Genomic DNA, 53189 nt, shown 5'->3' with positions numbered 1-53189 from the left:
ACCCTTCTCTCATACTACCCAAACCAATCATCTTCAAATTGTTGTCCTGTAAGAAACAAGAAGAGTGTGAAAAAGTAAGTTGACAATTAATCATTGAAGTTATTTTTGAAATAGAAATAATATTAAAATTTAAGTGAGGTAGGTAAAGAACATCATGAAGAGTTAATGAAGTTGAAAATTTAACAACACCTTTATAAAAAGAAGTAACTTTATAACCATTAGGCATATGAACAGTAACTGGATCAATTTTAGAAAAAGATATAAACCAAGATAAATTGGAAGTAATATGATCCGTAGCACCAGAATCAATGATCCAAGTGCCTGTAAATTTATTTTGTACAGTAAAATTATTTAAAATAAAATAAGTGTGAAATAAACACAAATAATGGGTACCCAAAGTTGGGTCAGGAAGAAACCCAATTTGGTTGGAGGATGAGAGGCTTTTATCCTTGCTGTCTGAAAATTGAGATTCAGCCTTTTTCAGAAATGCTAAAAGGATGTTGTGTTGGGCTGGAGTGAGGCCCAAAGCATGCTCTGTGTGTTCTCTGAGGAGTTATTTCTTCATGAACTAGGGCATGAGAGGAAACTGGCAGCGTGGCAGGGTCAGAAGGCGGTGTCCGCACAACGCTGGCATTAACAGAGGCAGAGGAACGATCAAAAAATCGTGGTTTCCTTGGATGACGCGGGTGGCCGGGACGGTAGCCATGTTTGTTATAACAAACATCCACGGTGTGCCCCCTTTTCCACAGTAAGAGCAAACATTCGAGGAACCGCTGCTGCCGCGTCCTGGGTTTGAAGAAGCATACCCACGACCACGGCCAAGAGGAGGACAACGAGCTTCTACAGTAGCAGCAATGATTCGTTGATCGTCCAAAATTTCAGATGCATTTTGAAGTTGATGTTCTTGTTGAACGACAAGAGCGAACACCCTGGTGACAGGTGGAAGAGGATCAAGAAGAAGAACTTGTGATCGAACTACAGAAAAACGCTCATCAAGACCTTTAAGAAATTGAATGATAAAATCTTATGTGCGATGTGCTTTGGCTGGGCAATTACAGACGGTAAGAAGACGTGAGTTATCAAGCTCTTCCCACAAGGTCTTTAAAGAGGTATAAAATTCTGTTACTGACTGATTTTTTTGTCTAAGAACATAAATTTTTTCTTGTAATTCTGCAATACGAAGAAGATCACTTTGGGAAAAACGCTCTTTAAGGTCAGTCCATACAGAAGAGGCAGGAGAAAAATAAACAACACTTTGAGTAATAGAAGGAGAAAGAGAATGAAATAGCCAAGACAACACCAGATTATTGCAACGCTCCCATATTGGAAACAAAGGATCATCAGTTGGAGGAGAAGGAATAGAACCAGTGAGAAAGCCATATTTATTTTTGGAGATGATGCCCATAGAAAATGATCGACACCAAGAGTGATAGTTATTGCCAGTAAAGACATGAGTAACAAGGACAGATGTTGGATTTTCACTAGGATGAATATAGAAAGGGCTGGTGGGATCTTGTGCTACGCTAGAAGATGATTCTACCATTAGAGGAGAAGAAGACAATGGAGACTGATTATTTGAATTTGAAGTTTTCACCATGGGTACCAACAGAGCTCTTTTTGAGCTTTGATACCATAACAAGAAAATAAAAATATGAAAATAAAAAATATATATTAAAGTTGTTGTTTACATGATAAAGAATCATGCTATTTATAAGCATATTTTGAACTAACCTCATCAATATTTAGCTACCAACTACTAACTCTCAACTACTTATTTATTACTCTAACCCAACTACTTGTTATTATTCTAATAAAGCCAAAAGACAAATAACAAAATTTAATTATTTGACATACAGTCCATAAAACATAAATATTAATCATTATTATTATTAATAAATCTTTATTCTCTTTCGTATATAAATTTTTTTACTTAATTACCTTAACAAGTTTTGTTAAACACTAAGTCCTTATTATTATTATTGGACTAAATATCATGATGTAATGAGACTAAATTTTTAAAGTAGTTTTTTAAATTTATAATTTGTACCGATTTAGTCTTTTAAATTTAAAATTTATTATACTAGTCTTTAAGATCTAACTCTAGGTACTATATTGATCATATTTTTATCTTGATTAAGTACCAAAATAAAACATCATCATTTATTCTTATATCTAGTGTGACAAGATAGAGCTGACTTAGTATTCTATTCATTGACTCAACTCTAAAAAGAAAAGACCAATATAATCAATTTTAAATTTAAAAGACTAAAATAGTAAAAGCTGTAAATTTTATAGACCATTATTATGGAGATTTAGTCTCTAAATGGTGGTACTGGAGAAAAAAAAACTAGTTGAGAATATGATGATGAAATTATGGATCATAAAGAGTGGGAATGACGCATAATTTCTTAGTGTAGTTTACATTTTCTCTGCATAATTTCTATTGGAGAGTATTGTTCATACAAGACTCTTCAAGATACATATTAGCTGAGTTCTTATTATTATAATTACATATTTAACTAGAACACCATGGTATTAAATTATGAATGTGGGCAACTGGAACAAAAAACAAGACGAGAATATGACGATGAAGAAGTTATGGTTGATAAGGAGTGGCAATGACGCACAAGGGATGTTTTCTTGCAATTGCCAAGCCAGGGACTTCAGTCATGTCGAGATCCTCAGGCTTCATCCCATCGGGGAGTTCCCAATTGAAATGGTAAAGTAAGAGAGCCAGAGGAAGTGTAATGCTGGCCACACCAAAATTCATACCAGGACAGATTCTCCTTCCTCCCCCAAATGGTAAATACTCAAAGTTATTCCCTTTGTAATCCAATGAACTATCTTCAAACCTCTCAGGTATGAAACTCTCAGCATCATGCCAGTATTGGGGATCTCTTCCAATTGCCCACACGTTCACCATCACTCTCGTCTTCACTGGTATATCATACCCATGGATGTTGGTTGCTTCGGTGCATTCTCTAGGGATCAACAATGGAGTTGGACAGTGTAACCTTAGTGTCTCCTTCACCACTAGCTTCAAGTAACTTAGTTCTTCAATATCACTTTCTTGAATTGTTTTCTTTCCTTTAAGTGCTTCTCTTAATTCAGCTTGTAACTTTGCCATCACTCTTGGGTTTTTCATCATTTCTGACATGCCCCATTCTAAGGTTGCTGCCGAGGTATCCATTCCAGCAGCAAATATGTCCTGTAAACAGTTGATTTTCTTTTCTTTAGTTTTTTAGTTTTGAAAAATAAAAATACCAAAAAATACTAAAAAATGAAAGAAAGAAAGAAGCAAATAGTAAAATACTACAGATGAAAAAGATGGGAGTAGATCTTCTCAATTTTTTTTTTCAATTGTTTAGTAATAGAGAGAAAAAAATTGAGAGGATTTATTTTCTAAAAAATTTATTGTATTATATACATGAAAGACGGCGTATTATTCGCAACAAGCCAAAAAATAATAGATGATATTTTTTTTTTATTTTATATAAATTTTTGTTATATATTTGAATTACTATTAATTAATTTTTTATTTTTATATTAAAAAAGTAGACATTCTAACAATTTTTTTATAAATTTTCCGTACTTCAATTTCTTTCTATAAATTGTATACAGATTTCAGTTTAGCATCTTTTAAAAATTTTATTTAGTTTTTTTTTACAAAATTAATTCTTATCCGTGTTCTAATTCTGCCGTTAGTTATATATCTCATCGGTGTTGTGTATGTCTTTCTATATATATATATATATATTAGTATTAAAACTAATTAATAAAAAATAAATAGATAAAAGTTTTTCTTTTATATTATAAAATATAAAATACTACAAATATTGTTTTTCTAATGAAATACGTAACCAAAATTAAAAAACATGTTGTCTTAACAATAGTTTTCTGATAATTAAATCGGGATATTAAAAGGAGAATCTAAACTCTCAAAGTATAAGAGAAGCCGAATCTTTTCTTTTTCTGTCAAGACTCAAGACTGATGAATCTCTCTTGTTATAGAACATATTAGATAACCCATATTTTTTATTATTTTTATTTATTTTTATTTTTTATTTAAGTTAGTAATCATTAATTTTTTATTTCACTAAAAATGTTGACTCTAAAAAAATTTCAATTGTTATACTTATACCATACATACACGAAACAAAACAAGTCAACAACTGCTTATAGCAGGTGGCGTCATGCATTAGAGAGGCTTGGCCCCAAGTCAAGTTATCCAAAATTTATGGTATGTTTGACTTTCCGGTTGGTAACTCCAAAATCATTATTATAATATTATTCTTTGGACTTTTTCTTTTTCTTGTTTTAACACGGTTTAGTTATCTTTAAACATTATTAGAAATACGTATAGTCTGATTTAGTGTCAGATTTAATTACCTTTAAAAATATATATCAAAGTTATTAATTAAAATAATATAATAAAAATATAAAATTTATTTTTTAATATTTTTATTATTCATTTATTAAAATAAAAATTTAAAAACTTTTAATAATTTTAATATATATTTTTAAAGCACATATTAACTAAACCATTTTAAATAACTCTTGGCATAAATTAATAGAGATTCTATATATTTGTTATGAAGTACAATTTTTTATTGGGTAAAGTATATTTTTTATCTTTAAAATTTGGTAAAAGTTTTAAAAAATCTTAAATTTTATTTTATTTTAATTTTGTCTCAAAAGTTTTTGATTTGCATCAAATATATCTTCAACAGCTAAATTTTCAAAAAATTTAAGACCAATCTAACAATAATGCATAAAAATTATGCTTGATGTACTTGTGTTAAGGGTTATTCTTATGAAATTGTTGTTGAATTGATCTTAAATTTTTTGAAAATTTAGCCATCAATGATATATTTAATACAAATAAAAAATTTTAGGACAAAATTAAAACAAAATAAAACTTAGAAATATTTTTAAAACTTTTATCAAATTTTAAAGATAAAAAGTATATTTTATTTTTTTTATTCTATATTTTTGAAATAATATATTTATCTATTTTTTATTATTATATATTCCCTCTTTTATAATTATTTTACAAATTAACATGAAAAAAATAATTGTTTCTCCGTGATGTTTATAAAAATGATCACTAAAGCAATTAGACAACTTTTCCTAAAAAATAATAAACAAATAGTTTGTTTCTAGTAGCAGGAGCTGAAGTATTCATTAATCTAGAATCAGCTCATCCAAATAGTATAGATAATTTTGAATAGTCATTTCTATGTATAAATACTTACTCGAGATCATTATATTCAGCATGTGATAATATATATATTAATTTCTTACTTTTATACTGATAAAATAAAAATAATGAAAAAAAAATATAGAATGAACACCACCTTTTGTTTTTGATATTAGAATAGCAACGATATTTTTTAAAATATAAACAAATAAAATGTTATTCTCAAATATAAAACCGTTTAATTAGAAAAACAGAAACTGAACCGTTTGATTTATGAGAAGTACAAAAATCGAACTGTCCAATATATAAAAAGTATAAAAATCGAATCGTGCTATTTATAAAAAATACAAAAATCAAACCAAAAGATTTCTGTTAAAAAAATAAAAAATTTAAAGTATACAAAAAATTATAATATTAAAATATACCACTACTCTTATTTCCATTGAAAAAAAAAAAGGCCAGGCATTAATATACTAACCCCAATGACCGCTTTGACGTTTGTGATTGTTAGGTTGGTTTGGAGGTTCCCGCTTTGCTGGACTCTCAATAGAACGTCAACAAGGTCTTCCTCCTCAACATCGCTCTTACCTTCTCTTTGCTTCTTTTGATGTTCCTTTATGATGTCCTCCATGAACTTATCATGTCTCTTGTGCAGATTCTCCACCTTTGACTTCAATCCACTCAAATAAAACAGAGGTTTGATTGAAGGAAACAAATCCCCCAAATGAAACCCTCCCAAGATTTGCATTGCTTCCTTGGTCAGACGGATAAACCCAGCGTGGTCCGTGTTGGAGTTACCAAAAGCAGCCCTGTAGACAGTAACACTAATCAAGTGGAAAATCATGTCAGACAGATTGATCCGTGAACCCGCAGATTCACGGATCTTCTGGATGGTTCTTTCCATCTCGGCTTCTCTTATAAAAGCCAGAGACTGAACCTTTTTCTTACTCAAAAGTTCCAGAGTACATATCTTGCGCATGTCTCTCCAGTAATCGCTGGACGGAGAGAATACAATATCTGCAGGGCCATATACTAGAGTTTTAACAGCAGCAAGAAGAGGCCTCTTTTGAAAAGAGCCATCATAGGTTTTGAGTACCTCCTTGGCTAGCTTAGCGGAAGATATAACTACTGTGGAGTTTTCACCCAGTTTGAGGTGCATGAAAGGTCCATATTTTTTTGCTAGTTCTCTAAGGGAACGGTGTGGTAATGGTCCTGCTAATGCAACCTGATGGAGGTTACCAATGATGGGTAGTTTCCATGGACCGGGGGGAAGGTTAATGGATCTTGTTTTGAAGAAATATTTTGCAAGAAAATGCAAGACTGTGAAGACAAAAATTGCAATAACCAATAAGTAGGCTTGAGGTTCCATGTTATATTAATTAACTAATGGATCTATGAAGGTGTGTGCTTGTAATGATTTTTGCTTAGATTCAGTTCCTATTTATACAACTTTATGAAATGGAAAAACTTAATTATTTACGAAGATAAACTACAAACTATCATGTATATGCTTTCAACTTTCAACATTCAACATTCAACATAAAAGGTAAAATTTGTCTCCGAGGTGACGCAGTTTATAAAATTCGTGCGAATGGAGCGATGTCATAATTGGACTTGTATGTAAATCCCGGATGCTTGATATTAATATCGTACACTCAAATTCTTGAAATTTTAATTACATTAATTGTATCTTTAAAATTGATAAAAGCAATTTTTGTTGACCCATTTTTTATTAGAGTTAACGTAACTTAATGACATAAATCTTGAGTAACATTTATTATGACAATTATACATCATTTAGTCAAATATTGCATGCTAATTAGGACAATTATCCCACTTATTAGAATTATATAATTTTTTATTAAAATAATATACTTATATATTATAAAATTTATTTATATTAAATTATTATAAAAAAATTGTATAATTAAAATTAAAATTTTAAAAATATTTTATAAAAATATTTATATTTAAATAATATATAAAAAATATAATTAAATTAATATATTTAAAGATATTAAAAATATTAAATTTATCAAAAGAAACAAAATAATGAAAGAATTAATTTAGTACAAGATATCCAATTTTAAAAACTAAAACGAGAGTTATGAAAATTAGAAATTATGCACCAAATTAAATGAGAGTTGTATTTGACTAATGAATACTATAGAAACTATATCATTTGTAAAGATAAGACTTGTTACAAAATACAAGACATATGTGAATGAGCTATAATTTAAATGGCATAATTTTTTTATCCACACTTAAAGATTTCGCGTTCAAATTTCACTCCTAACTTTAAAAATAAATAAATAAATAAAATACAAGACATATCATTTATCAATTATCATATACTTTTATTACTGACTATCACACTAATAATGGTGTTGTTTCTTTCGAAAGTAGAATTGAAGTTGTGATGCATTTTTTTTTTGTGACTGAAAAAAAAATAAATAATAACAAAAAAAAATAAAAATAAACAAAAATTGTTTAAGAAAGACAATTTCGCAGAATACTATTCTAAAATTCGTTCTAAGGCAACGAAAGCTTCACTTGAGGAGAAAGGGTCCTCATTGTAGTCTTTGCCATGATGTCTGCTACTGCATCTCTCAAGATCAACCAGAGATTAGCACGCTATTTCCAAGACATAATATCTCGAATTTTTAATACCAAAAGATCAATAAAACAAGAGCAATCCTATAAATTATTGACAATAGTAAAGGCTTCCACACAGTTTGTCTCACATATAATGTCTCTTTGCTCCGAGTCCCATACTAAAAGAACGCCTCTCCAAATAGCAAACAACTCTCCTTGCAAAATGCTACAACTCTCAATTATTCCCAGACAGCCTCGTTGCCACCTTCCCTTCCAATCTCTACTAACACAAGCAAACCCCGAGCAACATTGCCAGGATAGCTAGCATCATAATTAATCTTAAAGGTACCCACTGAGGGGAGAATCCAAGAGCCACTAATGGTGGAGGGGATAGACAGTCGTTGCAACTCAAAAATATTTCGGAGCTCCTTTTTCAAGGACAAAGCCACACCAGTCACCCTATCTGTGGTCCAATAATGCTCGTGAGGATGAAAGATCTCGTTATTTCTCGAACGCCAAATCCACCAGAGACCAGAAAAGAATCGAAAGGGGAGTTGTTTGCTATTATGTACAAACTAACTCATAAAATCCACTGGTTGACCGGAGATCCCCAAAACTTGCCAAACTAGTTGGGCTTTTGGACAATCACGAATGCAATGTAAAACCGATTCTTGACCTGAGAAACAACATGGATAGCTATCCGTGTGTGAAATGCCCCTCCTAAAACGAAATCCAATAGTAGGAAGAGCCTCTCGAAGACATAGCCAGGCCAAAAATTTATACTTTTCTGGAACATGTTGACGCCAAAGCCAAAGCCAATTACCCCTATCCTCCCAACTAAACATCTTCTTACTGAGCCACAAATAACCACTACGAGTATCATAAACCTTTGAAGCCGTACTAGTCCAACACCAACCGACCTCTGAACCAACTTGAACATCCAGGTTGTAAGAGTTAATGTTACTATGCAAAGACTGATTCAGAGGAGAATAGATATTCTCAAGGTTCCACTGTCCATATGACCAAAGGTCCAAAATCCTGAGATCCGAATCAGAAATGTAAACATAATCCATCTCATGACACAGTCGCCTCTCTCTTCTCCATTTAGAAAACCAAAAGTTCTGTTTCAAATCCCTAATGTACCAAATAAAACCTTCCTTCAGGATTTCCCAAACTCGACATATACTCATCCAAACATAAGATCCCCTTCCTTGAGACCGACTGAAACAATCATTCTTAGAAGAATGGCATTTTTCCATCAATAATTGAACCATAGCTTATCAAGATGGTGAAAAAGTTGCCAAACTAGCTTCCTAAGAAGAGCAATATTAGCACAAAAAGGATCTCTAATTCCCAGACCCCCAAACTTCTTAGGGTGACCAACACCTTCCAGTTAACTAGATTCAGGCCTCTACCATCAGCTTGACCCTTCCATAGAAAATTTCGCATCATAGATTATATCTTATTAGTTACCCCTTTAGGGAAGAGAGATACTTGCATGTGGTAAATAGGAATCGCAGTCACTATCGAATTGAGCAAATAGAGTCTGCCCGCCTTATTAGGCAATCTCCCTTTCCAGCTGGCTAGCTTTTCCTGAATCTTGTCCAGAACATCGTTGAAAGTTGCGCGTGTCCCGAGAGTGATTAAGGTTCACCCCTAAATACTTGCCCAAGTTCTGGACGAATCTGATGGAGCACACTCCAGTGAAATCTCTTTTCTTGTTGCCGAAATATTCCTGGAGCATAGCGCTTTAGATTTCTCCACATTAACCATCATTCCAGAGGCTCTGCAGAAATTTTTGAAAGCTACCATCACAGTTTGAACTTGCTATTTTTTGTCTTTACAGAAAAGAAGTAAATCATTAGCAAACATCAAATGAGAAATTCTTGGACTCCCTCTAGAAATCGCAACCGACTTCCACAAGCCCCTATCAACTTGTTGATTAATAGAACAGGATAATCTCTCCATACACAACACAAACAGATAGGGTGATATAATCTTCTTGCCTAAGACCCCTGCTCGGAGTGAAGCTATTTAATCTATCTCCATTCCAGAGGATAGACAGTGCGGAAGCAGTGGCACAAAGCATAATCAGATTGACTGTCGGAGGAGGAAAGCCAAAACTCATAAGGGTTTGTTTCAGAAATAACCCCCAATCCACTCTATCGTATGTTTTCTCCAGATCAATCTTAAAGGCCAGGGTGCCTTTCTTTGACTTTGTCTTCTTCATGAAATGGAGAACCTCTTGTGCTACAATGATGTTGTCAGGGGTTCCTCTCCCCGGGATAAACCCTCTTTGAAAGGGCCCAACAATCTCTTTGAGATGGGGATGAAGTATATTGACCAGGACCTTCATTATAACTTTGTAAACCACATTACAAAGACTAATAGGTCGAAAATCCTTCATGGAAACCGGGTTTTCTACTTTCGGAATAAGAACCACAAGAGTTTCCATCATCCTTGGATCCATATCCAAACCAGAGAGCGCATAGTCCAAACATCAAAACCAACAATCTCCTAGTATTCTTTAAAGAAGAAAGCTTGAAACCCATCAGGGCCCGACGCCTTAAAAGAATGCATACTGAAAACAGACAACTTAACTTCTTCCAGAGTAACTGGCGCTGTGAGGCTACAACAAGCTTCATCATTCAGGGAAGGTAGCGACACATCACCAAGACAACCTAAATCTACATCCTTCGACTGGAAGAATAGGCGTTTATAAAAGGATTCAGCTTCCCTTCTTAGGACCTCCAGATCCGTTTTTCACACCCTATCTTGAAGAAAGAGACCATGAATCTTATTATGCTTTCTCCGCACAAGACTCTGGACATGAAAGGACTTGGTATTTCTATTTTCGAATTTTATCCACTACTCTCTAGATTTCTAAAACCATAGAAGTTCCTCCTACACAAGTGTGTTATTAAATTCCTCAATCAGCTGTTGTTTTTTTTTTTTTTTTGCCATAGACAAATCTTCCATTACTTCTAGTCGCTACTGAAGGAAATTAATCTGTCTCTCTAATTTGCATTTTCTAACGAAAATATTGCCAAACATTTTAGAATTAAACTCCAAAGAGTTCTTCTGCACTTCTAAAAGCTTGCCATACATCTCTTTGTAGCCAGTCTGCCATGATTGGTTCACAATATCTCTATATCCCGGATGAGTTGCCCAAGCTGCAATAAACCGAAAAGGTCTATTCTTTTTCGATTGTGGATGACATGTACAGCGCATTAGGATAGGACAATGATCAGACTGAAACCTATTTAAAATTTTTGCGTAAGCCTCTGGGAAGAGAGATAACCATCCATTGTTGATACGAATCCAATCAAATTTTTTCGCCACCTCAACACCATTTTTAACCATTTTGTACCAAGAAAATCGTCTTCCAATAGTCTTCAAGTCAAACAGATCATTATCCCCTAGAGAGGCAGCAAGCCGATCTGCATGGCGACTCGAGAAGAAGCAACCCTTAGATTCGTGAGAGAATAGTACTTCATTAAAATCACTAAGAACAATCCATGACCCACAAAAAGACGAAGACTGAGAAACAAGATAATTCCATAGCAAAACTTTGGTATTAAACTGAGGACTACCATAGATACAACTGCACCTCTAAATCACATTATTTACCTGAACCTCAACTGTAACACATTTATCGAAAGCATCAACCCATTTGCAGTGAGCACCCTGCATTGTAGAAAGGAATCAGATATCCCCTTATGTCCTGACGCCTCCACTATACCAATAGAGTAATAACCAAGTCTTTTCCAGAACAATTTCAAGTATTGAAAAGGAGAGTGAGTTTCATTTATTATAACTTGTAACATTACTTTTATTGGTTTTTGTCTTAAAAATTTGCCTAAATTTCAAATGTATTGGGAATTTGGAATAAAGAATTCAAAGCCATAATATATATGCTAATAAATTTGTAGAGTTAATAGTCAAAATCGTCCCTGAAAGATATCCCGATCTCTATTTTGGTTCTCGAAAGACAAAATTAATCGAAATCATCCCTGAAAGATACAGGACTTGGTCACGTTAGTCCTTCCCTCAGTTGGATGATGACATGTCACGTTAAGTGCCACATGGTATGATGACGTGGTGGGTTAATGCCACGTGTCACAAGATGATTGGTTGACGTGTTAGATTAGTGACACCTAGCACACCACGTGTCACTTGACATGTAAAAAAGTTATTTATGATCAAAATAGTCCTTGAAAGTTCAGACGTAACACATTTTCATATCTAAAATTTTAAAAATTAATCAAATTAGTCCTTATATATTTTTTTATTTTTTCTTGATAATATTAAATTTGAAATATTTTTTGATACTACTAATTTTAATAGAAATGTAATTGACAAATAAAAATTAGTAATTATATCTTTTTTTCTTAAAAATTTTTTCAATAAAATTATCTCTCCTTTAATTCTTCTCAAAATCTCTCTTATTCTTTTCCATTCTAAAACCTTTTTTCTTATATTATTACATTTTGCTGGAATATATATATATATATATATATATATATATATATATATATATATATATATATATATATATATATATATATATACTCAAAATTGAAATATATGTATTTGTTAACCTAAACAAAGTTATATGCTCAAAATCAAAATTTATGTATGTTAACTTAAACAAAGTTATATCACTATTTTTTTTTTACTACATCTTTTTTTTTTTCATTACGGTATTACTTACATATAGGATGTAATAGTAGTGATATTAAAAGAAAAATTATATAATCTATCTCAAATATATGAAACACAAAAAAAAGTTATGATCTTTGCATATAGTACGCTTAAGAAGCAATTCGTTTAGCATAATAATAATAATAATAATAATAATAATAATAATAATAATAATAATAATAATAATAATAATAATAAAAGCAACAAATTTTTAATATTTTGTAAAGTTTGAAATTGAAACAAAATTTGTGGATCTTTTTAAATTTTGACTTTTAATATCACTACCATTACATCCTATATGTAAGTAATACTGTAATGAAAAAAAAAAGATGTAGTAAAAAAAATAGTGATATAACTTTATTTAGGTTAACATACATAAATTTTGATTTTGAGCATATAACTTTGTTTAGGTTAATAAATACATACATTTTAATTTTGAGTGTATATATATAAATATATTCTAGTAAAATGTAATAATGTAAGGAAATGATTTTAGAAATAAAAAGAATAAGAGAGATTTTGAGAAGAATTAAAGAAGAGAGATAATTTTATTGAAAAAAATTTTAAGAAGAAAAGATACAATTACTAATTTTTTATTTGTCAATTACATTTCTATTAAAATTAGTAGTATCAAAAAATATTTCAAATTTAATATTATCAAAAAAAATAAAAAAAATTATATAAGGACTAATTTGATTAATTTTTAAAATTTTAGGGATGAAAATGACTTACGTCTGAATTTTTAAAGACTATTTTGATTATAAATAACTTTTTTACATGTCAAGTGACACGTCAGCCAATCATCTTGTGACACATGGCATTAACCCACCACGTCATCATGCCACGTGGCACTTAATGTGACACATCATCATCCAACTGACGGAAAGACTAACGTGACCAAGTCTTGTATCTTTCGGGGAGGATTTCGATTAATTTTGTCTTTCGAGAACCAAAATAGAGATCAGAGTATCTTTTAGGGACGATTTTGACTATTAACTCTAAATTTGTATTTACTAGAATTTATCAGTTTCACTAGAAGGAAAAAATAATTAATTAATTAGACAAGGAAAAATTTATGCATTTAAAAATTAGAAAATTACTCAAATTTAAATAAATTATCATTTAAATTTATATTGATTAATTAGTAATTTATTTTTATTATTTTCTCAAATGTATCCATATATTATTTTATGAATTTAGCTAAATAAAGAATATCCTAAGTTATTATTTAAAAGAGATAAAATAAAAATTTTGACTCTTTAAACAGTTGTATGAGACCAATTAATGTGTGACTTTTTTTTGTCAAAGATATTTTTTACTTTCACAAACTAAAAATTAATTCGTGACGGATATAAATTTTATTTAAAAATGTATTATTAACTAATGAATTATTGCATATATAAGATAAAATTTGAATTCGTAATATTTATTTAAACAAATGAGTGAACAAATTAATTAATCAATCTATTTTTTTTTTGTTTTTTATGATATTCCCAATCATGAACTGAAATTCTATTTAAAGATTTATTACTAAAAAATAAATTATTTCTTGTGGAAAACCTGATTCAAACCTGACCTTTGATAATGCGTCGTATTTTGATTCAAATGAATCGCACGTTTGTCTCAGGAAGTAACGCCAGCAATTAGATTATTCTCAAGATTATTCGCTTAGTTCTTTGACATCTATCTCATTGCTGTGGTCATGAGGTTCTAGGCTTCTAGCAAATAAGCTGGGGTTCTTGCCATCTAATTGTGGATCAAAGCTAGTACCAGATTTTTCGAACTCGTGGCAAATTCAAACAGTTGCAACTTGCAACACAAAAGGCCAATTTTCCAGCTAAATACAAAAGAGAAATTAAAGTATAGTTTAAACTTTAAACTTTAAATTCTTGTTTATGTCATATATATGGAATGGACTTAATCAACATTTATTAATCAATTATTATGAAATGTTGAATATCTCAACATACACATGAAAATAGTTTCACTCTATGCGGGCTTAATCTAACCCATGGCGGACTCTAGCTAGGTGACTTTTCAATAGAATGAAGAAACTTCTATAATACTTATTTTTGTTTTTCTTGTATATTATTCTTGACTTGTCTGATTAGCCAAAAAAGAAACAAAAATGCATGTGTCTAGGAATGATGAGTTTATGTTGCTATCGCTAATACATGGAGTAAAACACAAATTTTTAATACAACTTTTTTCTAAAAATTTAAGTTGTTATAAAGAACCATAAAATATTATATTTTTAATATTTTTTTTCATACAAGAGTTTTTTATTGAGATTTGTGTAAATTTTTATATAATTTTTTTAATTTGTCTTATGTTAAATTTTTTTTGAAATCTAAGAATTAAACTCTAGACTTTTAAATTAGAGTAAAGTACTAAATTGTTCCCCTACATTTGGACGTAATTCTGTTTTGGTCTTTAAGGTTTAAAGTGTCCTATTTGAATTTAAAACAGTTTTATTTAGTTTCAATGTAATTCCACTGTGCGATTAAAGTTAAATAATTAACAGAATGTACTATATGATAGCAGTACAAGAATAATATCAATAATTTAAAGAACAAATACAAATTCTAGAGGCACAAAATCAAACGTAGATGTATCAATACATTTATTTATCATTTCTCTTACAATTTAAATGAAATATTTTCTATAGAACTAAGGAGAATGATAAATAAATGTATTGATGCATTTACGGTTGATTTTATGCCTGTGGAGCTTGTATTTGTTCTCTAGATTATCGACATTGTTTTTGTACTGCTGCCATGTAGGACATTTCATTAATTATTTAACTTGGGATTACATTGAAACTAAATGAAACTTTTTTGGATTTAAATAGTACACTTTAAACTTTAAATACTAAAACAAGATTACACCCAAATATAAAGAACCAATTTAATACTTTACCCTTTAAATTATAAGTACTATGATGTTATATCATAAAATATTTTCTTCAAATTAAAAATTTAAACTGATATAAAAAGACAAATAAATAATTATATAGGATTAATAATTAAATAAGTCCCTAAAAGATGAAATATTCTTTAAATTTGTTCTTAAAAACTTTTTTTAATCAAATTAGTCATTTAAAATTATAAATTAATCTTATTTGTCTTTCAATTATATTTCCTAATTTTGATTTGAATTAGGGACTAACTTGTTTAATTCTAATTTTAAAATTTTAAATTTTAAAGTTTACATCCTAAATTTTCTAAAAGTAAAGGTAAAATATATAATTCTATAATAAAAATAGCTAATATTACCTATTTAAAAATTGCATATATATATATATATATATATATATATATATATATATGAAAAAGTTTAAAATAAAAAACCATATTCTTTTTTCTAATTTTTAATCCACTGTAACAGTAATCCGAGCGAAGTTTGAAGTGCAACTTAAAAAAACATTAACGCAATGGATATAGTCATATATATTGGTTGCAGGATGTCGATAGCTCGTTGATGTTGCATGTGTGGCCAAAGAAGCACAATAAAGGATAATGTTTGCAATCATGGTGGCAGAAGGTAACAGGCGCTAAATATCCGAAGAAAAAGGAGATATATACTAGAGAAGCTTATTAGAGAGTCGAGTAAGGCGGCTAAATAATCGATTTTTTTATTTTCCTCGATCAAAATTTTTTTAAAAATTATTTTATTTATCTTTAATTTTAAATTTTAAATTATATATTATTAATTTTAAATAATAAATTTAAATTTTAAAATTAATTAATAATATTAACTAATTAAAAATTAATTATTTATATTTTTTCATTATATTATTACTATCACTATATGCATCTCCTCTTTAGCTCAGCTGCAGCAGTAAATTCAATTAATTCTTCTATCGGTCGTTATTATTTTATTAATAATATTGAAATGAAGTATAAATTATTTTTTTGTTTTATTAATTTTTAGCAAATCGACAGTGGTTCGATATCTAATAATCTAGGAGTGAAATTTACTCCTCTTCTACAGGTATCAATTTTTTATAAGTGCATTAAAGTGCCTTAAATTAGACGAGCATCGAAATAAAAAGTAAATTAAAATTTATTAAAAAATAAAGAAGTGAAAAACAAAGTATTCGAAAAGTAAGTTGACTGAAATCAAAAAAAGTTGCATTGAAATTTAAAGAAAGCAGTAAAGGTGCCTTCGACTGGGTCAAAGGACTTTAAGCATGGAAATTAAAGATATTGGAATGTAAAGTGGATTCGAAAAATAAACATTGCTCGAAACATAAATTTGCTTGAAAGATAAAGTTTACAGGAAATGTAAATGGAAAGTAAAGGCATATGGAAGGAACTCTACAGAAAATTGACTCGAAGCAGACTCAGAAAGTCGCTGGGATGTGAGTGTGCGTGAGTAATTTCTGAAGCAAAGTTCCAACCCTTATTCCTTAAAACTTCCTAATATTTATAACCCATATCTATAACCGACCCCTAATCACACGATACTGCCTTATATGCAAATTTTTGGGTAACCGTTTCCGCTCTTCTGCTTATAGACGTTGCCCATAAATTCCTCATTTGGAGAAAGCCTTCAACTTCTCAACTTAACATAATCGCTCGATTCTCTATTCGAGCAACTATTCGATTTCTTATTCAAATGTCAGCTCGACTACGCTAGGTCAATTTGATAATAAATTTGAATCGAGTCCGTGTCGAGTAACTCTCGATTAATGGTTGCACGTGCGCCCCTTTTGACTTTTGTTTTCACCCTAACATCTCCTCAATATCTCGAATAAACATATCCTAGTCAAAAATATTTTCCGACTAACAAATTGACCCCTAGGATTAATGTGTTTTCTTTCGAAATCACTTCTTGGAAAGTGAAACACTTAATCCTAATTCAAACATTAATCTCCTGAATCAGTAATAATTATCATTTAACTTCCCCATTAATACTGACCCGTTCAACACGTTTCCATGACTTGCGCTTTCTCTCTCCACCACTTCGCCTTCTTCGCAAAGTTACCTCTTTTCTCTTTGAACTCCATCTGCGATAACAGCTACAATAAAACTTCCTTTAAATTTGACACTTCCGCCTTTGTTAGACTTTCTCGAACCTTTATTCTCTCGACTTCTCTTGCATCCATTTTTCTTACACAATCTCTATTCTCCAATATGCATTCCTCTTTGCTCTGCCATGGCTGCTTCTTTATCTCATGCTGCTGCCCAAGACAAGGGTAAAGGCCCCATGGTGGAACCACCAGCTCCCCCAGCTCTTCATGTGTTAAATCAAGTCAATGATGAAGTCATTGACGACCCACAGTTTCAAATTAATGACTCCAGAATCCTAATTCCTTCCACGGTAGGTGAAGATGTCCATTGTTTCATTGGACCTATTGAAAACCTGGAAAAAGCAAACAAAAAACTACCTTTCTTCTCTAGTGCTCAAGGAAAAGATTTGTTGATCAACCAAGCCCTCGATATCTCCTTCTTCATCAACCAAAAATCATTCAGGAATAACCCAAAGATTAATCCTCGAGGGATTGATTTCACAGCCTGGTATGAGCGCCTTGCTCCAACAAAAAGTGCCGCTTGGGGAGCTCTTGGGATCCAGGAACTTCTGAGACTCTACCACTTCTCTCCTTCAACGCTCCCTTGGATGATTGGAGCCGTAACCTTCTTTTGGAATAGGATTACCACCAATTTTCACCTTCTTTGTGGAATGATTGGTATGTCGCTTTTGGACATAGCTGCTATTACAGGACTTCCGATCAGCCCTCCATATTTCACATCCGACATGCAACCCCGGCAACAATACAACATTGCCCCCATGTCCTCCTATAGTGACTTCATTGCTCACCACATGGGCAAAGAAGGTTCTGTCATTACAGATAACGAACATGTAGCCTTTCTGTTTACTGGCTAAATGCAATTGTCTTCTGCTCCCAAAGTGTCCAAATGTCAAAGTTTTTTCTTCCTCTAGCTGCCTGCTTCATGAAGGAAATAATCTCAATTTGACCAAGCTCCTTCTAGGGCATATTTTTTAAGAGCTTGGCCAGTTTGTAAATTGTCTTCGAAACAATTATTTAATCAGCACAGGCGGGCTTCTCCAACTATGGCTCAATGCCATTTTTGAAAAATATATGATAAAGCCTAAGGGTGGTGCTACCGATAAACAGCACATCGAAAGCTTCCGATTGGCTGATTTCAAGCCAAATTTTATAGACACACAATCAGATGAAGATCAATTTTGGGCTGTTCTCTCCCTCTTCCATTCTTGTAAAGACTTTTACAATGAAAAGTGAAAACCTCAATTTCGCCCCTTTTTTACGTTGAAATTGTGGTTCTGCGTGGCTTGAGCACTTACTGTTTTCGAATAATGCTGAAGAAAATGAACTTGCAAATCGAAATTGGGCAAACTTGCTGGCTGTTTAAGTAATTCCTACAGGGCTACTCCAGCACAAAAAAGAAAGGTTTAAAGACACTTTGTACGTTCCTTATTTCACAGCCAGACAACTGGGCTTCTTACAAGCCATCTCAATTCCACTCTCTCGAAACAATAAGCCATTTTGCCATATCACTCTGACTTCACAAAAAGAACTTGATGTCTGCCTCTTGAAATATCAACAACAGAGAGAGTATTTTAACTACCTTGTTTAAGATCGAAGTTCATATATCACCAAATTCTGCTTCGAATAGTGGACTGCTTACTACTCTAGGTACAATTGTTCCCTAGAAGAAATCAATCGTTCTGCTGTTCGAACAGCCCCTGCTGCTGAGGGTTCTCCTAAAAGAACTCAAAAAAGAAAAGCTGACACCACAGCCTCCTCACGACAACCACAACGAAAGAGTCGAAGGACTCCCACAAGAACTTCCAGAAGGGTAACTATTCTCTACCTATACACATGCACTTCGAACTGAAATATTTCGAAAGTCACATTTACTTAACAACTCTTAATTTCGATCTTTCATCAGTTACAGTTGCAACTGTCAAGTGAGAGCTCTGATGAAAGTGAGCAATCTATTCGGAACATCCTTACTGCTTCCTCACAATCAGAGGTTACAGCTGATTCAGATCCGGGTCTTCAATTAATTCGAAGGACAAGACCCATTCCAGTAACATTATATCATTTCTACAAATATTTCAATTAAGTTAGAATAAATCTTAACTTATAACTATGTACCTTGCATGTCAGCCCACTACTGCTGCTCAATCAATCACCTTACCACTGACACTTGATCAGCCACCTCAACAACAATAACAAGACACAAGACAATCCACATCTCACTCATCAATCCAGGTTACAGGATCTGTTCAACCTCTCCAAACTGCGTTTCCACCTCCCACTGGGATACAGGTGGTTGATTTAACAACAGAGCATACCCAACACTCACCAACGTGAATTTTGAGTGCTGAATATACCTCTCCAATCATTCAGTCTGCACCTTCGTCTGAATTTCAAGTGGCCCCGATTCTGACTCCCCATCCCGAGTTGCTGAGACTATTGGGCCTGATTCGGATTCTCCATCGAGAGTCCAGGAAACCTTTCCTTTTCCTCAAAGAACCTACAGTCCTCCTCAACAAGTGGAATTTTAAACTCCCCCTGGCCAAGGATCTAGAAATTTGGGTGTTTCTACTGAACCTACGAGCGCCACCTTGGCCAACCTGGTTTCCATCCTAAATTAGGCTATCCAAGAAGACGAAGTGCCTATTCCTGTCCCTGTACTCCCTGGTCCTTCTACATCTGGTCCTGTATTCGAGCTGAATGTCAATGCTCGAGAACAACTTCTATCACTCCTCAAACTCTAGGACCATTCACCTACCAACTGGATTAATGATGCAGCCCTCAACAAGCTTTTGTCCGATCTTTTGAACTCTGCTTTTGAACTTCCAGATCCCACTCCACATTCGACCATAGTTCATCAATTCAAACAAATTGCCAACAACAGCGTAGCTACCCAGAACAAGCTTGAAGAAATCGAAAATGAAGAAGCTAAGATCAAAACTGAAACAGAAGACTATACTACAGCCCTTCAACCAATCAAAGCTTCCCGTGAAGAATTCGATTTGAGAATCTCTCAAGCTATTTCTGTTCAAGCTTATTATGATAAGGAAGAGATAAGACTTGAAGCAAAATTGGCCCAGATTAATGAAAAACTTGCCAAAATTCATAAGAGAAAAGTTGATATAGCCACACCTCTGGCCACTGTCCAGCAAGAACAATAACAACTCATTCAAGAAATTGTTTCTATTGAGACCAAACAAGAAAAATGTGGGAGACAACTTGAGAAGGTCCAATACGAAAAATTTAGGCATGCTGAGGCACTTTCAGTTCTGAACAATGAAAGGGTAAAGCTACGCTCGGACTTGGCAAAACTCATGGCGCCTCGTATTTCTTCTCCTTAGATTTCAGTATTTGTGATGGTTTCCTTTTCTTTCGAACTTATGAATTTTGATTTTGATTCAACAAACAATGATATTGCTTTAAGTACTTACCATTAATCGAGTTGACTATATTTCCCGATTCAATATCCTTGATTCGATATGTATTCCCCGAATACAATCCTATCACTTGGAAAGGGCCTTCCCAAGTATGGGACCATTTGCCAAGAATTCTCGATTTCTTTTCCATTGGCAAAATAACTTTCAAAACCAACTCACCTATACTGAAACACTTCTCCTTTATTCGACGATTATAATTTCGAGCAATATTTTTTTTTTGTCGAATCATATTTTCAAGTGCCAATATTCACTCTGAATCTAATTCATTTAACTCATCAAACATAGAATTCCAATAATCATCGACTGGCAAGTCGTTCTATTTTGATACCCTCAAAGTATTCAAATTGATATCCAATGGAAGCACAGCATCATGGCCATAAACTAATTTATAAGGCGACGTACCTGTTGATCCTCTTGGTGAATTTCGATAAGCCCATAGTACTTGACTTAACGTTTCATTCCAAGTTCGAGGTCTATTTTCGATTTTTTTTATCAAACCTATCAGAATTTTATTTGCTGCCTCAACTTGCCCATTAGCCTGTGCATAATAAGGGGTTGAGGTAACCATATTGATATTCCTCAAGGCTGCAAAATTTGTAATTCGCTGACCAGTAAACATAGTCCCTTGATCAGTGCTCAAAGTTTGAGGAATCCCAAATCGATGGATTATATGTTCTTCAATAAAGTTTATAATTTTATTTTGACCAACTTCTATTAGAGGAACTGCTTCAACCCACTTTGTGAAATAATCAATTGCAACCAAGATAAATTTATGATGTTTTGATGAAGGAGGGTGAATCAAACCAATTAGATCCAAATCCCAACCTCTAAATGGCCATGACTTTATGATCGAATGCAACTCAGATGCTGGAATATGTTGTATCGAACTATGCTTTTAACACTCCTGACACGCCTTTGTATATTCGATACAGTCTTTGATCATAGTTGGCCAATATACATGATTACGATATAACACCCATTTCATCTTCTTCCCAGCTTGATGGGCACCACATATCCCTTTATGGACTTCGCCCAAAGCAATATTTTATCATCTTGGCCTAAACATCTCGACAAACTTCCATCAATTCTTTTTTTATACAACTCGTCAGCCATCAAGAGAAAATTTATTGCTCGTAATTTTACCTTTTTATCGACTAGAATACTGGGATTCTTTAAATACTCAGCTATAGGCTTTCTCCAATTATCATCTTCCCATTCATTTATACACAAAACCTCTCTTTCATCCATGGGCACCAAAATTTGATGGATACTAGCTAATTTTCTGGGCCGACTTTATATCTCGAAGCAATTTGGGCTAACTCATTAGCAATCTCATTATGAATCCTTGGAATGTGAACCAAAGAAACTTTTCGAAAGGAAGTTAACAATTCCAAAGCCGTTGTTAAATATTTTTGTAACTTCTCATTATTGCATTTAAACTCCTTCGATAACTGCTTTAAAACTAACTGAGAATCGCCTAGGATTTGGACTTCCAAAGCCCCTTTTTCAATCAATATTTCAAGACACAAAATTAAAGCTTCATACTATGCCATATTATTCAAGCAAGGATACTTCAGCTCGAACAGAAACTCTAATGGAACCCCTTCTGGTGAGATAATAAGAATTCCAACGCCTGCACCATCTTTATGCTTTGATCTATCAAAATATAACTTTTAATAATCGACTTCAATGTCGATTACATTTGCCCCCTGGTCATTCAGATGATTCGAATTATCAACGAGAAAATCTGCAATGACCTGACCTTTTACAGCTTTGACTGGGACATACTATAAATCGAATTCTGTCAAAGCTATCATCCATTTCCCTAAACGACCTCGTAACATTGGAAAACTTAACATATATTTGATGAGATCGATTTGTGCTACAACTTTTACCGATTTGGCAACCATATAACACTTTAATTTCATACAAGCATAGTACAAGGATAAACACAACTTCTCTATTGGAGAATACCTCGTTTCAATATCAGTCAACACTTGACTAAGGTAATAAACCACCCGTTCATTTCCTTCCTCATCATCCTGGGCTAGCATACACCCAATGGTGTTTACAGATGCTGCAATATACAATTTTAAAAGCTCATGTGGACGAACATTCGCCATAATCAGAGCCTTGGAAAAATAAGCTTTTATGGAATCACATGCCTGTTGATGCTCGTTTGTCCATTCGAACTGTGAATCGTTCTTTAGTTTTACTAAAGGTGCAAACACCCGAGTTCGATCGAAAATATTCGAAATGAACCTTCGAAGATAATTCACTTTTTCCAGAAAGGATTGTACTTCTTTTTTCGACTTAGGCGCAGACAATGCTAATATTGCATCGGCCTTGCTTTTGTCGATTGTAATACCCTTTTTATGAACAACAAAACCTAGGAAATTCCCAACTGATACACCAAAGGCACATTTTAAAGGATTCATCTTTAATCCCTTCTTCCTCATGGTGACAAATGCCATTCTTAAGTGATCAATGTGTTGATTCACCAAAATCGATTTGACCATAACATCAATGATATATACCTCCATAAATCTCCCAATAAACTCATGGAATATAGCATTCATTGCTCACTGATAAGTTGCACCACTATTTTTCAAACCAAAAGGCATAACCACCCATTCATATGTGCCTAATGCCTCTGGACAACGGAAGGCAGTTTTGGACAAGTCATCTTTTGCAATGAAGATTTGGTTATATCCTGAATAACCGTCCATAAAACTTAAAATTTTGTTTCCCGCTGCAAAATCGATTAACATATCTGCAATGGGCATAAAGTACTCATCCTTCGAAGTAGCATTATTCAAATCTCAAAAATCGATGCATACCCTTAACTTCTCATTTTTCTTTATTGCAGAAACAATATTCGAAACCCATTCAACATATCGTGCGGTCCGAATAAACCTCGCTTTAATCAACCGTTCTATTTCTTCCTTAATCTTTTGATTGATTTCTAGAGCAAAACAACGAGGAGTTTGTTTCACAGGTCGAGCATTTAGTCTTAATGCTAATCGATGCTCTACAAGCGAACGATCGAGACCAGGCATCTCATGATAATCCCAAGAAAAACAATCTTTGAACTCAAGTAAAAGATGGAAGAGCTCAGTCCGAAAAGGATTAACAAGATCTTTACAAATATAAGTGATTCGAACGTCATCAATAGTCCTCAAATTAACTTCTTCTAAGGGATCTTGAGACTCGAACCCTTTGAAATGATCCTCATCTTTTACTGAATGTTTTTCGAAACCTAAAGGTTCTAAATCATAGATGCAATCAAAAGAAAGATCAATAGATTCATTATAAACAAAACAAATTCGATCTTTTGCTGGATTAACAACAGCTTTATTTTCAACACAATGAACTTCTGCTATCAAATCAGTGTGTTGGACCAATAACATTATTTACATTAAATGAAGAAAAACCTAAACCATGACTAAACTCGATCAAAGACATCGAGTTGTTACAACTAATAGAAAAGCTTGCATCCCTAAATGATTCCACTTCATCAGAGGAACCACTTTTATTTTCTACAAAAGAAAAATTACTTAAAAAATTACTTAAAGTTACCAGGTAATCTGAGACCTCTTGAGTATGCTCCATCGTATAATGCCTCAGATTCCTTATGATGAACAATCCCAGCCAGTCGGGGTCACATTCAACTGAGAATGTCGCAGCTTCACTGTTAAACCTTCTGAAAATAAGTAACAACCTTCACAATTATAAGAATTTAATGCCCTGTCAACTTTCAAAGGCTTCAGTTTCGGGCTATTCACTCTGAAATCGACATGTAGCTGTTCGACATAAAGATTCAAATCTGCCTTAACAATTTTAGGCTTGCCATTCTCAGTCCAAAGAAGGACACTTTGATGCACAGTGGATGGTACAACTCCAACCCTATGAATCCAATCTCGCCCTAACAAATCATTATAACTCGCCTTTGATGGCACCACCACGAACATAGTGTTCCATTCAGATGATCCTACCTTTACCCCCAAAGTAACAAGACCTTTGGCTAGAGTTGAAGAGCCACTAAAGTCTGTTACGGCAATATTAGTGGGAATCAAGTCATCAGGATGCTTCCCTACCTTTATCAGCATCCTCTCTGGTAAGAGGCTTATTGCTGCTCCACCATCAATCAAGACCTTATTTACTTTAATCCCACTCAAAGTAGTGGTGATATGGAGTGAGCGAAGATGAGACTTTTGCTTCTCAGTAGGCCTCAAGAAATATCCTGGTTCATCTTCATACCGGATGAAGGAAAAAGCCTCTTCAGCATCTATATCAAAGTCCTCTTCTGAATCACCTTCATACTCTCCCAAGTACTCAGTTAGAATGATCGAAATAGTTCCAATCATCTCATCATCTCCTTCCTTGAAGTACTCTTCATCTAAATCAACCTCCTTGCCTTTATCAACTCCAGAAGAATGGGCTATTGCCTTACCTTTCTCCATCTTTGCAGGAGATGGAATTCCCTTTGGGCATGTCTCTCCATCAGAAGGAAAGACAATTCAGGAATGCACCAAAGGCGTTGCCCCCTTGTTTCTATCTGTTTGAGGCTTCTTATTTTAATTAAGATTCCTTCTACCTCTACTCCTTGGGTATCCTCTGGCTTTACCATGGAATTTCCAAAAATTCCGAATCCATTGGACACATATAGCTTGAGACTGGCTTAAAGGTGTAACAACATTTTGTTGAGGGGCTTTAGAACTTTGTCCCTCCATACGCCGAATTGGCTGTCTCAGACGAGCTTGCTCCTCTCTATGAGCTAACTCCTTCTTCATCCTCTCTTTCTCAAAAATTGCTGCAGCTTCAGCATCGAATACAGCATCACATTGTGGACATAAAGACACATCCCGATCTTTGATCTTTTGCTGTACTAAAAAATCTAGTAGGCCATCTCTTACTCGAGGATATACTGATCAAACTTGTAGCTCGAAATCATCCAGAGCCACATCAAAGTCATAAGACATACCAACCATGTTTACTCTGAAATATGGTTCAACAAAACTAGCATCAGCATCAAAAGGATCAATATCAACTTTCATTTCCTTCTTTCCATCGCCGAACTTTAATCGTCCCTCCATTATAGCCTCCTGAATTATATCCCTGAAACGAACACAACAATTAGTCGAATAACTGGTTGCCTGGTGAAACTTGCAATAAGGTTTTCCTTTAAAATCTTTCACTGCAAGTAAAGTTCTACCCTCGGGCAGAATTAATTGTTTATCTTTAAGCAACACATTGAAAATCTGATTAGATTTCGAAATATCAAAACTATACTTTTTCCCACTCTTCAGTTTTGAATCATTTGATTTTTCATTATTAGAGAGCTTTTTAAGTAAAGAGCAAACATATGGAGGACCCTTCTTAAATTTAGCCAAATCAACCTCTGGCTCAAGGTCGAATTCCTCCTCTGAGGACTCCATGGTCACATAAGCAACCTTCTCCTTTTGAGTAAAAGGTCTACTCTTTGACTTTTGTTCATTCCTATATTTCTCCTTTTCTTTCTTCATTAATTCGACCTGACGAACCCTTTCAGCCAAATGGGCCAAGTAAGGGATATGGACATTTAGCAATTTTCGACGCATATAAAATCCTAGCCCCATAACTGCTATTTTCACCACTTCACTCTCAGGCAATGACACATAGCATCTACTTCTAGCATTCTTGAAACGTATCATGTAATCATCAATGGTTTCACCATCCTCACGTTTCAAAGCAACTATATCGGTAACTGCCACATTCAATTCCCCTCGATAAAACTGAGCGTGAAAAGCAGTTTCCAACTGATTCTATGTCGTTATCGAATTTGGTCTGAGATTCGAAAACCAAGTAAACGCATTCTTCGTTAACGAAGAAGGAAAAAACTTCATTTTCAAATTCTCATCATTGGCTAAATTTCCAATCTCAATCAAATATCAAGCAACATGTTCAATGGTTGATTCTCCAACTTTTCCTGCAAATTTTGTTATTATCTTTGGACTTTTCACCCCTCTTGGCACTTCAGTCATTTGAACAACTTGAGAAAAAGTAGACATAAAATGGGATTGATTCATAAAACCAACATTCAAGCCAACTCGATTAAGCACTTCCTCCATAATTCTTGTGACTTGATAGCGTTCACCACCATGATTAGCACGTAACCTGGCTAGAACCTCATCTGCATCTTGACCACGGGAAACTATATGAGGATTTTCTCTATTTAAAACATTATTTTCATTTTGAAACACATTTTCGAATCCTTCATTATTCCCCCTGGCATCATGCCTTTCACCTTTCTCATAATCTACGATTCGAGCAATTCGTTCGACTTGTCTAGCAAGGCATTCGAATTTCGATTCGTGATCAGCCATCATAGGATTTAGAATTGTGGTCATTTGTTGAGCCAACAAGTTAACTAAGTCATGATGACTTTCCTCTACATGTTGTCAATATACTACCATAGAATTAGCAGCATTTGAAGTAGAGCCTACATTATAATCACGAGAGTACTCGAAATGTTGTTGTGGATTTTGAGAATTTTTTCCTCCATTTACACTCCCAAATCGAACAGGAGGAACAAAACTACTCATCGGTGGAGTATAACCGGGAGAAAGGCCATAAGGGAGCCAACCAATAGTTCCAAATTATCGACATTATTCTTGTACAGCTGTCATGTAGGACATTTCATTAATTATTTAACTTTAACATCACGGTGGGACTACATTGAAGCTAAATGAAACTTTTTTTTATTCAAATAAGACACTTTAAAGCTTAAGGACCAAAACAGGATTACGCCCAAACGTAGGAGACCAATTTAGTACTTTACCCTTTAAATTATAAGTGCTATGATGTTATATCATAAAATATTTTCTTCAAATTAAAAATTTAAACTAATAAAAAAATAAATAAATAATTATATAGAATTAATAATCAAATCAGTCCTTGAAAGATGGAGTATTCTTTAAATTTGTTCCTAAATTTTTTTCAATCAAATTAATCATTTAAAAATTATAAATTAGTCGTATTTGTCTTTCAATTATATTTTCTAATTTTGAATTGAATTAGGAACTAACTTGTTTAATTCTAATTTTAAAATTTTAAATTTTAAAGTTTACATCCTAAATTTTCTAAAAGTAAAGGTAAAATATATAATTCTATAATAAAAATAGCCAATATTACCTATTTAAAAATTGCATATATATATATATATATATGAAAAAGTTTAAAATAAAAAACCATATTCTTTTTTCTAATTTTTATTCCACTGTAACAGTAATCCGAGCGAGGTTTGAAGTGCAACTTAAAAAGACATTAATGCTATGAATATAGTCATATATATTAGATTGCAGGTTGTCGATAGTTGATGTTGCATGTGTGGCCAAAGAAGCACAATAAAGGATAATGTTTGCAATCATGGTGGCAGAAGGTAACAGGCGCTAAGTATCCGAAGAAAAAGAAAATATATACTAGAGAAGCTTATTAGAGAGTCCAGTAAGGCGGCTAAATAATCGATTTTTTTTTTCCTCGATCAAAATTTTTTTAAAAATTATTTTATTTATCTTTAATTTTAAATCTTAAATTATACATTATTAATTTTAAATTTTAAATAATAAATTTAAATTTTAAAATTAATTAATAATATTAACTAATTAAAAATTAATTATTTATATTTTCTCATTATATTATTACTATCACTATATGCATCTCCTCTTTAGCTTAGCTCAGCTGCAGCAGTAAATTCAATTAATTCTTCTATTGGTCGTTATTATTTTATTAATAATAATATTGAAATGAAGTATAAATTATTTTTCTTTCAGAAATAGATCCTCACATCCTTTTTCAATTATTTTCATTACTCAACATAGACATACACCTTTACGTGCATTTCATGACTCAAGAAATTTGCTTTTTCATTTTATCATATAGATTAATTTAGACGAGGAGGAATTTGTTAACCACATAAAATAGAATGGCAAAAATATTTACACCTGTGAGTATTATTTGAGACGGAGAGTTAACAGAAACTCACTAAATTCTTATCAGAGAGATGAAAATTTACCCCCCAAATCAACAGGAACGAAAGCAAAGATAAAGATATCCGCTTTACCAAAATTTCTACCAAGGATGAAATTACATGTCCCCATATATATTATTTTTAATGTATATTGTTGGAATAGTGAGAAGAGTAGTGCTGGTTGCAGAGCTATGATAAAGGGAGAGAGAATTGCATAATGTGAGAAGAGATTAGAGAATTATGATTATAATTATCTACTTAATATACTAAAATTGGATTTTCCCCTAACTAATGAAGGTGAGGTATCGATTTTTCGTGACTCCATTTTCCCTCCAAAATGAACTTTCTTATTCTCTATTCTAAATTATTTTATAAAAAATATCTTATTATAATTATATTATAATTAATATTTATTAAATAATACATAATTATACTAATTTAGAAATATATCTTTATTATAATTATATCAAATCAATATTTAATGCATTATTAAATTAATTATCAATTATCAATTAAAAATACTTTTAGTCATTTTAATAATAATAATAATAATAATAATAATAATAATAATAATAATAATAATGATAATGATAATTACCGTGATATCATTTATTGAAAAAAATATAACATAAAAACATTATTTATTTAAAATATCATTTATTGTATATAATTTATAAAAAAATATATTTCACTTTTATTATTGATTAGAAAATAACCTATTTATATTTTGATTAATTTTATTTATTATTATTATTATATTTAATTTACAGAAAGATAAATTAATAATCATATTATTATTTATCAATATATTAATATTGATAATGATTACATACAAAATATTTAATATTTAATATTTTTATATTTTTTATTTTTTATATATTTTGATATATTTATAAATATTTTTTATTATTTTTATATGCTATATGTTTATTTTCACTATTTGAAATTTCTAGATCCGTCACTACTTTTGAGCGTGTTTTTTAATTTATTTTTTATAATTCATTGAATACAATTTATTACAGTAAATTAATTATATCAACTAATTGATTTGATTAGATATTTAAATATCACACGATTTATTATAATTCATATCAATCAAATAATTGTAATTTATTATATCAATTATTTTAATTCATTAATTTATAAGGTACATAATAGCATAGATGATTTGTTACTTATAATGATTAAATACAATAAATACAGATTAATTTAGTTAAAAAATCATTGTCTCATATGTTTTTCTATTATTTTTTTAATTTATTAAATCCAATCAATTATAATAAATTAATTATATCAACTAATTAATTCAATCAATTATACTAATTATTTGTATCAACTAACTGATTTGATTAATTCTTAAAAATATTTTTATTTTATTACGATAAATATCAAATTCTATTTTGAATATAAAAATATAAAATTTTATTCCTTCCATTTTTATTTTACCACTATAAAAGACCATATATGCTAGAAGAAAATATTATTCATTTACCAATTACTCTTTCATTAGGTAGGTGTTACGGCCTTGGATTACCGCGGGTCAACCCGACCCGAGCTCCACCCGGCCCGACTACGCGCCTCTCAACCGACCCGGACACGCGTCCCGTACGGCTCTCCCGCGGCTATGAGACAGCGTCCTTGAGAATATGGGTCTGCCCTCCAGAGGGGCCCACTACTGACATGTATATAAGGGGAAGACTGGCTCTTCCCCCAAGGTACGTCACATCCCTACACCACCCTCATTCCGCCTGCACATATTCTGACAAGAGCGTCGGAGTGTCTTTGCAGGTGGCACCCCCCCTTTTCTCACACGAAGTGCTCGGGACCTCGCACCCCCGGACTGGGAGACCCTGACCAGACGAGCCCCTTCCTTCACCCCAGATCCTGACCCGAACCGTCCGGTAGCCGACCTACCGAACATTGGCGCCGTCTGTGGGGAACGTCCATGGACTTCGTGCTAGTCCAAACTGGGACAGGCTGCGAGGCCGCGCCCCCTGTGCCTGGAGGAGGCGCCGTCCCGACGGAAACTCGACAACAACAGAGGTCGCCTCCAAGGGACACGACGCAAACTCACGAAAGACGCCCCTTTGGAGGGACTGGCGACAACCACGCCAAGATAATGCAAGAGCTACACCATAGGATGCAAGACTTGGAACGCAGGCTAGCGGAAAGAGAACACGACCAGCGCACCCCGGAGCAGAGCCCCACCTGCTCCCGTTCAAGGAGCCACTCGAGGCGCACACCCAGCCCCCAATACGAGTCGGAGAGCACGGGAGGGCGGAGGCGGGCCAGAAGAAAAAGTCGGGACCCCATCATCTACACCCGACACGAGCGCCGTCGTGCGTCGAACAGAGGCGAAGAGGACGCCCGTCGAGAGAGCGACAAACTGACAAGAACTACCCGGGTACCCGTCATAATAGGAGCAACCCCCTTCCACCGTTCCGTACTCGAGGTCCGGCTGCCGAAACACTTTGACAAGCCAACGGACATGAAGTACGATGGAACACAAGATCCCATGGAACACTTAACGGCTTTCGAGGCCAGGATGAACCTAGAAGGGGTGGGAGACGCGGTCAGATGTCGAGCCTTCCCGGTCACCTTGGCGGGCCCAGCGATACGGTGGTTCAACAACCTCCCGCAGGGCTCGGTGACCCAATTCTCCGACATCAGCCACGCCTTCTTGGCTCAATTCACGACCAGGATTGTCAAAGCCAAACATCCAATCAATTTGCTAGGAGTGACACAAAGACCCGGGGAGCCAACCAGGAAGTACCTGGACCGTTTCAATGACGAGTGCTTGGAAATCGACGGTCTGACGGACTCGGTGGCAAGTCTGTGCTTGACGAACGGGCTCTCGAATGAGGACTTCAAGAAGCACCTCACCACAAAGCCCGTTTGGACAATGCAAGAGATCCAGTGCGTGGCCAAAGAGTACATCAATGACGAAGAAGTCAGCCGGGTCGTGGCTGCCAATAAACGGCAGCCCGCTTACAACCAAGGCCGGCACTATGAAGGCAGAGAAAGACCAAAGGAACACGCCAGGGACGGCGGTCCGAGTAAAGCACCCAAACCATTCCCCCGAGTTGGGAAGTTCACCAACTATACCCCCCTCACGGCATCAATCACCGAAGTTTACCAACAGATAGCGAAAAAGGGGATACTGTCAAAGCCCCGACCTCTGAAGGACAGGACGGGAGGAAACAAGAACCTCTACTGCGAGTATCACAAGGGTTACGGGTACAAGACCCAAGACTGATTCGACCTAAAAGACGCCCTGGAACAAGCTATCAGGGATGGGAAACTTGCCGACTTCTCCCACCTTATAAGGGAGCCAAGGAGACGCAACCGGGACCACGATAGCGAAGACAGACCCCGGTCAACAAGGCGACGATAGGAACCAGAGGGTGACGACCACGGCCTCACGGTGGTAAACGTGGTAACGGCCAGGAACACCGCCCCAAGGTCAAGGTCGGCATGGAAAAAAGACGCCAAGGTCCTAGCGGTCTCCACTTCGTCTGTTAGGGGTTCCCGGGGCCTCCCACCCATCTCCTTCGGACCAGAGGACCAATGGTTTGACGAGGCGCCAGAAAGTCCGCCCATGGTCATCACGGCCAGGGTCGGAACGGGCCTCGTCAAGCGAATCCTGGTAGATACGGGGGCAGACTCAAACATCATGTTTCGAAATGTTTTCGATGCCCTGGGACTAAGAGACGCCAACCTGACGACCCACCAGCACGGTGTGGTAGGGTTGGGGGACCATTTCATCAAGCCGGATGGAATCATCTCACTCCCGACCTCCGTGGGACAGGGGCAGAAGCGACGAACAGTCATGGCGGACTTTGTAACATTACGAGATTCCACGGCTTATAACATCATCCTGGGAAGAAAGACCATCAACGACCTGGGGGCGGCTATTAGTACAAAGCTACTGGTGATGAAGTTTATCACCGATGATGGATCCGTAGGATCCATCAAAGGCGACTTGGAAATGGCGGTCGCTTGCGACCACGCCAGCCTTTCGCTCAGGAAAAAGTCCAAAGAAGCATCTGGGGTCTTCCTTGCCGACCTGGACGCCAGGATAGACGATAAACCCAGACCAGAGCCAGAAGGAGACTTGGAGAAGTTCAGGGTCGGCGAGGAGGACGATAAATTCACATTCATAAACAGAAACCTCCCCCATGAGATGAAGGAACCTTTGATGGAAATGATCAGGGCTAATGCCGACCTCTTTGCCTGGACGCCTGCCGATATGCCCGGGATAGATCCCCAGCTCGTATCGCATCATCTGGCCGTCAAGGCGGGAACCAAGCCAGTGGCCCAGAGGAGGAGAAAGATGTCGCAGGAAAGGGCAGAAGAGGTAGCCAAGCAGACGGCCAGCCTCCTCGAAGCAGGGTTCATCCGGGAACTGGACTACTCGACTTGGTTGTCAAACGTGGTCCTAGTTAAAAAACATAATGGGAGATGGAGAATGTGCGTAGACTACTCTGACCTCAACAAGGCGTGCCCCAAGGACTGCTACCCCCTGCCTAACATTGACGCACTCGTCGACGCAGCGGCGGGGTACCGGTATCTGAGCTTCATGGATGCCTACTCAGGATACAATCAGATACCGATGCACCGACCCGACGAGGAGAAAACGGCGTTTATAACGCCAGGGGGAATCTATTGTTACAGGGTAATGCCTTTTGGTTTGAAAAACGCGGGGGCCACGTACCAAAGGCTGATGAATAAGATATTCAGTGAACTCATAGGCAAAACAGTAGAAGTCTACGTGGATGACATACTCGCGAAGACCGCGCGACCCGACGACCTCCTGAGCGACCTTGATGGTGTTTTTTCGTCACTAAGGCAGCACGGCATGAGGCTTAATCTGCTCAAGTGCGTGTTTGCCATGGAGGCCGGAAAGTTCCTAGGATTCATGATCACTCAAAGAGGAGTGGAAGCCAACCCCGAGAAGTGCCAAGCAGTTATCCAGATGAAGAGCCCGGGTTGTATTAAGGACGTCCAACGACTCGCCGGGAGGCTAACGGCTTTATCCCGATTCCTCGGAGCGTCGGCAGCAAGAGCCCTACCTTTCTTCAATCTAATGAGAAAGGGAATGACGTTCGAATGGACCCCAACGTGCGAAGAGGCATTCAACCACTTCAAGGAGATTTTAGCGGCACCACCAGTTCTTGGGAAACCCCGGGCCGGAGAACCGCTCTATCTCTACCTATCAGTAACCGAGGAAGCCCTTGCCGCAGTGCTCGTTAGAGAAGAGGGGAAGACCCAACAACCCGTTTACTTCGTGAGCAGGGTCCTCCAAGGACCAGAGCTGAGGTACAACAAGCTGGAAAAGCTGGCGCTGGCACTCCTAATCTCCTCTCGAAGGTTAAGACAATACTTCCAGAGCCATCGTATAGTCGTGAGGACGGATCATGCGGTTCGCCAAGTACTACAAAAACCTGACTTGGCTGGTAGGATGATGACCTGGGCCATCGAGCTCTCCCAATATGACCTACAGTATGAACCCCGACACGCAATCAAAGCCTAGGCAATGGCAGACTTTCTGGTTGAGGTGACGGGAGACCCCCCAGAGGAAACGGGCACACGATGGAGGCTCCACGTCGATGGGGCCTCCAACCAAACGTATGGGGGAGCAGGGGTAATCTTAGAAAGCCCAACAGGGGTCGTCTATGAGCAATCGACTAAGCTTGAGTTCCCAGTTTCGAACAACCAAGCAGAATATGAGGCTCTCTTGGGCGGACTAATACTAGCTCGGGAAATCGGGACGACAAAGGTCGAAGTATGCAGCGACTCACAAGTTGTCACCGCGCAGGTAAACGGAAGCTACCAGGCCCGGGACCCCCTCCTACAAAAATACTTGGAAAAGGTTAAAGAAATAACAAGTCAGTTCCAGGAAGTCATCGTCCAACACGTCCCAAGAGAAAGGTACACACGTGCGGACCTCCTGTCCAAGCTGGCGAGCACAAAACCAGGAGCAGGTAACCGGTCCCTCATCCAAGGCATGGTGAAGGAACCAACGGTCGCCCTCCATTTGACGAAGTCAAGCCCCTCATGGCTAGACCCCATCACCAACTTCCTGGAACTCGGCAAGTTGCCTGAAGACGAGAAAGCGGCCAAAGCTCTAAGAAGGGAGGCGGCCAGATACGCAATCATACAGGGACACCTATTCAAAAAGGGACTCAACCAGCCCCTATTGAAGTGCTTGCACCCCGACCAAACGGACTACGTGATTAGAGAAGTCCATGAGGGGTGTTGCGGGCACCACATCGGGGGCAAAGCCCTAGCAAGGAAGCTCATCCGAGCCGGGTACTATTGGCCAACAATGATGAAAGACTCAAGGGAATTTGTCAAAAAGTGCATAAAGTGTCAACAAAACGCCAACTTCCACAAGGCACCAGCCTCCGAGCTAAGCTCTCTGACGACTACTCGACCTTTCGCACAATGGGGAGTTGACCTCCTGGGGCCTTTCCCGATCGGCCCAAGACAAGTCAAATACCTCATTGTCGCCATTGACTACTACACCAAAAGGGTGGAGGCTGAACCGCTGGCTACGATATCATCCTCCAACTGCCGGAAGTTCATGTGGAGGCAGGTGATAACCCGTTACGGTATCCCGGAGGTCGTTATCTCAGATAATGGGACCCAATTCACAGACAAGAAGTTCATGGAGTTCCTCTCAGGCCTAGGGATAAAACAGAGGTTCTCCTCGGTAGAACATCCCCAAACAAACGGGCAGGTAGAAGCTGCAAACAAAGTCATCCTTCTTGGTCTAAAGAAGCGCCTAGACAATAAGAAAGGAACATGGGCTGACGAACTCGCCTCCGTCCTATGGTCCTACCGGACAACCGAGCAAAGCGCTACGGGGAAAACTCCTTTTCGCCTGACATACGGGGTCGATGCAGTGATACCCGTCAAAATCGGCGAACCGAGCCCCCGGCTACTACTCGCGGGCATGAGCGAAGCGGTCGAAAAGGACCTGGTCGAGGAAACAAGGGAGATGGCTCACTTATCAGAAACGGCGTTGAAACAAAGAATAGCCCTGCGTTACAACGCTAAAGTACTCAAACGGGATTTCGAGGAAAGGGACCTCATCCTGCGACGCAACGACGTCGGCGTACCGACCCCAGGGGAAGGCAAGCTGGCGGTGAACTGGGAAGGTCCCTACAGGGTAAGGGAGGTACTCGGCAAAGGTGCTTACAAGCTCGAAAGACTCAACGGCAAGGAAATACCCAGAACATGGAATGCGGGTAGCCTAAGAAGGTTCTACTCATGACCAGACGACTCGCCGACCTGAGAACCCAAACAGATAGTAACTACTTGCTTTGTTCGCATGACAATCTACCTTTTTATTTTATCAAATACTTGCCATATTGATTAATTTGCTTAGCTAACGATTAACTCATACTTGTCAAAAATTTTCGTACTTGTCTACCACTTTTCTACGTGCGCCGCGCACGAGCGCGCCTTAAAACGGCAGACCGGGACTGATCACCCCGGGGGCCATCTTCCTTACGGCCAAAGCCAACTACGACGACAACACGACCGCGGCGATCCAAGCCATAACAAACATAAAACGGGAAAACGGGCGCGAGCCCACCCCCGAGAGAAATAATGATAACAAATATAATAAACGGCAACCCGGCCAAACGACTGAATAAGTATAACTTATAAAGAGTCAAAACAAAAAACGAGCAATAAGTTGTTCAGCAAATGCGTTACAAAATATCCCAAGTTACAAGATCTCACTTCCTCGGCATGTCAACAATCTTTCCATCCTGGATAGTCTTGAAAATGCCAATTGACGACGTGTCGAAATCAGGAGCTGCGATCTTTAGCTGAGCCTTCAAGGCATCTTCGGTCATCGAGATGGCGTTCTTCCCTTGCTCTTTGGTCACTTTGAGCTTCTTCTTAAGCTCTGCGGCTTCGGCTTTAGCAGTTTTTGCCTCTGAGACGGCCTGCTCCCGCTCTTTCTCCAAGACGGCAACCCGACCCTGAGCGGCATTCAGCTGACCCTCCAAGGTCATCTCACGCTCGAGCAGCCGGGCAACGGTCTCATCGGACGCCTTCAACCTCTCCGCAACGAATGACGCTTTCTCCTCAGAAGCACTAAGCTTTCCCCCCATCTCGGACAGCTGACCCTGGAGGAGTTCAACTTGGGCCTTGAAGTCATTGTTCGCTTTAACAGAGGACTCAAGCTTCCTCCGGAGCGCCTCCATCCCCGATAACTCGAATTCAGCCTTCCGAGCTATCACGGCTCCACGAAGCAAGGTCCGGTACATTCACCTCGCCTGCCTAGACAGATCGGTCCCATGAAAATGCTCCTCCGTCCCGGGTATCAGCTGTGAGTCAATAAATTTGGTAGCATCAAAGTTCCTTTCCATTATAGTAAGGGCCCCTTCCGGGCTGGAAGACATCCTCTGCCTCTTGGGAGTATGGATGAGCTCCACGTCACTATCCGGCTGGGGGGTGAAGGACGCGTGCCCTTCAGCGGGCCCCTCCTCACGAACAGGGGAAGCCTGGACCCCTGCAGTCTGTTTCTCCGACACGCCGGTATCCTGGGGAGAAGGCACAGCCTGATTCTCCTTCTCCCCAGAAGGACCCCCCGACTTACCGGCATCCTTTTCTTCGGCATTCTCGTCGTCACTCGCTTCAAAAAAGGTCTTCATCAGATTCTCAAGACCAGTCACGGTGGCAGACATTTCCACTACAGCAAACAACAGGCGCATTAGTTGTTAGATCGAGAAAAGAAAACAACAATAAACAAACATAAGCAAATAAAGAAGACAACTCACGGATATAGCTCCTGGCGGCCTCCCGTTCACCCATAAGAAGATGAGGGTTCACGGGGTTCTTTTCAAAAATGGCAAAAAGTACGTCAGCTATTTGCTTATCTACAGGCGACAACCTCTTGTACGTCACCTTGATGAAGGGATTCGACCCCGCCCCAAAACTCCAATAAGTCTGGATAAGGCGCTCCCCCTCTAACGACAACCAGAAGGGGTGACGACCTTTGACGGGACGAACTTTGAAATACTTGTCTTTAAAACCATGGTAGGAGTCCTCAAAAAGGCCAAATATTCTCCTACCCTGGGCAGAACGGAAAGAGAGAAACCCTTTCCTCGCCTTCCCCTGTTTGGAAGGGTTGGTAAGGCTGAAGTAGAAGAGGAAGACGTCCACTGACACCGGCAGCTCTAGGTGCTCGCAAACCATTTCGAAGCAGCGGATCGAGGCCCAGCTGTTCGGATGAAGCTGAGAGGGGGAGACGGATATCCGGTTCAGCAGCGCCATTTGAAAATCAGAGAACGGTATCCGAACCCCAACTTGTGTGAACATGGACTTGTAAAACCAAATCCAATCGGGGACACGAGAAGAGTGGAAGTTGAGCTCATAAAAACGCTCGTGGGGGGCGGGAACAACGGTCTCATAGTTGGCCTCCTCGTCCGTCCCCCCACATAAGTAGCCGGCTCGCCGGAACTCGGTCAACTCTTCCAAATCCATTTGGTTGGGCGAGCTCCTTATATCGTCAGTCACCCAGGCGTACGGGTCGTAGGCCGCGCCAGATCCAGAAGACCGGGAAACGATGCGAGGCATACCTACAGCGGGGTACCACTCCGTTAGACTATGAGGTCGGGAGTCCATAGAAACCCAGAAACTACACCTTTTCAAACTCAAATCATGGCCAAATACGGTTAAAAGCTACGCCTATCACGCAAATCACCTAAAACCTACCCAGGAATGGTACCCCTCCCTTAATCCATCTACCCCACCATTGGAAAGTCATTCAGCAAAAGTAAACCAAGCATGCGACAATCACAAACAACAACTACGCAGCAGTAAAACATAGCGTAAACACAAGGAAATGGGAAGCAAAAATTACCTGAATTGGTTGCAGGAACTTGAGAGAAAAAAGGAGGCACGAGAGGGCTCGAACAAGAAATTTTGGATATCAGGGAGAGAGGAAGGTGAAAATAGCAAGGGTAGGAGGAAAAGAGAAAGAAACTGCTTAAAAACCACCACAAGGAGCGCGGAAAGAGACAGGGGCAAAATGGTCTTTGCGCACGTGGTTTTTTAAACTCATTATGAGCATTTAATGCTCAGCGCGAAAAATGAAGCGACGAGCGAACGCCTCAGCAGACCAAGAGACACGCGCACAAGAGACGCGCCTCTCCCACGGTCAGCCGACTCGGCGACAACCCACGAACAAGGACATCACGCGCCACTAATCGCCTCACGACCATCACTGGCGCGTCGGGAGCACTGTTACGGCCCTGGATTCCCGCGGGTCAACCCGACCCGAGCTCCACCCGGCCCGACTACGCGCCTCTCAACCGACCCGGACACGCGTCCCGTACGGCTCTCCCGCGGCTATGAGACAGCGTCCTTGAGAATATGGGCCTGCCCTCCAGAGGGGCCCACTACTGACATGTATATAAGGGGAAGACTGGCTCTTCCCCCAAGGTACGTCACATCCCTACACCACCCTCATTCCGCCTGCACATATTCTGACAAGAGCGTCGGAGTGTCTTTGCAGGTGGCATCCCCCCTTTTCTCACACGAAGTGCTCGGGACCTCGCACCCCCGGACTGGGAGACCGTGACCAGACGAGCCCCTTCCTTCACCCCAGATCCTGACCCGAACCGTCCGGTAGCCGACCTACCGAACAATAGGTTTTACAATAATTCTTTTTCTTCCTATGAGGCGTCGTCGCAAGAAGTCAACTATTGTGAACACAAACCACCACACACTCTTCAACTCCCATGCTCATCATTCAGAGCAATATATGATATGTTATTCATGAAGCATTTATAGACCATGGTGTTATCATGTATGCATAAATAAAAAAAATTCTGTAATTAAACTTAAGTCATTTACCTGTTTGTGTGGTATATTATAGTGTGAAATTACTTTCAATTTGTGTTGTGCAATGATATTATGGTTTAATTTAAGCTTTTGTTTTAGAACTGTGTTATGATTTTATCTCATCATTTTCTCTTAGATATCAAGTTGATGTATTTTTATTTATTATTATTGAAACGGAATTGAAATAAAATTTGTAAAAAAAAAAATAAAACTCTCACACTTAATTTATTTTATTGTAGTCTTTTATCTCTTCTATTTCTTTTTATTTTCTTCTTATTCATTTTATTTTTTTTAAATATCATATAATTTATTATAATTTATACCAATTAATTAATTATAATTCATTATATCAGTTAGTTTAATTCATTAATTTATAATATGCATGATAAAATAGATTATTTGTTACTTATACGTTATTCTTCTAAAATCTAAATCTGAATAATTACATTTTTAGTTTTAGTTATGAACAAAATATTATTAATAAATAATAATTAACCACTCATTTTTTAATTAAAGTGTTTGGATGATTTTTATATTTATTAATATTAATTATTGAAGCTATGTTATTCTAAATTTTATATTTTACAAATATTTTATTTAAATGTATTTTAAACATAAAAATGTATTATTTTTAATAATATCATACTTTTACTTTTTTTAATTATTCTAAATGAATATTTTATCAAATACTAATTAAAGTCATCCTTCCATTTGCTTTTACTAATTTATTATCTAACTATTATATAAAATTAAAATCGTATTAATGAATTTAATATTAAAGTTAATTTAGCTTTTTATTTAGAGTGTTTTTCGATTTTTTTAGTCTAATCAACCAAAACTATCTACTTAATATACTAAAATTAGGTTTTTCCCCAACTAATGGAAGTGAGGTGTCGATTCCTCATGAATCCATTTTCCCGCCAAAATGAATGCACTATTTTCTCTTCTAAGTTTATTTTATAAAAATATCTTTATTATAATTATACTATAATTATCATTTAAGTAATAATGCATAATTATACTAATTTAGGAAAATATCATTATTATAGTTATATAAAATTAATATTTAATGCATTATTAAACTACTTATCAATTATCAATCGGACATATTTTTAATTATTTTAATTATATTGATAATAATAATAATAATAATAATAATAATAATAATAATAATAATAATAATAATAATAATAATAATAATAATAATAATAATAATATAATATAATATAATATAACATGATAATTATATGATAATGGCACCGGTTATTAATAACTAATTTATATTTTTCTAAATAAATTTATTTTAGAAAAATATTTTTATTATACTTATATTACAATATTACAATTAATATTTAATGAATAATGCATAATTATACTAATTTAAGAAAATATTTTTATTATGTATCTATTCTATTATATAAAAATCAAATTTTTACACTTAATGATGGAATTGATGTGACATGCTCTTGAGGTGTTTCTTGATTTATTTCATTTAATTCGTTAAAGCAAATCAATTATAGTTAATTAATTATATCAATTAATTAATTTGATTAGACATTCAAATCTCACCATTTATTATAGTTTATATGAATTGATTAATTATATCAATTAATTAATTTGGTTAATTATATTAATTATTTGATTTGATAGGAATAAATATCAAATTATTTAATAAATAATAAATACGATAACGAAATATATGAATTAATTTAATCAGTTTATTTTTTTCAATACCATCTATTTATATAAGATCAAATATTTTTTACTCATTTGCTCTCTTTTCTCTCTCTCTCTTCCTCCCTCCCTCCCTCCATCCCTTTCTCTCTCATGTTTAGGGTACAATTTTTGTAATTTATTTATTTTTTATTTCTTTTATCTTTATTTATACATTTTATTTTTTTATATTTTTTAAATTTTTTGTTTATTTTAATTGTTTATTATTAGGTGCATACTTTTTTTCTTTTAGCTTCTAATTAACAAAAAAGATGTGTCATCTTTACGTTATTTTTAAATAATCTTACTATAATTTTATTTTGTGATATTCTATTTTGTCATGTGTACTTCAATTCATATAGATATATATTGTCTTTTTTTTGTTATTCACAATTAATATATTCATTGTTCGTGTATGTGATTTATATGTTAATATTTTTATTGATTCTTTTTATTATTATTTTTTTTGTATTTTTCTTTGTTGCTCTTTTAGTTATATTCATTGATTTCTCTGTACTGATGCTCTTTTTATTTGAAATATTGTTAGAATTTAGAGTGTATGTTGTGACCCATGTGATATTGGTTAATTTGGTGTATCTTTTTAGATGGTTTATGTTATAATGTGTTTAAGGAGTTGACTTAAAATTATAATATGATATAAAAATTTATAATATGATTTATAGTATGCTAAAATATTAGGACATTATCATATAGATATTTTTTATTTGTCCATTAGATTCAACTATATAGGATCTTGAAAATTATGCAATTATATAATTAGTTATTTTTTCATATAATTATTGTATTGATCATTTATGTTAGTGAGACTATTTTCATTATTAATATTTATAAATATGCTATTATTTGTATAATTGATTGAATCATCTTATTCATTTAAATTTAATTCTATTGAATTGATTATTCAAGGTGGCATCGCTATTTCTATTTTTAAATATTTTTTTAATATTATTTAACAATTCTAATAACATAATAACAATTAAAAAAGATAGAACAAAAAATTTTTTAATGTGAAAATAGGGCAAAAAGAATAAATTTATTTAATAATTTTTTTAGAATATATATGTTTTTCTTATAGATAATTATTGTAAGCTATGAAAAATTATTAAATTCTAACAATAATTATTAAGGATAAATAATTATTATAATTAAAAATAATGTCAATTTAAATAATATACAAATAAATCATGCCAAACATAACTTAAAAAGGTTACTTTTGAAAGAATATAATTTATGATATTTATTTTTTACTTTTGATTAAAAAAAAGCATAATTACTTAACGATATTTATTTTTTAAATTCATTATGTATGCAATTTTATTCTTTTTTTTTGACAAAATTTTACTCATGATGGTAATTCTTCTAATGGTGTAAATGCGGATAATTATATTTTTATTTTTTGACATAATCGATATATTATTAATAATGAATAGTAATTAACTCCTCATATTTTTAATCAAAGTATTTTGACAATAGTTTCTATTTATAGATATTAATAGATGATTGTTTCTTTAAAAATAAAATGCATTATGATTTTAGGTTATTTCATAATTAACAATAATACTTTGTTATTTCTTTAAAAATAAATTGCATTATGATTTTAGGTTATTTCACAATAATAATTAATGTTCATAATATTGAATTATTCTAATTTTTTTTATTTTCTATCGTTAGTAGTTAATCCCAAATTAAAAAATTATGCTGAATTGTTGAATAGTCCAAGTATAACCGAAGTTAATTTAGTTTATTTGTTTATTAATATAATTGATTGAAAGCATAAATGATAAATAAGACAAGCAAATAATTAGAAAAATAGAATGTTAGTAATTACTTAAAATAGATAACAAAATAAGTTATAGGGTATTACTTTATTTAAATTATTAATAATTAAAAGAATAAAAGGTTAGTAATTATTTTTAAAATAGACATTAAATTTAGTTGTATGGTACTAATTTATTTGAGTTGTTAATAAAATTTTATAATTTTTAGATTTATATCTACTCAATTTATGTATTATATTTTATTCTACTTTAACAAAAAATTGAGACGTGTATTTTTAATTATTTATTTAGAAAGTATAGCGAAATGAGTTATATCAATTATAATTAATTATCGATAATTGATATCAATTAATTGATTGTATTAATTTGTAAGATGAATAACGTATAATAAATGTTGGAAAATTAATTATAATAAATTAATAATTAATAAATAAAAAATTAAAAGAGACTTCTTTATTATTTTTTAATGGTTACACGTTTTTATAATTTCACTTTCTCTTTATCTCTTCCTTTCACATTTATTTTTTTAATTTATTGAACTAAATCAATTATACTAATTATTTGTATTAACTAATTAAGTACTTTTTAATGGGTTATTATAACTATGCCTTTAGACCATAGGTTAAAAATATTATAAAAAATATTTTATAAAAGTTGTTGAAAAATAAATATTTTTAAAATGTGTCCTTAAAACACAAATTAACTAAATTATTTTTTAATTTAATGTGTTTGATTCATTCAATTGTATTAATCATAACTAATCAATTATGTAATTTGATTTGATTAGGATAAATATTTCATCATTTAATATTTTATTTGATTCATTAAATTACATTAATCATAACTTCAAATATTTAATTTAATTAGAGTAAATATCAAATTATTTTAAATTTTATTTGATTCATTAAACCAAATTAATTATAACTAATTTATTATTTAATTTGATCGAGATAAATATTAAATTATTTAATAAATAATATATAAAACAAAGAAATAAAATATTTATAATTTTTTATTTTTATTTTTTATCTTAATTTTGTTAATATTTTTGTGTGATTTTATTTTATATTAATTTTTTTATTTATTTTGATTAATAATTCTTAAGGGTATTATTATTTTATTTAAAGATAATTTAAATTTTTTATAATATTTTTATAAAAGTTGATTAATAGGTTCTTTTTTAAAATATTTTTAAATTTTTTTTAATGAGATCGTATTTTGATTTTTTTCTTTCATTCTTTGTATTAATTAATTATATTAAACTTCTATTGCAATACATTTTTTATCTACTCAACACATTATCTTTTTCTATCTTCTTTTACTTTTTTTTAATTATTCTTTTTACTTTATTTTTAATTGTTTATTTTACTTTTACTTCTCATATATAGATTTATTATAATTCATCACAAGTTCTTTTTGAATTTAAGTAATTTTTTAAGTTATATTTTACCATTGATGCTTTTATTTTGTTTAGTGTATTTTTTTAGTCTGTGTTTAATATAATAATCTGTAAATATCTATTCTATTATATAAAAATTAAATTTCTGCACTTAATGATAAAACTGTCGTGGCATGTTTCTAATGGTGTTTTTTGATTTATTTTTTTAACTCATTAAATTCAATTTATTATAATAAATTAATTATATCAACTAATTAATTTAATTAATTATTTAAATATCATATAATATATTATAATTTCTATCAATCAATTAATTGTAATTCAAATTGAATGATTATTTTGTTACGAAATTATTATTTTCTAATCTATTTACGGGCAATACATATATTAATTATAATTGCAAATTAAGCTATTTTATATTAAATGACTTATATAATGATCATCTCATTTATTATCATAAATACTGAATTAAATAAGTCATTATTATTTTTGTTTTAGAATTAAATGATAATAAAACTAGAGATACTATTTTATTTGGCCTTTAGGATTTAATGGGTGTCACACTCAAATATAAATAGTGACTTTCAGATTTTGGTCTCTAACACATCAAAGCCACCTCCGTAACTCTTTTTCCATAAAAAGAATTGCGATTCAACTCTATCAAGAATACAGAAGGTTTTCAAAGAATAAGGGAATGGTTTGAATTTGCATGAATTCTAAATGTTCGAACTTACGATGTTGTTTCAGTTGGTTATCGTACGAGAATGACTATAATCTATACATGTCTAAGGACTAGAATAGATTAAATATTATTTAAGTAATTTATTTTTAATATTGGTATTTGATTAAATTAGTTTTAGAGAAATTTAAATTGTTGACTCAATTTATATATTACGACTATTCTTTTTGAATATATTATTTTTATATTTTTTAATATATTTTTTTTTAGATTTTTAAGTTTTTTTTTTTTCTTTGATATATGTATCACCTTTTTTTCTCATTTTATATTTCAGATTAGTAATGTAATTATTAAGAAAAAAACATTTAAAAAAAATATTAAAATATCACTATTTAAAAAAAAAGATATGTGAAAAAAGAAAAACAAAAAATTAGAACATCACTATTAGAAAAAAAACTGTTAATATGCATATGAATGGGTCAGGATTGAGGAATATATATGGATATAAAAAAAATTATTGCACGATTGTACAATAAAAAATAATCATATATATAAAACGAAATAATTATAACAAAAAATAATTAATATATGTGATTTAAATGTTTTTAACAATCGATAACATAGAATTTAACAAAATATAATTTAAATATTTTTTTATTTATTTATATGTATAGAATTATTTATGTATATGTATATATATTAAGAAAAACTACCGTAATATATATATATATATATATATATATATATATATATATTTAACAAAATTAATATATAAGGTTATGGAAAGTTCCATTTAAATTTGACAAGAACAAGACGACTTACATAGAAATGGTTCTCATGGATAATAAGGTAAGTTGATTATTTTTCATGATTCTTTCAAGTGATACTAGGTCCATTTTATAAATATTTTTGGTTTATATTTTAAGTTTATTTGATAAGTAAACCGTTGCAGAATCAAAGACAGTGCGGTTTTATAGATTTATAAGTACTAATAGCCTTTATATGTAATTTATTTTATAGTGTGATAATAGCCAATATATTTGTTGGTGGATTTAACTATTACTATATTATTTATGATCACATTCAGTATATATGTCTGATTTATTGAAGAAAGTAGATTATTAAAACCAATTAATAACTATTTTAGAGTTAATCCAATTAAAACTAGATTAAAATTAAAAAACAAACAATATATAATATGTTACTTTTTTAGTAATCAAATTATTATAATTTAAATTAATTTTAAAAAAATAATTTAAAATTATAATTTCAATCTTATCACGTACATGACACGAGTAATTACACTTGTTAGTCAAATAAAATAAGCTTTCAGATATTGAGGTTAGGTCTTGATTAGTATCTGAGATAAGACTCATAAAAAAGGACTTATCGATAAAAAAGATAGGATAGATCAACAAGACTTGTTCAAAGAAGAGAGGTTATCAAAAAGGAAAAAAATCAAAAATTAATGCACATGGGAAATATATTAGGATTTGATTGGTCAAAGAATTTTATAAATAATTAAAGATTGGAAGGAATAAGGAGTTAAAATTTGTTTTCAGAAAATACTCTCGTACATTCACATCTCCAACGATTTTCTGAGCATGCAAAAATCTTTTTTTTTTTTTTTTTAGAATTTCTTCTATGTCTTTTACATTTTTTTAAAATTTTTTGTAATTCTTACTTTTCCTACAAATTTACTTTCCCTTGTGTTTTGTCGATTTTTAGCAAAATCGATGGTGGTTCAATTCTAATGGTTTGGGAGCAAAACCTACTCCTCTTTTGTAGGTACCAGTTTTCTATAAGTGCATTAAAGCATCTTCGATTAGACGAATATTAAAATAACAAATAAATAAAAGTTTGTAAAAAGATAAAAGAAGTTAAAAACAAGCAATTTGAAAGGTAAAATTGACTGAAATCGAAAAGTTTGTGTTGAAATTTAAAGAAAATAGTAAAGATGCCTTCGACCGGGTCAAAGGGCTTTTGAAACTTAAATTGTTGCTTGAAACATAAATTTGACAAGAAAAGTAAAGTTTACAGAAAATGTAAATGGATTTTAAAAACAATGGAAGGAACCCTACAGAAATTGAACTCGAATGCAGACTCAGAAATTCGCTGGGGATGTAAGTGTGCTTGAGTGTATTTATGAAGAAAAGTTCCAACCTTTATTCGCTAAAACTTTCTAATATTTATAGCCTACTCGTTGTAACTGATTATTGATTACATGGTGTTGTCTTGAATGCGCACTACTTGATAACCGTTCCCACTTTTTTGTTAATGAAACGTTATCCATCAATTCCTCACGTGGTGAAAGCCTCCAACTTCTCCACTCACGTATACGTAACTGCTCGATCTGCTATTCGAACCACTATTCAATTTCTCCTTTCGAATACTTATCCGATCAGACTTCGTTCGATTTGGTAGAGTGCTTAAAATCAAATTCGTGTCGAGTACCTTCATCCGATGCCTGCACGTGCATCTTTTCGACAACCGTCAATCACCTCAATCGACCTCTTCACTATTTCGAACTAACTCACCTTAATCGAAAATATTTTTCGACTAACACTTTGCAAAGTCTTTGTTTTCTTCTTTTAACATTTCTGTATTGTCTAATTTAAAAGTTTTTTGACTTTTGTCAAAAGCATTTATTATTTTGATTTAATTTCAAGTCATTTACTCTGTTATGTAACTTTGATTTTAAATCATTTAAATTATGTAACATTTATATTTCAAGTTTTTTCTTTTCCTCTCTATTTGTCCAAATAAAAATGATCTTTAATGCATTTTCGAAAACTAATACCTACAAAAGAAGTGGGTTTCGTTTCGAGATCAATAGATATCGAACTAACCCAAATTTACAAAAAATCTGCATAACATACACACTCTAAGCTTGATACACTAGAGAGTGTATGAGGCTTAGAGTAGCTAGAAAGCTGTGCATAATAGCTTGAGAGATAATTAACTGAAACACTTTTTTATAATGGAAAGTTGTTGCTATTCTATTACTTCAGTTATATTATCTACTTTATTATTTATATCCCCAACCCCTCTCCCTGAGGCAAACTTAGAGTTCTAGGAGCATATATTTTGAGTTTGTGTTTGAATTTTTCAAATAAAGCAGTGGATGAAGGCTTTGTCAACGTTGGAAATTGAAAGGAATATGAACCACAAATAATTATTGTTTATAAGATCACGAACAAAATGTATGTCCACTTCAAAGTGTTTAGATCTACTATAAAGAACTAGATTTGCTGTGAATAATACTGCACTGAGGTTGTTGGTGAAATTTTTGGAGAAACATTCAACTCTAGAAGAAAATTGTTTAGCCAAATAATTGTGTTTGTAGTAGCATCAGTCAAACATCAAAATTCTGCTTTGGTTGAATAACGACTCACAACATTTTGGTTTTCGACTAAACCATAGGATAAGATTGCAGCCTAATCAGAATCTGCAAAGGCTAAAATTCTAAAATCGGTGTTTTTGGAGAAATGTAAACCATGAGTAATGCATCTTGACAACTATCATAAAACTTTTTAAGCATTCCAATGAGAGTGAACAAGATCTTGCAAAAATTGGACTTAATCAATTTACAGAATAAGTAATTTCTAAATGAGTTAACACAACATATTGTAAACCGCCAATGATTAATCTATGGGCAATTTACCATATTAAATAATATGAAAATCAATTTTACCAGAATGTACAAAATAGAAAATGGATATCAGAATGTATTTTTTCTCTAATCTATGTAAACCGCGACAGGAATTCCGCGGTTTACGAATACACGTAATTGGCTATAGGGGTATCGCGGATTACGTGCAACTAAAAATGAGCATAAACCGCGATAGAGGTGTCACAGTTTACGTGTTGGCATAGAATATAATGTGCATAAACCGCGAGAGGGGTGTAGCGGTTTATGCATTAGTATAAATACGCTGAAGGGGTCTCGCGGATTACATTTGTGCTGGAAGAAAAAGATTTCTAGAGAGAGAAGTAGTAGTTTTCTAGAGAGAGAAAAAGAGAGAGAAGTGGTTGAGTTGAGTTGAGATCGGAGCCGGAACCATGGCGGAGGCACGCATTCTATACAGGCTGAACGGCGTTGCGCACGTTGCTGGGAGCATAAACGAAGATGTTAGTTTGGTTATTTTTAGTTAATGTATGTTGTATAATATTTTTCGTATTTTTCGGTGTTTTGGTTATTTTTAGTTTCATAATTTTTAGGTAATTTATTTAAATTTAGATTTTATCATTTTAAATCATAAAATGTAGTATTTAAATTATTATTTTAATCGTTTATGTCTTTCATTGAATTTTGTGATTAGAAAATAGGAAGTGTATGTTACCAGTTTAAACTTTAAAATTGTAGTTATGTGGTTGATGACTATAAATTATTACGGTTGGATTTTTTATATGTTTGGTTTATTCTGTTACATGCTCCAGCCGACTAAGTGTATATATAGTGTGTAGAGGCAGCAGATCTGCATGATAGGATCGTTCCATACCTGGACAGGGCTGGTTTGTACCACCTGGTGAGGCTCAACGCCAGGTGGTTCTGGTTGGACGAGCCCTTAGTTAGTGCTTTCATTGAGAGGTGGCATCCTGAGACGCATACCTTTCATATGCCCTTTGGAGAGTGCACTGTCACGCTGCAGGATGTAGCATACCAGTTGGGACTGCCCGTGGATGGTTTACCGGTATCCGGGTGCCTTACTGATTTTGAGAAGTTTATGGAAGAAGGCAAACCGGCGTTGGAGTGGTTTGAGGAACTGTTTGGCGAGCTTCTACCACAGAATAAGGTGAAGCAGTATACAGTTGACTTCACCTGGTTTCATGAGAGGTTTAGGGTGCTGCCAGATAATGCTACGGAGGAGACCGTACGCATATATGCACGGGCTTATATTATGATGCTGCTTTCCACTCAGTTGTTCGGTGACAAGAGTGAAAACCGGATTCATATACAGTGGTTGTAAGAACAGCAACTAATTAACCTCATAATTAGATAATTTATTTGCCCAAATTAGGTTCCGAATAATTAGAGTGAGAATTAGGGGATTTAAATATGATTTTTTGGACTCAGTAGGTCTTTCTGAGTCAGAAAATGTATTTTCGGCGAAAAACCGAGAGAAACTGCGAACCGACAGTTGAACTGGTTGAATCGGTTCAAGTCTGCCCGGTACTACGCAAAAAAAGTGAAAGCAGTAAAAAACCTTAGAAAAATATTAGAAGTCGAAAACCGGGCATTAATTTTAAAGGTTTGGCCCGAAGTTGGGCCAAACGGGCTAAAAACGCTAACGGGTTGGACCGGACCCAATTTGGCCCAAGCCCAACATATATAAGTGCTTTAAGTGAACCCACTTCAGCACAAAACACTTAAAACACAACACCACACCGCTGAATGAGAAAGGGAAGAAGAAATCCCCATGAGCACTATTCATTCCTAACTTCTCAAGCTCATATCTTGAGCTACGGAGCTTCGATCGCCGCACCGTTTGCGGCCACACGTTCCTTGTGGAGAGCTCTATAAAACCCACCTAAGAAATAGGTAAGAAAAGCTCGAATTCCTCTCAGTTTTTCTCTTCAAAATTTTGAGTTTTAGAATTTTTGGATTAAGTAAAATTTTATGATTTTGAGTGTTTAGGTACACTCTAATCCTTGCTTAGCATTGGATTTTGGCTTCCAAAGCTGTTGCAAAAGGTAAGAGGCATTGAACTCTTGTGAAATTTTATTTATGATGAGCCCTAGGTTGATTTGTGATGATTTGTGTGTATATAGCTTGATTATTGTGAGTTTGGAAGCTTTTGGAACTTGTTGATGCTTGTTGGAGTTGAATTGGAGGCTTGTTTGTGAATTGAAAGCATAGATTGTGCTCAATTTTGGGGTTAAGGGCATATCAGAAATCGGCCAAGGTATGGTTTCGGTTTCCTCTATGTAGTATATAATATTCATGGACACTTAGCCTAGTGACCCATAGGATAGGTTTGAATTTAAATGATTGTTGAGTTGTTGAATGATGATGTATGATGATTTATGATGATTGATGATAATATGATGATGATGAATGATTATGTGAATTGAAAAGTGAATGGTAATGATATATTTGATGTTGAGATTGATGAAATGGTAAGGTGGTTGGAAAATATGAATGAAGATTGATTATAATGTGATACCTTTGATGTTGAGGTTGAGAATGATGAAAGGTAAAGGAAAAAGTAGTAAGAATAGTACAATATGTTATACATGGTAGATTTTGATGAGAAATGGAGTTTGGAATGGTTTCATTTGGTTTTGGTTGGTTTGAGTTGTGAAATTGGGAAATTTGGTAAATTTGTGAACTTTTGGTAAAAGTTGGTTTTTTGGTGAACTTCGTCTGATCATAATTTATGCCTCAATTTTTAAAATTAGTTGAAATTTATTTGAAATTAAATCTTATTGAAAACTCTTCAAATCGATATAAAGTTTGCAAAATTTGAAATTTTTAAGAGGAAGTTATGATCATTCAAAGATTGGTGTCAAAATCTGAAATTCTGCAAAGTTACAGAATTTTGAGATTTCTGATATGTGCGCACACACCTCTGCGAAATTTTAAAACTGTGCGCACGCACAGACTCGTGCACATACACACGCAGAGGAAGGCAATCTGTTTAGAGCGCTAACACAGCTTATGTGCGCATATACCCAAAGAAGAATTACAACCTGTGCGCACGCACAGCCCTGTGCGCACGCACAAGTTGGGATGGGCAGTATGTTGAGGGCGCTAGCACAGCTTGTGCGAGCGAACAGACCTTGTAAAATTTGGTACCTGTGCGTACACATACCTCTATGCGTACGCACACTTTTAAAGTCTTCCTAGGCGTGCACGCGCACCCCCTGTGCGTACGCACACGCGCTGCTTCTCAATTTTAAATTTTGTTTTCAACTATTTCACCTTCCCAATAAGATTGTAAGATTCTATGACACTATTTTAAGACTTTTGGGCTTAATTTTGGGTATGAGAACATGGGAAAGAACCTAAGAGATTTAGTTGATGTTATTTTGAAAAATTAGAAAACGGATGCTTAGGTTTCTGGTGTACTGAGGATGTGTTTGATGGCGTATAAGGAATGATTAATATGTGAATTGATAACTGATAAACTGTTGAGTTTGGAACTGAAATGTGAATTCACAGTAGTTGAGATGAGTCGAGGACTCGGAATGAAAATGTTGATTTACAGTGGTTGAGATGAGTCGATGACTCGAATGTGCAATGATGAGTCATTGATGTATTGAAAATATTTTCTGAAAAACTACTGAACTACTGTTTTATAATGAGAAATGATGAGACGCTATGCGCCCGGCAGGGACGGCAGTTGGACCCCGCCTATCGAGGTAGCGGCGGCGGCGTAAGGACGATGGTTAAATCCCGCTTACGTTGAGATGTGAGGTCCGTGGCAAGAGTATGCCGCTCGCATCCCTTCGGATCAATAGAGTGTGAAGGCACAAAACCCTGGACAGTGATCCGAGCACTATATCTCGGGGGTTCCCAATTATGATTCCGAAGGGCGACATCTCCATGGAGGTGTGTCGGGTTAGCAGTTGAACCAACAATGTGATATCACAGCCAATAGGATAGGCATTGATCATGTGCATTTTCTATCTGTTTGTTTGCTTTGCCGACTTGTAATTGTATGCCTAATTGAATAACATGCCTATTTGCTTACTTGACTTATTTGCCTTATATGCTTCTACTTGTGTTTTACTTGCATTGTAATTAATTGTGATTT

The 53189-nt window shown here is 34.5% G+C and overlaps 2 protein-coding genes across 2 annotated transcripts; one reads left to right on the top strand and one right to left on the bottom strand.

The window, feature by feature from the left end:
- Nucleotides 1–2271: 2271 nt before the first annotated feature.
- LOC112748912 (cytochrome P450 71D8) lies at nucleotides 2272–6894 on the bottom strand. Its single transcript, XM_025797167.3, has 2 exons — nucleotides 5679–6894; nucleotides 2272–3208 (listed from the first exon to the last, which is right to left on the bottom strand). The coding sequence occupies exons 1-2, from the start codon at nucleotides 6567–6569 to the stop codon at nucleotides 2597–2599; spliced, it is 1503 nt and encodes a 500-aa protein (XP_025652952.1). The 5' UTR covers nucleotides 6570–6894; the 3' UTR covers nucleotides 2272–2596.
- Nucleotides 6895–49491: 42597 nt separating this feature from the next.
- LOC140179096 (protein MAIN-LIKE 2-like) lies at nucleotides 49492–50399 on the top strand. Its single transcript, XM_072217709.1, has 2 exons — nucleotides 49492–49560; nucleotides 49890–50399. Exons 1-2 carry the CDS (start codon nucleotides 49492–49494, stop codon nucleotides 50397–50399), a joined length of 579 nt encoding a protein of 192 aa, XP_072073810.1.
- Nucleotides 50400–53189: the final 2790 nt, after the last annotated feature.

This window comes from Arachis hypogaea, chromosome 15 (genome assembly GCF_003086295.3).
Source record: "Arachis hypogaea cultivar Tifrunner chromosome 15, arahy.Tifrunner.gnm2.J5K5, whole genome shotgun sequence".
NCBI lineage: Eukaryota > Viridiplantae > Streptophyta > Magnoliopsida > Fabales > Fabaceae > Arachis > Arachis hypogaea.
The sequence above is the reverse complement of the archived record's forward strand: the minus strand, read 5'-3'. Positions and strand labels throughout refer to the sequence as shown.

What these genes read in the sequence shown, in the direction of transcription:
- LOC140179096 (XM_072217709.1), top strand. Translation starts at nt 49,492, where the DNA reads ATGGCGGAGGCACGCATTCTATACAGGCTGAACGGCGTTGCGCACGTT. An exon ending in CTGGGAGCATAAACGAAGAT is followed by an intron (nt 49,561 to 49,889) that starts GTTAGTTTGGTT and finishes GTGTATATATAG; the next exon opens with TGTGTAGAGGCAGCAGATCT.
- LOC112748912 (XM_025797167.3), bottom strand. Translation starts at nt 6,569, where the DNA reads ATGGAACCTCAAGCCTACTTATTGGTTATTGCAATTTTTGTCTTCACA. An exon ending in ACGTCAAAGCGGTCATTGGG is followed by an intron (nt 3,209 to 5,678) that starts GTTAGTATATTA and finishes AACTGTTTACAG; the next exon opens with GACATATTTGCTGCTGGAAT.